Here is a 72,089-nt window from a genome sequence, read left to right on the forward strand (position 1 = left end):
TGAGTGTGCTAGATGCTAGAGACCCTCCACTGGCTGGGGGTGAAGGGGAAGATGAAAAACTCACTAAAAACTGATTTTTTTTGCTAATTTTTTACTAATCCTAATTAATTAACTAATGGGCTCATAAATCTGATTGATTCTAGGCATGGCTCTGATACCATGTTGAAATTTGAGCTAAATGATGAGCTATGGTGGATCATACACTAGAATCAACATCATTAACCAAGTGATTAAGAAATGATTAAGACGTAATTAGTGAATAATTAGCAGATAGATTAATGTAGGCATGGATACTCAAAAACCAGCAAATTCTCATTAGGGCTATGCCTCAATTTATAGTGTTTACATCAAGCATCAAATCCCCTTGATTTCTCCATGATTCACTCCCTGAATATCTCCACCTTTTGCCTGATTCTCTCCACCTCTTCTCTTTTCCCTGAATATCTCCCAGAATATCTCCACACTCCTAAATTCTCTCATGCTACCCTTTATTCTCTCCCAGTAGATTCTTCTCACCTTTTCACAGGTTCTTTCACATTTACTCATTCTCTTTTACAGCCTCTAACCAAGGGCTTGTTCCCACACACACCCTATTCACTTGTATTTTTAACAACTAGGTAGGCCTAAGGCTTTTCAATATTTATGTTGCCTTTTGGTGGGGCCTTTTGTGATTATGATAGTTTGTTTGCAAATTAATATGTGTCATGTGTCTATACGATGTTTCCACATGAAAGCATACGAACTTAGCTAAATGTCTTTTACAAAGTGTCGAGCCAGTTTGTTTGCAAATCAATATGTGCCATGCTACCTTTTGTCTATACGATGTTTCCACATGAAAGCATACAAACTTAGCTAAATGTCTTTTACACAGTGTCGAGCTAGTTTGTTTGCAAATCAATATGTGCCATGCTGCCTTTTGGTGGGGCCTTTTATGATTACGATATTTTGTTTACAAATCAATATGTGCCATGTGCCTATATGATGTTTCCACATGAAAGCATGCAAACTTTGACAAAGGTCTTTTACACAATGCACCAAAAGCAGTGAGAGAGAAAGCGTGCAAGTGCAGAAATAGTATATATTATATGTTTTTTTTTACTTGTAGTTTTTTTGGCCACTGTAAGGCTTCTAAAGTTTCTGCACACCTTAGTGATTCAAAAATGAAAAGTTTATAATTTTAAGCATGTAATCTACTTCCTGTACATATCACCATCTCTCTCTTAGAGACTCTCCTAGTGCTCTCTCATAGTCTCTTCTCCTAGGGGAGGGCATCTCTCCCACACACACACACACACACAACCGTATTGGAGGGCATATACAAAATAGAGATTCTCTCTCTCTCTCTCTCTCTCTCTCTCTCTCTCTCTCTCTCTCTCTCCCACATACACATACACACACTTACTGCAAGGAACTCAACACACCTCAAAGATTGTTTTAGTAGAGATTAGAGGAGATGCTAGAGAGAGTGACACATAATAGATTTAGGGTGCATTTAACACATATTCACTCTAGTGATACATTAATTAATTAGGCCCTATTGGGCTTGATTAATTAATGTATACCAAAAGTGAAGGTTGAAAAACGAAGGTTCAACCTTCGCCTCTCTCTATGGTCTCTCCCCCTCTCTCGAGCGGCCGTTTGTCCTGCTCTCTCTTAGACGCAGCTGTCTGCCTCACAAGGCCTCTCTCTGCGTTCTACAATGCCTATCAAGCATGCCTCTCTCTATGGTCTCTCCCCCTCTCTCGAGCGGCCGTTTGTCCTGCTCTCTCTTAGACGCAGCTGTCTGCCTCACAAGGCCTCTCTCTGCGTTCTACAATGCCTATCAAGCATGCCTCTCTCTTAGCCAACTGCCGTGGAGATATCTCAGCCAATTGCCGCTTAAAATAGTGCACATCCCATCTCTCAGGCCATGTCTGGTTTCGTGCTCATCTCTCTCCCTATCTCTCAACCATCTCTCCTTCCGTGCTTATCTCCCCTCTCCCAAGGTCGGCGGCCTTCTCTCTATCTTCGCGCTCTCTCCCTCTTTGCCACCTTTTTGCACGGCACCCCTCATTTACCACACGTGAAACCAAGGTTTTGGCCCCATAATCAATGTATTTCCAAGGTTTTAGCCCCCCATATTCACCTTAGACCTTATAAGCTATCCACCACCTCACTAATTAATTAATAGCTAAAGAAGAATTTTGGACCCATATTTCGAGGGTGCTTATTTAGTCTATTACATTAATTAATTTTTTTGAGGGTGCTTGTATGCTTAGGGACACTAAGGTTTGAGGGTTCAGTGAGTGAAGAGTGTAATCTCAATGTAGGGTAACATCACAACACATTAAAACTCAACATAATAAAAATAAAAACATATTAAAAATTTTAGAACTGTCAAAAATTCGACATAATCTTACTATAAGCTACGAAGTCAACAAATTCAAGGAGAATAAGCATGAGGAAAGTAATTGTCTATACTTATAAAGATTTTTAAAAAATGAGAACATGTAATACTCTAGAGACATGCCAACCCAAAAGCCAGAAACCTAATCTAGTACAAGGCAGAAACCCAATCTAGTACAAGCTAGAAACACAATCTACAGGAAGCAAGCTTCTTCCTTAGTGAGGCCCACAAATTTACTGAATTCTGGTGACAGCAGTACAAACTCATCTCCATCCACAATTGCTTTTTTAAACTTGTATGCTCTTTCCCAAACAAAAAGATATGATGTATGATCTTGCTCATCGTCAATGACAATGTGATTGCCACAACTTCCAACCTCTACATTATGGTTGCCATGCACACTTTCATTACTTTGTCCTCCATGAGCATTTTCACCTTCATCATCTTGATGTTCTTCTGTGTTGTATCTTGCATGTAGAGGATTGAAGTATCTATAACCAGGAGTATCTGCAAAGAAGATTTCATCAATGTCTATGCACTGGGTCAAATGAGGGAGCTTCATCACTTTCCAAACGGTAGCGGATCTCGTCCTGCTCATACCTGTAATTATCCATGAAGCTGTTGGGTAGTATTTCCTCGTGCGAACCATTTTGAGAGAAGAGTACTTTGTAGTGAAGCACCCAACTTGTTGGCTATGTGATTGTCCATGTATATATATGCCCTTTCAAACAAATTTATAGGTGACAAGCATCCTTTGTTTTTCAAGTCTACTTGTCCATAAAGGCAATAGAGTTGATGCCCTCTTGTTATCTCCTCACACTGGAGATATTATGCGAGAAGAACTTGAAATGCGGCTTATGTAAATCTTTCATACAGTATTCTATCATGCCTTCAAATGTATGCATTTTAATCTATCTTAGTCCTCTACACATTACTATAGCACCCTCCAGTTTGAAGAAATCCCAACCTAAATATCTTTTGATGGTTTTGCCTATACTTATGAGTGATGGTGCCATGAGACTTATAACCATTTGAAAATATAAGTGGTTCAAAGTACCACCTTTTTCTAATGCAAACATTCCTTTTCAACAATCCATCCTTATAAAATCTTCGAGTAACATGAGAGATGAATGTCTCTATTTCCTATAGCCACCACAATCACTAATACTTCAAAGAGGTTTTTTTCCTTCTCCAGTGGAAATTGAGGAATTTTGTGGATAGAGGGTTCTGAGTCTACATTCTTTCATTTGTCAAGGGTTGTTTGCCTTTTGAGTTGCGATGTACATATCCTGCACAATAAGGTTTTGCTTAACATTGCTTCATTTTATTACCAAATGAATGTGTAACATTACTTTATTACCGAATCATCCTTGTAAAGGCTAATTAAACCAATTAAAAAAGGACCCAAATGTGGTTGATTTTTAACATTTGGATTCCTGGCTTTAAACACTAAGTGCTTATTAACATTGTGCGTGTTTGTTTGCACATGTATTTTTGAAGTGCCTTCTTAGAGGATATTATTAATTTCTTCTCTTGCAAAATATATTATTCTGCATGATCAATATATTGAGAAAGCAAGGAAAATAAAATTCAATAAGCATAGACACACATATATATATATATATAATTTAACTATTACATAATTAAATAATTAACAACATAATCAACAAAGCAAGGGAAATAAATTTAATAAGCATAGATAGATAGATATATTTATATTATTTAACTGTTACATAATTAAAGAATTAACAACATAATTAACACGGGTTAACTATTATGTAATTAAATAATTAAATAATCAACAACATAATTAACACGGGTTAACTATTACATAATTAAATAATTATCAACATAGAGGTAAGCAAAGAACGTGATAAATGCAAATAGAAGAAACGGCATAAACGGTGTTAGACCGTTAGCCCAATGAGGTAACATAATTAACACGGGTTAACTATTACATGATTAAATAATTATGAACATAGAGGTAAGCAAAGAACGTGATAAATGCAAATAGAAGAAACGGCATAAACGGTGTTAGACCGTTAGCCCAATGCGCAACGTATAAACGCTGAGGGGAAAAAAAACACAGTATAAGTTTAAACGCCAAGGGAAAAAAGGGAAAAAACCAGAGTATAAACAAAATGAAAAGTGTTAGAGGAAAATTGGAAATTCTCCTCCTCAACAATAATTAATTCATAAACAAAATGTGGTTGCTTATACGCTCTGAGTTTTCTAGCATGAATGTCGAGAAAAAGAAATATGAAAACTTTCAATAAGTATATAATTTATAGAAATTGAAAAGGTATATGATGCATCCAACTCTTCTAGAAATCAATGCAGAAACAAGTTTGGGGAAAAACAAAAATGGAGATTCAGATTCTCATAAAGCGCTCTTTGCAGAAGCGCATGCATTCTTTTTGCATGAAGTCACCAAACGGTTTACACAGAAAATATAAATTTGAATACCAATAGAGTGTGCTTTTATCCTTCACTGCACGGAGGCGACAAACAATATAGGCGCCTTCCAGAGGTGTCACAATGTGAGGACATGGATGGCATTTAGCCCTAGGCACAGTAAATGCAAAAGGTTGGGCTTCATCACAAAGTAAGAGTGAGGAAGATGGGCGACAATCCACCTTCATGATATTATTGATATTATGAAGAGGCTTCCTCTTTGGTGGCATCATGAGTAGAGGAAAGAAGAAGTTAAGCAGATTGAATACAAATTAACAGAAACAATACTGCTCATTAAATACTGCAGAAACTGAATCATGCAATGACATGCAAGGTTTTCTAGAATAAGGTACATCATTAGTATGGCATGGAGAGAGAAGTACCACTCAGACGGCAACATGCGAGTTCTCGCATGCAGGTAGAACCTGCCAGAACTCAGAAGAAACCAGAAGATCGTAGTGTCATGTAAAGCAATCTGACACGGCGTGCAACTACAATGTTGGAGAAGATTGGCGAGCAGAACAACGTTCTGGCAGGTAGAACTTGCCAGAACTCAGAAGAAACCAAAAGATCGTAGTGTCATGCAAAGCAATCTGACACGGCATGCAACTACAATGTTGGAGAAGATTGGCGAGCAAAACAACGTTGGCCAGCAATCGAACCTTGGAGAAGCATGTGAATGACAACTAGCAAGGCCCCACCTACAGCCGTCTAATCGAACAACCGGCAAACTCTCGAACGTGCAACCCAACAACGACACCATAGAAGAGAGGCACCTGCACCCGTCCATGTGAAATAGAAGATAACTAGGAAGAACGTTGGAAAAGAAGCACGTGAAAAACCACCAGCAAGCCCACTTACAGCCGTGCAGAGAAACAATCGGCAAACCCTCGAAACCAAACAAGGACACCAGAAAAGATAGACACCTGTAGCCATCCAGACTGATGACTGCAGGAGCGAATAATACTGCGAAAAAGACGATCGAACAAGAGGACACGTGTCAAAAAACCATGCAATAAAATACGCTACAAAGTTTTTTTTTAAATTCCTTCTCATTAATAAATTAATTCAAGAAAAAACATTGGGGTGCTTATTTGGTGCAAATATCCAATTTTGATCACCTCTCTTAAGAGGGGAAGGATCGTTCTACAGGGCAGACATGACAAACACTGTGAGTTGCGCTGCAGTTCCTATCTTCTGCTCGCCCCCCTCCTCCGATTTCCCACCGAGACGAGCTTTCCCGAATGTAGCTCTTTACTCGCCACTTCATCGCTCGGCACCACCCCCACCATCAGCAGGATGTCCAAGTTCGTTAACTTTCTCTGCATCGCTATCCAAACTGAGCTTCCTAATCCTCACTCATGCAGGGCACAACCGCATGAAACACAACAGAAGCGTTGTGGTAGTCAGGGCAATAAGCTCCCCATTGGATTCCGATGAAGACGAGAACTGCGACAGCTACGGAGGATCAGAAGGCAGGCGGCTTCGAGGTGGAAGAAATGCGACTCAGAAAGCAGCAAGGTTTCCACGGGGAAATGTGCAAGAGCTTGAGGAGCCTGCTGCAAGGGCTAATGTTTCCTGGCCATCTCAGGATCAGCATGCCAGGGCTTCGTGGTCATCTGAAAAGCAGCAAACCAGGGCCCTCTCGTCAGCCGAGAATCAACACACTGCGTTCTTGCCATCTCAAAAGCAGCACAGGGATTCTTTCTCATCTCAGAATCCGCACAAGGTATCCTTCTCATCTCAGAATCAACCTATAAACTCCTGGTCACCTGAGGAGAAGCAGGCTAGAGATTCCAGGTCACCTGTGAAGCAGGCTGTGGCTTCCTGGGCATCTGAGAACGAGGGCCGTTTCTTATCTGAGAAGCAGCCTAGAGTTTCTTCACCACGTCAGAATCGACCTTCTAGTCTCCACAACAAGTTCTCCATCTTTGAGGGTGTTGCCGAACCAGACATATTCCAGCTTTCTTCCAACAATGGTGCTGATGCTCCCTTTTTCTCCGCAGAAGAAGCAGATTCTTCCTCGAATTTTGACAGACAAAACGCATCATATAGTAGAGGTCTGGAGCCTAGAGTCCAAAACTTCCAGCCTAGCTTCCAAAATTTCCACCAGGAAGGCTCCGTAGGTGAAGTCAACCCTCAAAAGGGTTCCATGTTTATATCCAAGCTGGAGGAAATATTGTCCAACTTTAAGAAGAAAGATAGTTTTTCTAAACGGAGTGGTTCCATTGCAGGTCTGAATGATGAGGGCACAAGAGATGATTTTGCCCCATCACCTCTGCGAAATCGTTCACATGCTGATCGGGGACTCCGGGGCACAAGTAGTGAACGTAACAGGGCACAAGCCAACAGTGTTTCAAAACCTTTGAGAAAGGACATGCAAAATACAGACTTCAGCCTTCCAACTTCTGTTGAGGATGCAAGTAGGAAGGATGTAAGAGAGAATAGGCAAAGCCGATATGAAGATGGAAGATTTTCTCCAAGGGATGGCGCAGAGGAAAGGCAAAGTGGCCTTGGAGAATGCAGAAAAGAGAATGCAGGAAGAGACCATGAAGCAGGGACTGCACCTTTCAACCTATTTGCAAGTTCCCCTTCTGTACCCTGGGAAGCTGACAGAAGGTACTCAGCTGCTAAGCCACGGATCCCCATTGGAAGAGGGAATGCCAAGGTGCCAGTCCAGCGAGTATCTATGTCTGTTGGTTCTCGGTCGAGCCCCTCTCAAGCATCAGTTCTTGGCAGGAACTCAAAATATTCAAAGCTTGATCCACAGGCTGGAAGAGGGAGTACTGATGTCTTGAAGTCCAGTCGAAGAGCTAAACAAACTGAATCATGGTTTAAGAATAAGGAGGGCAGTGAGATGTGTGGCTTACTGGAGTTGGAAGAAGATGAGGGTACAACTTGGATTGGCTTTCAAAAGTCACGAGCAGGAAAATCTGCAGAGCCAGTGGAGAGTGTCAACTTTGACTGGACTGATTCAGATACTGAAGACGATGCAGATAATACCTTGTCCATCCCTTCAGACGCTGAAGATGATGTTGAAGATGACGTGGCTACTAGTTTGAACTCTGGTACAAGGTTTCGGCATAGCAGGAAATCCAATCAGCCAGCATCAGGGACTCACTCTAAGCACAACTCTTCTGCAATCTCTCGAATGGGTGTGAACACCGGTGCATCTGCGTCTTCTGACGGTGGAGACAGCAGTAAAACTGCAAGCTGGCATAACCACACTCGACCAGATCTCCCTTTTGAATTCCAGTACAGCTATTCAGAGACCCCTAAAGCACCAATTTTACGCTACCGGGAGCGTCCGTATTCTCCATTTGGTCCCACTACGATGGGAAGACCATGGACAGGGCGTGCACCTCTGAAGAAAAGCAAGAAGAAGCTGCCAGAGTTTGATTCTTTCAATCCCCCACCAAGAGGAAAGAAAGGAATAAAGTTTGTTCAAGACCCGGGTCCTTATCCTGAAGGCCAAGGCCCAAAACCATCAAAGTCAAGGGACGAGATTCTGGGAGAGCCTTTGACAAAGGAGGAGATTGTATATCTTGTGGAAAAATGTCAGCGTGAAAGTCGTCAACTCAATCTTGGTATGGTTTGGAATGCTACTAAACTATGCATAGTGCAGGCGTGTTTTCCCAACCATTAATTTTCCTGTTGCAAGTATAGTTGAATTCTTGTGTTTTCTATCATGTCCATGGAAATACGCTTGTGAATGGTTAAATAGTGCCTATGTAAATATGATTGTGGATGGGCAAATAGTAGTGGACGTTTCCTTTGATTAGGTAGTACTACGTTCACTTCTCCATGGCAGAGTCATTGCATACATAAGGGGCTTTGTTCTGATATTTTGGCTGTCCTTAGGAATTCCCCTTACCCTTTGACTTTCCCCTTACCCTTTGAAAGTCATCAATGCCTTTCAACCTGAGGATCATTTCTTTGTAGGTGGCAATTTATTGATTCAAGGGTTTACCCCTCATTTCACAGGGGAGGAGTGGACTCTGTAGGCAGAGGGCTGAAGGTTCTCACCAAGAATGATCAAGGAAATGATGATAAAATGAGGAAGAGGGCAGCCCATATATATACCCCATCATGAGCTGGCTGACTGCCTCCTAGTGGCCTACACGACCTGAAAATAGGTGAAATACTCCATAAAATCGGTGGGCAACCCACATCAAAGGCCCATAAAATAGGGAAAAATATGGGAAAAATGGGGATAAATATGGGGAATGCTTGAGCATAGAAATGCCCCCCATAAACACCAGAAAAGCCACCAACAAGAGATGAAGGGTAGGCTGCTGTTGTCGAAAACCTATCTCCTCGAGTAGCCGTTGCAACGAAATCACCTCACAAGCAATCGAACAAGCCGCTCGATACTCCGCCTCAGTCGATGAAAGCGCCATTGTAGGCTGCTTTTTACTCGTCCATGAAATGGCTCCAGATCCAAGAGCAAAACAATACCCTGTAGTGGATCGTCGGGAATCCGCATCTCCAACCTAGTCGGAGTCGCTCTAGCCACGTAAAGTGGCCCCCTCTCCATAGAAAATGCCAAAATACTTGGTACCTTTCTTGCCACAACATGCGGAGTGCTGCCTGCCAATGAGTGTCGAATGGTGCTTGCATGAAAGCACTGAGAGTTCCCACCACAAATCCACAATCAAGCCGTGTGTTGAGTGTCAAAACCCGAGATCTCTCCGTGAGGAAAATTTGCAAGACAGCCATGAAAAGCAAGACAAAGCAACGAGCCTAACCCTAGAAGGCAAAGCGGAAGAAACATATCTGGGTGCATGCATACTCGCCACCCAACCATGATAGCCGTGAGCGAGGCTCACAATCTTGGCCGTCCCCACCGAGCCACGAGCTAGAGCGTCAAGCTCTCATGAGTGCTCTGCCATCGTCCTCATCCGCGGTACTCTACCACCCGGGGTTGTCCCCCAAGGACGTCAGCCTCCTGCGCGATGGTGCTCTTGCTCCACGCGCTCTGCACTCCTCTGCTCCATCCATTGGTGTGTGCCCAACTGCCCAACTGTTACCCCTCCCCCCAATAAATAGGGAAGGAACGCCCAAAAAGCACACACTATCAATAGCGGACCAAAAAGCACATGTCCGCCCACAACATATCACACTCTAGCTCGCCAATCTGCCTGCCCCTAGCGTGCACATGACATACTCCCCTTCCTCAAAAGAGCTCACTCTTGAGCTCAAGAAAAAGAACTCAAGGAGAAGTTGTCACACTCACAACACTAAAGAAACACCCTCTATTGGTCGAAACCAATAGTCTCAAGGACAATCCGACTAAGAGATCGACTTGCTCAAGTAACATGACATGAGCATCAATTCCTAGTCACAAAAGCTGAATCCGAGCAAATGGATCATCTGAGTAACTTGAAGCTGACAATGCTACCAGTACCAAAGGTAAGCAACCACTGTCCTAAAGAGTTATCCCAAAACTAGAAGTATCTTCCATTTGACTACCATGCTTTCATCTTGATGTCCTCTATAAATCTGGTCTAGAAAAAAAACACAAAACTGGGAAAACGAGAACCTACTATTGAAGCCTGAACCAAGTGGAACACAATAGTAGTCTCTTCCCAAACAAGAGAAGAACCGATCTTCTAGTAAAGAACATCAATTTGTCCTTCGTCACCTCGGAAGTCTAACTTCTAAACAGACCTCGGAAAGTCTATGAGTACCTTGGACATAAGAAACAACTGTTCCAACAGACTTGGTTATGACTCAAGCTAGCATCTATCATAACTGTCTGAATCAAAAGTAAAGTATCTATCCCTCAAAAATGTTGAGATAGCCTTGTGTTTGTAGGCGCAGAGTTTGAATGAAGTCTTGACAATCTGGCGTAGCCCCGTAACATGCGATGGATCATGGCGTCCCATACCACCATGATACACCCCATACCCGTGCAACGATTACTACAAAACACCAGTTTGTGGATCTGTGTCGCGATCTATCAAAAACAATAAATGCCAATGGCTGATCATGTGCCACAAACTGAAACAAGTTCTCGAAAGGAAGAACTCCAAACGAGACTAGTGATCATAACTCGATCCAGGGATAAGACATCTCTGTACACAAAGAAGAACAACCTTGACCAGCATCCCAGTCAAAGTATTTGTCAAAACCCGAGATCTTTCCATGAGGAAAATCTGCAAAACAGCCATGAAAAGCAAGACAAAGCAACAAACCCTAACCCTAGAAGGCAAAGCGGAAGAAACATATCTGGGTGTAGGCATTCTTGCCACCCAACCATGACAGCCATGAGCGAGGCTCACATTCTTGGCCGTCCCCACCGAGCCATGAGCTAGAGCGTTAAGCTCTCACGAGTGCTCTGCCATCGTCCTCATCCGGTGTACTCTACCACCTGGGGTTGTCCCCCAAGGACGTCGGCCTCCTGTGCGATGGTGCTCCTGCTCCACGCGCTCTGCACTCCTCTGCTCCATCCATCGGTGTGTGCCCAACTCTTACCCCTCCCCCCAATAAATAGGGCCCCTCCCCCCAATAAATAGGGAAGGAACAGTCCGAACTTCTATGAGAAAAAGAAAAGAAAAAGTTCGAGAGAAGAAAGGGTTCATGGGAACCCACTTGTTGCTGGACTACTCAGGAAAAAACCCCTGCTTTTTTTATCCTTTTTCTTAATGGCCAGGTAAGTTTTTAACTTTGCTTCTTAAAAAAATAAATAAAAAAATGGCTGCCTAAGAAAGCAACTCGGCCTGCTTTCTTGGTTGCCTACCTGCACCATAGAGAGAGGGGAATCCCGATTTGGCTGCGCCCATCTGGGCTGTCCATCATGCCTTGCCCTAGCCTGCCTGCAGGGTTCTTTGACCTGCCCGCCCTGGCCACGCTCTTGGGCTACCCACTGGCCGCAGGTCAACCTGACTTGGTCGAGCCCAGGCGGAACCTTCTTCCCTGCCCGCAGGCAAAGCTGGGCTTTTGCATGTCACCTCAGCCTGTTTGCGCCCCCCAAGTTGGCTGCCATCTTTGCCGCCACTGTTCCCAGATCTGCCCGCACTCCTGGCTGCCCTGTGTGCCTTGGGCTGGCCACCCACAGGCCTGAACATGGCCGCCTTGTGGGGTGGCCTTTGGCCACCTTGCAGCCCAGCCACGCAGCCGTGGGCTGGCTGCTGGCGACATCTAGGCCGGCCACCATGCCACCAAACCGCCCACAGTTGGGCATGTTCCCACGAGCAAAAGCAACGCAGCAGCAAATCGAAGACAGCCCAAAACACACGAATCCCGAGGCGCTCTACACGACGCAACCATCACGGGCATACAAACATGGCGTTTTTTCTCACAGCAATCATGGTATAAAAACCACGTGCATCCATGGTGCTTGTTCTTGCACACCCGCCAGCTTTCTCTCTCTTTCTCTCTTCATCTTGCTATAACCTACATATGTATGCTGCAGGAAACATAGAAAGAACTCACCCGAAGGTGTCCCGCTTGCATCTTCCTCCCGGAGAGGCTCTGATACCACTGTCAAAATCCCGAGATTTCTCTGAGAGGAAAATCTGCAAAACAGCCATGAAAAGCAAGACAAAGCAACGAACCCTAACCCTAGAAGGCAAAGCAGAAGAAACATATCTGGGTGCAGGCATACTCGCCACCCAACCATGATAGCCGTGAGCGAGGCTCACAATCTTGGCCGTCCCCACCGAGCCACGAGCTAGAGCGTCAAGCTCTCATGAGTGCTCTGCCATCGTCCTCATTTGGTGTACTCTACCACCCGGGGTTGTCCCCTAAGGACATCGGCCTCCTGCACGATGGTGCTCTTGCTCCACGCGCTCTGCACTCCTCTGCTCCATCCATCGGTGTGTGCCCAACTGTTACCCCTCCCCCCAATAAATAGGGAAGGAACGCCCAAAAAGCACACGCTATCAATAGCGGACCAAAAAGCACATGTCTCTCCACAACATATCACACTCTAGCTCGCCAATCTGCCTGCCTCTAGCGTGCACATGACATTGAGCAATCAAATCAAGAAACCAACCAGGTTCCTATATTGAAGTGTAATTGCCACTGGATCGGATCTAGAAGAGGAAAGTTTGATGTCGGGGTCCATGGGGGAAGTGATGGGCTTACAATCTGTCATCCTGAAAGCCTCCAACAGCTTTGTAACATACCGCTGCTGTGAGATGAATATGCCATCTAAGCGTTGAAAAACTCCAATCCAAGAAAGAAGTGAAGCAACCCAAGATTTGTCAGCTCAAATTCTTGACTGAGGGCAATCTTTGTCTGAGCAATGTGTGCTGCATGGCTACTTGTGATGATCAAGTCGTCCACATAGAGAATGATGAGAGTATACAACCCTTTCTCGGGATAAAGTAGAGATTTGGATCAGCCACTGACCGCTTGAAACCCTTTTGTTGAAAGAAAGCATCAATCTTCTCATACCAAGCCTTGGGGGCTTGTTTCAAACCATATAAGGCCTTTTTCAGCTTGTAGACTACACTTTTGGAGCTAAGAACCTGAAATCCCGGGGGCTGTCCCGTATAAACTTCCTCCTTCGAGGTTTTTGTTATTCGTCTACATTCGAGGTTGCAGGATTGTAGAGCCGATAACCTTCAGATTTAGAGCTATAACCAACCAAAATATGATGCTTGGACTTAGTGTCGAGCTTTCCCCTGTCACCATTAGGTACATGAACAAATGCATTAGACCCAAAAACCCGAAAATGAGAAACTGTGGCTTTTCTACCGAGGTAGGCGTGAAAGGGGGTCTATCTTGGCACATTAGTCTTAGGGGACCGATTAAGAATATAAACAACAGTAGCAATTGCCTCTGCCCAAAGCTTTTGAGGAAGACTCCCATGTTCCAACATAGTCCGAGCCATCTCAATCACCATTTGGTTCTTCCGCTCCACCACGCCGTTCTCTGAACGAGTACCTGTGTTGGCAAACTCCCTTTGAATGCCATGTAGCTCACATTATTGGTTAAATTGATGAGAAGTAAACTCGCCGCCTTTATCGGCTCGAAATGTCAAGACAGAGTGTCGCGAGTGTTTCTCCACCAAGGTTCTCCATGTTTGGAATCTGTTGAAAGTTTCATCTTTGGACTTGAGAAAATAGGCCCATGTATATCGGCTAAAATCAACCAAGAGAAAAGCATAATTGGCAGAACCAAGAGACGGAGTGCGCATCGGGCCGTGCAAATCCACATGAACCAACTCCAGAGGTGCCATATCTCGTTGTGTAGCCTTCTTTGGAAAGGCCTCCCAATGTTGTTTCCCTTTGAGGCAAGAGTGACAAGGGCCCTCACGTGTGCCAACATCTGGTAATCCATCCACCAGTTGCTTCCGAAATGCCTTCCGCAAGGCCTCCAAATGAAGATGTCCAAATCTAGCATGCCAAAGGTTGCCTGTGTGGGTACTTGTGTGAGAGTAAAGAGTCGTGAGTTTGTAGTGGCCATGGTCCTCCATGCCTTGGCGAAAGATCTTGTTAGTGAGAGGGTCCCGAATGATCACTGAGTCCTCCATAAACTCCACCTTAGTGCCCAATTTGTAAATCTCATGTACAGAAAGGAGATGAAATCCTAAATCTGGCACACATAGCACTTTGAGGTGTACTTCCCTCCATTGCCATCCGGAATGAGGGACATTGTCCCTTCGCCATGAATGGGGACAATAGAGTTATCTCCAATGGCAACTCTGCCATGGCATTGCTACAGTTCATCAAGCCAATCCTTGCGATAAGTCATGTGCTATGTACCGCTGTCCAAAATTGACTGAGGAGAGTGGGAACAAGAAGAAAGAGCTTGCTCAACCATTGGAGAGGGAGTCTTGGACTCGAGATCAATCAAGGTGACAAAAGCTGACTCCTACACAACTTTGGCGGATGAACTTACCCCTTTGTCCTTTGACTTCCCTTCCAAATCCCACATGCGACTCCGGCATTGTCGCCATAAGTGCCCCTGTTTGGAGCAATAATCACAAACCTTCTGTTTGCTAGAAGAATTAGAAGTTGAAGACCCCTTCGGCTTTGCATCCTTGGGAGTCCTTAGAATCCTTAGAAGGACGTGCCCCCACCTTTGCCTCTGTTAGGCTGTCCCCCTCTCTGTCCAATAAAAGCGTGGTTACCTTTCTTTGAAGAAGAATCCCTGAATCTGCTCTCCTGATCAAGGACCATAGGCACCAGCTCATCCCAGGTAATGGTTTCCATCCATCCGGAGGTAAGGAGTGAAGAATAGAAACTCTCATATTTCGGGGGCAACTGAGCAAGTAGCCGGATGGCCATATGAAACGAGACCCAAGCAGGGGTCACCCCTTCCTGGACTCACTTCTCCAGTTAGCACTTTAATATACACTCTTAAAAGACAATAGCACAAGACAAAATAGCAAAAAGTAATTAACAACTCTGAGCATAGATAGATGACACCACACTGAGGCCGGAACGGCCGGCCCCCCCGCAAGGAAATGATATTATTACTTGGGAGAATTTGTTACAAGTACACGGGCCAAAGGCCAGATTTCCAATAAGCAATGCACAATGAAAACAAAGTATCAAACCCAAACATGTTTGTTGATGCCGAGTCTGCAGTCACCAAGGGCTGCCCCGTCCATAGCACCTTCCAGAGTCACACTTCGCGTGCAATCCACCCGTCCCTGGCACTACGGATCACGCCGTGCCAGTCCTAGCGATGGGGCACCCTCACGGAGTTGACTCGGTGAATGGAAGAGGAGTCCAGACATAGGAGAGCAGGAGAATTCCTCATTCTTCGCGATGAAAATTTTCTGGAGCCACCGTACAGCCAGTAGGAAGAGTGAAACAACCTGGGCCACTTGTAGGAAATGCGTATGTCCTAAATCCACGCGGATAACCCCACTGGTTTGACCTGCTATACCTGCTGTACCTGCTGCTGTACCTGCTGTACGACCAGAATCAGCAAATAATGAAGGTGCTGTACCTGCTGTACCTGCTGGTGTACCTGCTGTACCTGCTGTACGACCAGAATCAGCAATTAATGAAGGTACTGTACCTGCTGTACCTGCTGGTGTACATGCTGTACCTGCTGTACGACCAGAATCAGCAATTAATGAAGGTACCGTACCTGCTGTACCTGCTGTACCTGCTGGTGTACATGCTGTACCTGCTGAACGACCAGAATCAGCAATTAATGAAGGTACTGTACCTGCTGTACCTGCTGTACGACCAGTTTCATGAGAATAATGAGTGCTCCAGCCTGTTTTCTCTAAAATCCCAGCCAACAATTGTGTTTTCTTCCTCTAAAATGCAAGGGAGAGGGCTGGAAGTGAGGCGCCTTCCTCCCATGCAAAAGATTGGGTGTGGTAGGTGGGGTAGGTGGCCAACCCCCACCCCACATGCTATAAAAGGGTGCCCAGGCCAAAAGAGGGTGCCCACACTTATAAAGTGTCCACCTACTTTTAATGAAGTCTGAAACCTGTAAGTTATAAGGCTTATAACTTAAAACTCTTATTTAAATAAGGATTTCCCACCTGTTCACACGCCACAAAACCTGTCAGAAGACAAGGCATTCCACGGCTCACGGGAGGGCGTCCCCGACCCCTGAGCTAGACACACATGTCAGGCATGCAAACGAAACCAGTTCACGCGAAAACATTTCAAAGGCAGGCAAACATGAGTGCACAATGCAACATTGTTAAAGGATAATCTCCGTTCATGTACTTGCACAATACTTGACATTTCCGGGCACAAACAGGCCCACCGGAAAGTCAATTCCAGGTACACACACAGTGTACAATCCACCCGTCCCTGGCACTACGAATCACGCCGTGCCAGTCCTAGCGGTGGTAATCCAGAAACATACACCGTGTGCAATCCACCCGTCCCTGGCACTACGAATCACGCCGTGCCAGTCCTAGCGATGGAGCACCACTACGGAGTATGCTCATCCAGAGCCCAAAGCTCACACAAGAAGATAAGAGGACCATTAGATAGCTCAATGGTGACATCTCCCCGTCTTCTAAACAGTTGTCCGCAACTGAAAAGCTTCCAAATAGTCATGGAGAAGCTGCGGATAATCTTTGAAGTAGTCCTCATCAACCCACTTAGCATCAATGGGGAGATAGTTCTTGAACTTCACCAAATAGCGTCTTACAAGCTTGCCTGCAGATAGCTTACGCTCTTTATGAAACACAATCTGCTCTGGTTGCAAAATCTCTTCCAACTCATCCACTTCTGGTGGATCCTCAATGATAGGAAGACTTGGTTCCGGACCCACATACTTTCGTAAGAGGCTAACATGGAAAGCATTATGTATCTTCCAATGGGATGGCAATGCTAAACGAAAAGCAACTTCATTGATCTGCTCAATGACCTTGAAAGGCCCATAATACCTGGATGAGAGCTTGGGAAACATCCCCTCCTTACCAGATCTCTTACGGAGTCTAGCTTTTTCGAATTTCAGCAATACCCAATCATTTACCTTGACATCCAAATGCTTTCTATGCTTGTCTGCAGCCTTCTTATGCTTCTCTTGAGAACGGGCTATGGCTGTCCGTACCTGTGCAAAGGCAACATCCAAGTCCCTGACAAAGTCATCAGCAGCAAAAATCTCATCCTTAGTACGTAGGATGGGAGGCAATACCACTTTGCCATAAACTATCTCAAAGGGAGCCTTCCCAGTAGAAGCATGCACCGTGTTATTGTATGCAAACTCCACAAGTGGCAAATACTTTTCCCACAAAGTCTTTTGATCAGCTACATAGCATTTGAGAAGGTCCAATACGGCTGAATTTGCTGCTTCACTTTGACCATCGGTTTGAGGATGAAAAGCGGATGAAAAATTCAGCTTTGTGCCCATATTGTCAAAAAGTGCTCTCCAGAAGAGACTGGTAGTTCAAGGATCACGGTCACCCACAATAGATTTAGGCATACCATGATGCTTGAATACCTGTGATAAGAAAACTTTTGCCATATGATCTGCCTTGATCGTTTTCTTGACCGGCAAGAAATGAGCTTGCTTGCTAAACCGGTCAACGATAGTCCATATAGCATCATTACCTTGCTGAGTGCGAGGCAAATCCATGATGAAATCCATAGCTATACTCTCCCATGGCTGCGAGGGAATAGGCAATGGTAGAAGCAACCCAGGAGACTTCTGACGATCAAACTTGACCTTTTGGCAAATGAGGCAAGCACGTACATAAGCCTCAATGTCCTTCCTCATCCCTGGCCAAAAGAAGTAGCGTTCAACCATATGAGTAGTAGGTAGAATACCTCTATGTCCTGCATACGGTGGAGCATGGCATTCTTCCAACACTTTTTGCCTCAAATCTGTGAGCACACAAAGGCAATTATCTTTAAGGAGATACCCATCTTTGATCACATATGATGCATGAGTATGACCAGCCACCAAATCAGCCCATAAATCTGAAAAATCAGCATCTATATGGTACTTATTTTGCATAGACGACAAGTCTCCATGAGAGGCAATTGAGATAGAAGCTACATACGGCCTTCGAGACAATGCATCGGCCACGACATTCTTCTTTCCCGGTGTATGCACAATCTGAAAATGAAACATAGAGAGGAAATTTGCCATCCGCATATGCTTCTCTGAGAGCTTAGTTTGTGTGAGAAAATACCGTAAGCTTTGGTTGTCGGTCTTCACCATAAACTCTGCACCCAGAAGATAGTGCTTCCAAATGGTCAATGCATGAATCACTGCCAATAGCTCCTTCTCATAGATCCCCAAAGAAAGCTCCGTATCACGCAAACGGCGGCTCTCAAATGCCACGGGGTGTCCTTCCTGGTTTAGGACAGCACCTAAACAATCTCCACATGCATCACATTCCACAAAGAATGGCTTGTGCAAGTCAGGAATGATCAACACGGGCCCAGATATGATTGCATCCTTTAGTGAATAGAAAGCTTTGCTTTCCAATGAAGTCTACTGAAAGGAGACTTTCTTCTTTGTGAACTGATGAAGAGGGGCAGCAATCAAAGCAAAATGCCATATGAACCGTCTATAGTATGAGCATAACCCAAGAAAACTACGAATCTCATGCACTGACTTGAGTTCAGGCCAATTCTTGATAGCCTCAATCTTGGCGGGATCCATTCGTATGCCATCTTGAGAAACAATGTGCCCAAGATAATGAATTTCGGAGAGGAAGAACTCACTCTTCTTAGCATTGATGTGAAGTCTATGCTTTCGGAGTTCTTCAAAGACTATGGCCAAATGCTTTCTGTGCTCTTCTTCACTCTTGGAATAAACCAAGATGTCATCGAAGAAAACTCCAGTGAACGATCGATGATCTCTAAAAATCCTGTCCATCATACGGTTAAAAGTGGCAGGAGCATTTGTAAGACCGAAAGGCATAACAAGATACTCGTACAAACCAAATGCTGTCCTGAAAGCTGTCTTATGCACATCCTCTGGTACTACCCATACTTGATGATATCCACTCTTCAAATCAATTCGGCTGAAATATGCCGAGCCATCCAATCTATCCAAAATATCATCAATACGAGGAATAGGAAACCTATTCTTGATGGTTAGTTTATTTAGAGCCCGATAATCCACACACATACGATAAGAGAGATCCTTCTTCTGCACTAGAAGTACGGGAGAGCAATACGGTGAAGAGCTAGGGCGGATCAAACCTTTTTGCATGAGCTCATTGACTTGCTTCATGATCTCCTCCTGCTGTGATGCACTCACACGGTATGCCGGCCTATTTGGTGGAGAACTGCCAGGCACAAGGTCTATACGATGATCCTCCGGCCGTGGTGGTGGTAGCTCCCCTGGAAGTGAATCTGTAAAGCAATCTTCATATTGTTTCAAAAATTCCAGCCTATCACATGTGAGAGAATCAAGAGAATGATCAACATGGTCTACTCTATCACGAACAAAAATCATGTACGAGCAAAGACCCTTTCTCATGGCTTTATTTATTTGAATGTGGGATACAATAGGGATAGAATTCCCTTCCACACCGGCATCAATAACATGCTCTTAGCCCCTATGCATAAATGTGATCCGGTTGGTCTTGTAAGCCTTGCGAGGATCAAGACGGGAGTGCCAAGGCTTTCCAAGCAATACATCACACCCATTTAATGGTGCAATGAGGAAGTTCTCATGGTCCAAATATCCCTGAATATGCATGCGAAGCTTGCCAATAAGGGGTGTGACCTTGACTTGCTTGCCAACAAATGCACTTCCGGCCTCAATCTCCGGTCCCATGTCATCCACACTAATGCCCAATGCTGTAGCCATTTCCAATGATATGAAGTTGTCCGTGGCACAATCATCAAACATAAATAATGCGGGTTGATCTTTGAGCTGTCCCCATGCCTTGCATACCATCCTATCCAAAGCATCATGGGCTGTCCCCCCTTGTACATCGGGCACCATATGCACATTAACCTTGGTTTCCTTTGCATCCTCTTTGCCTGCTTTCTTTGGGCATTGCCGGACCATGTGATCTTTACTACCACAAGAAAAGCACTTACCGTCACGTATATATTGCACCCTTTGTTCCGGAGTAAGTCCATAGTTAGGCCTTTTGTTGGGACGCTTCTTCTCTGAGGTACTTTCAGCTTTTGGAGCTCCCTTAACTTCATTGGAGTCCCTTTTAGGTGGCTGTCCACCCTTATGCAGATTTGGGACAGCCTTGTCCTTCCCCTTTTGAGCATGTCCATCTCTATAATTTTGCTTCAGCTTTTGCTCCAATTGTTCGGTGGCCAAAGCAGCTGAAATGAGCTGTTGTAGAGTGTGGTTTGGGTACAACTCCAAGCCCGATTGGTAAACCGGTTGGAGTCCCGATTCAAACTTTCTCTTGCGTTCCTCATCATTTACCTGCATAATAGGGGAAACTTCCAAGAGTGTTTTCCAAAACTTGGATACATAAGCATGAACTGACTCACCTTCATTCTGCTTAACCCAATCCCACTTCTTGCGGATGTTCTTCTTGGCATTAGGGGGTAAGAATTGGGCATAGAATCTAGTTTTGAATTCAGCCCAAGTGTCCACGGGAGTGCCTGAGAGCTTTTCTGCAAGCCACCAATGAGCGGCCGTGCCCTTCAAGAACATGCTGGCATGCCTCACCTTGGACTTTTCTGAAAAATCCTCATCACTAAAAGCAATGTCAAATTGGGAAACAAATGACATAACCTTGGAAGCATCAAACTCACCATGATATGTCTCGAACTTGACGGATTTGTCCCCGGCTTTGAATTCCTTTTGCTTATGAACATGATGCTCATAATCCCCATGCGTCCTCTTGATTCCACGTTCATGTGGATCAGCCCTGGCATCCATAGATGCTCCTGCATGCTTAGGTGGCATACGTGGACGTGAACCATGTGCTGTACCTGCATGCATGTGTGTAGCCCCACCACTTTCTCTTGCAGCATAAGCATGATCCGGAAAGGATGTGGAGATGGGAGCATGAAGAAATGGCTCTTCATGGGAGAGTTCAACAGGTAAAGTAGTAGTACGGGGATGTCGGTGCTCTCTAAGCCCATGAGAAACCTGCAATGATGAAGAATGAGGCTTGAAACGATCATCTCTAGAAGTAATGTTACCTTCATAGGCATGGCTATGCCTCCCATATAAGGTAGAATCACGTCGGGATGTAATGGAAGGCTCCTCTTTGTGGACAGCAGATTTCAGCTTTGGAGAGGCTATCCCAGGCATGTCCACCAATGGAGATCTCTTTATAACAAGCTCCCCATCCTGGCCCTGCAATACATCACCCTTATCCACTAAGAATGAAAGAGCTAGCTCACGAGGTTTCAGCCCTGATCCACGAGCCAAAGCTTCAAAGTCTTGAAAGACGGTTGCCTCCTTTTTCTTTGCATCTAGCACTTGTTGAATGTGTGGGTCCTCACGTAGGCTGGCCAATTCCATCTCCCTGGCATGGAGAAGCTCTCGCATACGCTGAATTTCTGCATTCATGGCACTTGGCTCTTGCTCTTGCTCCTGCATTTTCTCCTTGCCACGGGACGGCTGTCCCAACCATACATGATCACGGGCATAAGGCATCCGTCCACTTGCTTGTGTTCCACTGGAGTGCCCCTTTGAATTTGGCACTTCCTTGCTACTTGCTTGGCTAGCCATAATAAGAGTAAAGTCACTAATGGAGAGTGGTCAGGAAGCCTTTGGATCGTCTCCCAATGTAGAAAAAGGAAGATCCGTGCTCTGATACCACTGAAACGAGACCCAAGCAGGGGTCACCCCTTCCTGGACTCACTTCTCCAGTTAGCACTTTAATATACACTCTTAAAAGACAATAGCACAAGACAAAATAGCAAAAAGTAATTAACAACTCTGAGCATAGATAGATGACACCACACTGAGGCCGGAACGGCCGGCCCCCCCCCAAGGAAATGATATTATTACTTGGGAGAATTTGTTACAAGTACACGGGCCAAAGGCCAGATTTCCAATAAGCAATGCACAATGAAAACAAAGTATCAAACCCAAACATGTTTGTTGATGCCGAGTCTGCAGTCACCAAGGGCTGCCCCGTCCATAGCACCTTCCAGAGTCACACTTCGCGTGCAATCCACCCGTCCCTGGCACTACGGATCACGCCGTGCCAGTCCTAGCGATGGGGCACCCTCACGGAGTTGACTCGGTGAATGGAAGAGGAGTCCAGACATAGGAGAGCAGGAGAATTCCTCATTCTTCGCGATGAAAATCTTCTGGAGCCACCGTACAGCCAGTAGGAAGAGTGAAACAACCTGGGCCACTTGTAGGAAATGCGTATGTCCTAAATCCACGCGGATAACCCCACTGGTTTGACCTGCTGTACCTGCTGTACCTGCTGCTGTACCTGCTGTACGACCAGAATCAGCAAATAATGAAGGTACTGTACCTGCTGTACCTGTTGCTGTACCTGCTGTACGACCAGAATCAGCAATTAATGAAGGTACTGTACCTGTTGTATCTGCTGGTGTACCTGCTGTACCTGCTGTACGACCAGAATCAGCAATTAATGAAGGTATTGTACTTGCTGTACCTGCTGGTGTAAATGCTGTACCTGCTGTACGACCAGAATCAGCAATTAATGAAGGTACTGTACCTGTTGTACCTGCTGGTGTACCTGCTGTACGACCAGTTTCATGAGAATAATGAGTGCTCCAGCCTGTTTTCTCTAAAATCCCAGCCAACAATTGTGTTTTCTTCCTCTAAAATGCAAGGGAGAGGGCTGGAAGTGAGGCGCCTTCCTCCCATGCAAAAGATTGGGTGTGGTAGGTGGGGTAGGTGGCCAACCCCCACCCCACATGCTATAAAAGGGTGCCCAGGCCAAAAGAGGGTGCCCACACTTATAAAGTGTCCACCTACTTTTAATGAAGTATGAAACCTGTAAGTTATAAGGCTTATAACTTAAAACTCTTATTTAAATAAGGATTTCCCACCTGTTCACACGCCACAAAACCTGTCAGAAGACAAGGCATTCCACGGCTCACGGGAGGGCGTCCCCGACCCCTGAGCTAGACACACATGTCAGGCATGCAAACGAAACCAGTTCACGCGAAAACATTTCAAAGGCAGGCAAACATGAGTGCACAATGCAACATTGTTAAAGGATAATCTCCGTTCATGTACTTGCACAATACTTGACATTTTCGGGCACAAACAGGCCCACCGGAAAGTCAATTCCAAGTACACACACAGTGTACAATCCACCCGTCCCTGGCACTACGAATCACGCCGTGCCAGTCCTAGCGGTGGTAATCTAGAAACATACACCGTGTGCAATCCACCCGTCCCTGGCACTACGAATCACGCCGTGCCAGTCCTAGCGATGGAGCACCACTACGGAGTATGCTCATCCAGAGCCCAAAGCTCACACAAGAAGATAAGAGGACCATTAGATAGCTCAATGGTGACACCATATCCTCAAAGGAAATCTCCTTCCCGCACCCACAAATCTCAGATCGCAATGACTCCAGGTTGTTGATGTGATCCCGCATTAGTGGGTGAAGGCTTCAACATTTGAAGCTCTAGGGAAACTCTCTTCATGGGTGTCTTCCGGTCGTAGATGTTAGAGAGTCTCTTCCAAGCAACATGTGCATGGGTATCCCGTTTGATGTGAGCGATGACTGAGGGTTGAGAGTTTAGTAGAATGAATGACTGAGCACGAGCATTAAGCTGATCCCATAGAGCAGCCTCGTGCGTAAGGGTATCCCTCGTATCCTCATCCTTTGCTGCGTTGGGCCGGAGGACTGGTTGAATGATGAACTCTTGAGAAGTTAGAAACAACTTTGAATTTGAGTTCCTCCGATCATCCTCAATCTGATGGCTAGACTGAAAGAGTGAATCATATTTTGGAGGATATGCTTCGAGCATATGTATCCAAAAGACAGAGTTCATGGGAGGATTATCTTCCTATGTTAGAATTTGCTTATAACAGTACTAAGCATACGAGTACAGGTTTTAGTCCTTTCATGCTTATGTATGGTTTTCAACCTAGATCACCTGTTACAGTAGGATTCTCAGGACTTCAGCATGATGCAGTACGTAATTTTTTGCAAGATATGCAGGAAATGTTACAAGTTGCGAAGGAATCTATTAGAAGTGCTCAAGACCGAGACAGATTTTATTCTAATAGACATTGTTCACCCAGAGAGTTCTCTGAAGGAACGATGGTGTATTTGCGAGTTCCGAAAGATTTCGAGACTTTACGGACAGGTCGATCTCCGAAATTATCCCCTAGATATTGTGGACCATTTCGTATTACACGAAGGATTGGTTCAGTTGCATATGAATTGGATTTGCCTTCTCATGTGAAAGTTCATCCTGTATTTCATGTCAGTAGACTTAAGGAAGTACTGGGTGGAACAGACCAGATAGTTACTCCTGAAGAAATTATAGATGTCGAGGACATGACATTTGTTCTGCACGAACGTGAAAAGATTCTTGGATTTCGTGAAAGAAGATTGCGTAATACGCTTATCACGGAATACAAGATCAAGTGGAAGGATCGTGTTGAGGAGGATGCAACATGGGAGACATTGACTACTCTTCAGAGAGATTACCCTGGCTTTTTAGTGAGCTCAGGAGTGAGCTCTTAGAGGAAGGGGAGTATGTCATGTGCACAGTGTGTATCTACCGTGTGCTACACGCACACAAGACTAGCTTCGAGGTTTGGGGAAGCTTGGAGCTAGGCAGGCTGATTGGCGAGCTGAGTTAGGGATAGACTAACGGGCGGGCACCCAAGTATGGACGGGCGGGCACCCAAGTGTGGACGCCCGATGACCGGCCAAGAGCCTATAAAAGGGTGGCCAAGGTTAGTCATTAGTCATATAGAGTCTCGCGTGATTCGTGAAAGCTCTATGGTTTGGAGAGCCTGGATCTAGTGCATACGTGCACCTGCTTTACGCAGCCGAGGCCGGCAGCAATCTCGAGGCCCGCGAGGGTAGCTTCGTGGCGGTATGGGACGTCGCGAGGTGGAGATTGGTCGGTACGTCAACCTAGTTAGCTCAGCTCGTGGCTCGGTGGGGACAACCAAGACTGTGGGCTTGCCCACGACTGTCATGGTTGGGAGGTGAGTGAGGCCTACACCCCCTTGTTGTCTGTTTGTTTGCAGGTTTCGAGTCGGTTACCAGGAGCGTTCCACGAGGAGATCCGGTGGGGATTTGATAGCTGGACGGCCAGAATATGGGCGCATATCAGTAAGGGCCAAGTACTCCATTTATGGCATGAGTGTGGTGTGTAAAAAAAGCACACGTGGTGCTTTTTGCGTAAAACAGGCCGATTTGGAGCTTTTCAGGTGGGCGCACATCTGAGATGCTTTTTTTGGAACCAAGTATGCTTTTTTGGGTGGTTGGTCACTTCAGCACATAGAATTCTGAAGTCGACCAGAATTTGTGCTTTTTGACACCCCTGAACTGCCTGCTTTTTGGTTTTCCTTCTTGTGCATCACTTCTGTTCTCGATTGTTTAGAAAAGTTTACACCACCACCTCAAGCTTTTACTCTCTTTACAAGTGCTCTTTCCCGACTGATTCATGGCTGAATACATGGATACCTCGGTTTCATCTGTGGAGGTGTCTGGACCTTTGTCAGCCTCTCTTGCAACAACTCAACCTGGAGTAACTACAGTATCTGTTGCTCCTACGCAAGGTGGTGATACAACTCAACCTAGTATACCAAAGGTGTTCCCTCAGTATGTGGGACAATTTTTTTTACATGCTTTTTCTTAGTTTGCTGCTCCGTATTCTGAGTATATGTGTCACCAATTGGCCGACCATTTGGTCCATTCCTAGTTTTTGCGTCTCGTTCACTTGAGGCCAGGCCAGTGTCTCGTGTGAAGAGGCCAGTATTTTGCTGACATGGACGGGAGCCAGACTGGTGCCACCCGTGTGTTAGCAGGATGGTGTCGTATGGACGGGAGCCAGATCAGTGCCACCCGTGTATGACCTGGACTGTGTTCGATCCATGGGACTGTCACGCCAGGTTTTTATGTAATAAATGTCGTGCCAGTTTTGTGCCGATAGATATTTTGTACATGTTCCATGAACGGGAGATATGTCCATGTTATTATTTGCACATGCACACATGATTTGTATGCTTGAAACTGTTTTCGCATGACATGTATTTGTGTGTTTGCCTGCCTGACATGTTACTTACTGAGCGGGGACGCCTGCCAGTGAGTCGTGAAGTCTGCTCTGTATTCTGACGAGTTTCAGTGCATGTGAACAGGTGGTAAGTATATGATACTTGTTGTTTTAATGTTATTTTATTCTAACCCCTTTATTTTATAAGGTTAGGGGATTCACACTTATTTAAAAGTGGGCACCCCCTTTGGGCACCCACTTTGGGGCCAAGGTGGGGAGCCTCACTTTTAAGTGAGTGTGGGGGTGGGCATGGTCACCAACCCCCACTAATCCCCCACATGCAAACGTGGGTATGACCAAGGTTAACTCTACTTTCAATATTATTAAAAAAAGGGCCCCCTTCAAGCGTGTATCCCATCGCTTCTTCCTGGCGTTGCTTCATCACCCTTCGTAAGCTTCCTGGCGGCTGGAGTTTGCTACGCTTGCTGCTGTACGGCTGCTCATCCAATAGGCGGCTGCCTGCCCTGCACAAAGACGGCAGCACCCACTACTCAGCCTGCTGCGCCTGCCCCTCTACAGGCGACTGAACCTGCTGCTGCAGGCGGCTGTCTTCCATCTGCAGGCGGCTGTTTTCCACCTCCTCCTTACTGCTGCGCCTGCTCCTCTCCCAGGCGGCTGGCTGCCCCATTGATTGCATCACCAGGCGGCTGCAGCCAGGCCAACCACTGTTTCTCAGGTGGCTGCGCAGGCTGCTGGGTACCCTCTTCCAACAGGCTTTGATCTCTGTTCCTTCAGGTGGCAGCAAACCCGCAAGAACCTCAGCGTATTGCTCCTACAGGTGGAAGCATTCCTACAGGCGGCTGTTTACTCACTGGCTGCGTTGTCTTGTTCTTTTGCAAGCAAACGTGGGCCATCTTCTCTCTACACTGCAGCCAGGCCTCTCCTCCAAGTGGGTTCTCCTTCTTTCACAACAGGTGGCTGTTATTTCTTGCGGTGGTACTTGCCTTGGTGGTTCACCACGAGGCGACTAAGTCTTCATCAAAGGGACTTCGCATCACCTGGAAGACTTCATCATACTACAAGTATTGGTTTCATATCAACCATCTACAAGTAAGTGATTTTCAGATTTGAGTAAAGTATTAAATGTTTAAATCTGGTAAAAGATTCGTCCCGCTCGGCCTACACCCGTTCGGTGCCGGGTTGTCCAAGCTATATGGGCGAACCTCGGTCCAAAGGTGCTGAGATCGGGAGAGCCAGGCGTTAGTACGAGAGCGCCTGTTTGTGCGTGGTCTCGGAACACCAGTGAGGTGCTCTCCGCGGAGTCCAGTGAAAGCACAGGACCGTAGAGATTGGACCACACTAGTGGTCATTCTGCTTCGAGTTTTCTTCATCGAAATCCGAGCCTACTTGTTTGGTACTGTTTTCATATGTACATGGACATTTTCTGGTTCTCAGAACCCATGGAGCATTGTATTCATTAAATACTCCCAATAAATATATCATATATTGAGGGGGGGGTCGGCCCGTTCCGGCCCCAGTGCTGGTGTCCATCTTTCCATTTCTGTTCATTTAATTTCAAGTTGTTTTAAGTTGTCCATTTCATATTTGTGGTTTTAAAGTTGTGCTTTTAAGCGTGTGGGTGTCCAACGGAGTCTTTCCCACTTGACGGGATCGGTTTCAATATGGGCTATGTGCAACCTCCTTTGACACAACCTTCTCCTATTCCTCAACCTCCTGCATCTCCACAAGTGGATACTTTGTATGCCACTTGTGCATCCCAAATTTTTACATGCTTTTTCTCAGTTTACTGCTCCGTATTCTCAGTATACAGATAGGTGTGGATCCCAATTTTTTACATGCTTTTTCTCAGTTTGCTGCTCTGTATTCTCAGTATACGGAAGAGCCCATGATCCTCCGCATGCTACAGAAACCACAAGATACGCAATCCTGCCTCCCAAAGAGTCATCTGCAACCATGAGCTCAACTGCCTCATCAGGAAGCTCACGTCCAATATGGTGTCCATCAACCAAATCAATGAACCATTCTGCTTCTGAGTCAAAGAGGCATCACACTGCTCACAAGGATCAACACCTGTTACGGTGCAAAGCCAAGTCCTGGAAACCTGCTGAAGACCACGTACGGCCTTCTGAAACCTGTCAACCACCCCCTCTGAATCCGGAACCACAAAGCCTGGAGAATCACCTCCTTCTGCAAGTAATCAACTGCCACTTGCCTGGCTTTTCGAGAGGTTCCCATGGAAAGAACATCCTCATCCACAAGAATTTTTTTGTCCCGAATACTACGAGACATCAGAGCATAAGTTACCTATTCAGTTTCCTCTGACTGACGAACACAAGAACCACCAACATCAGTACTGGAAAGTTCCTGCCAACTGCTGCCATCAACTGGCAAGCTATCCACCATCTGGTCTCGGAAAGCTTGCACCTGTAGCGTATCCACACTTAAGTGGCCATTACCAGACTGCCACTCATCACAAACCTGAGGACCTAGGAGAGAGAGTGCTGAAAGCTTGTAAACTCCATTCTCCACTCTGCCTTCCCAAACCACCTGGCTTGTTGCCTTGTCCTGGAGAGCAACAAAATGCTCATCAAACTCCACCCGTACGCCAGTCTTGCAAACTTGATGCACTGACAACAGATGAAAACCACGTGACGAAACTGTCAAAATACGCAGCGCAAATGATAACCAAACTTGAGACCACAAGAGCAAGTAGAGTGCAGAAAATAGACAGCACAAGAGAAGGAGAGAGATAGGCGTATAACTCTTCTCTATACACAAGATCCCGAGAAATAACTGAATGAGTACAATGTGGGGCAATGGGGCCTATTTATATGGCCCCATCATGTAGTCGGCCAGCACTAGTGGCCCTCACAACTGGCCACATCCAATCGGCCAGCAGAGAAAAATACCACGACCCCTCCTGATGAAGTCGGCCAGCTCGTGGTACACATGAGTGCAGTTGGCCAGCATCAGAGGCTCCTGCCAGCCTGTGGCAGCCACCCACATCATGGAAAAAATGGGAAAAAAATACGGGGAGTGAGGAAAAATGATAAAACACCTATATAGGGCGGGCACACCCACAACAGAGGCCCTGGTGTCTGATAAAGACAGGAGATGACTTCTAACACCCCCTCTCAGCTCCTGGCTGTGAAACCAACCACCACAGGGAGCTGGGGTGCTGCCTGAGCAAATTGTGAGATAGCGACTTGGTGAAGAGGTCCACCGTACTGTACTCCGTCGAACAGAACTCTAGTAAGATGTCATCAGCAACGATCTGTTGAACAAAGTGCCTGTGGATGACCATGGGTTTCTCCAGTGGAAGCCCAATCCTGCAATGCAACCTCTGCAACCTCACCATCTCACAAGCAGCCCGGTACTCTGCCTCTGTCGTCGATAAGGCGAAAGATGATTGCCTCTTACTGCTCCATAAAACTGCTCCTAGGCGTGAAGTAGATCTCCTCGTGTCCGGATCTCCTCCCCAAACTGAGTCACTCCCACCGTGGAGTCGGACTCCATCAATCAATCCCCCTCTTGTGTACAAGAGTCCATGATCCTTCGCATGCCGCAGAAACCATAGGATACGCAATCCTGCCTCCCAAAGAGTCATCTGCAACCATGAGCTCACCAGCCTCATCAGGAAGCTCACGTCCAATCTGGTGTCTATCAACAAGATCAATGAACCATTCTGCTTCTGAGTCAAAGAGACATCACACTGCTCACAAGGATCAACACTTGTTTACGGTGAAAAACCAAGTCCTGGAAACCTGCTGAAGACCATGCAAGGCCTTCTGAAACCTGTCAACCACCCCCTCTGAATCCGGAACCACAAAGCCTGGGGTATGCACCTCCTTCTGCAAGTAATCAACTGCCACCTGCCTGGCTTTCCGAAAGGTCCCCGTGGAAAGAACATCCTCATCTACAGGAGGTTCTTTGTCCCGAATACTACGAGACATCGGAGCATAAGTGACCTGTTCAGTTTCCTCTGATTGACGAACACAAGAACTACCAACATCAGTACTGGAGAGTTCCTGCCAACTGTTGCCATCTACTGGCAAGCTATCCACCATCTGGTCTCGGAAAGCCTGTACCTGCAGTGTATCCACACTTAAGTGGCCATTACCAGACTGCCACTCATCACAAACCTGAGGACCTGGGAGAGAGAGTGCTGAAAGCTTGTAAACTCCATTCTCCACTCCGCCTTCCCAAACCACCTGGCCTGTTGCTTTGTCCCGGAGAGCAACAAAATGCTCATCAAACTCCACCCGTATGCCAGTCTTGCAAACCTGATGCACTGGCAATAGATGAAAACCAAGTGACGGAACATACAACACCTGGGAGGAATACTTCCCCCTCTGCCATCGGAAACTATCTCCAACCTGCCCTCACTGTGAACTGGGATAATGGATGTATCCCTAGTATGAATGTGACCAGAATACCTGCAGAGATCCTGTAAATTTGAACGGGAAGGAGTCATGTGCCTGGAAGGACCACTGTCTAGAATCCACGCCCAAGTATCCGTTGTTGCGGAGAATCCTCCAATCTCCTCCCTGCCTGAAGAAAATGAAACATCGGTGTCCATCACCTCCAGGTGCACAAATGCCGGAGTTTTCATGATTGCTGCTGAGAGGAATCTTCACCCTTCTCGGTCTTCCGCTTGGGATACTGCCTCCAATAGTGGCCTTTCTCGCCATAATCATTACAGGTCCTCTCTGCCTTTAGTTTCTCGCGGTCAGCGTTAGCGTCGGACTTCTTCTCAGAAGACTTCTCTGAGGAAGCCTTCCCTTTGCCCGTGTTACGGCCTTTCGACCGTTGGCCAGTTAAGGCCTCCGAACCTCCACCTTGAGGAGGGTTCGTGAATTGTTCCTCCTGGTCCAAGACCATGGGCACAAGCTCCTCCCACTTGATGGTGCTGAGCCTGCCACTGGTAATCAAAGATGAGTAAAATGCTGAGTATTGAGAGGGCAAGTGCGACAGCAACGTTATGGCCATGTCCTCTGACGATATCTCCTTCCCAGTCTGAAGAACTTCCTGCTGAAGAGCCTGCAGCTTGTTAATATGCTCCTGCATCGTCAACGACTTTGCAGGGCTCATAACCCGCATCTGTACTTCCAAGGAAATCCTCTTCATGGGCGATACTCGAGGCCAAATGCTGCCATATACCTCTGGCCAGGGTCATATGCTTTACATGATTGATTACCTGCGGTGTGCAGTTGAGAAAGATAAACGAACGGACCCTGGCGTTGACACGATCCCACATCTGTGTTTGAGCCTCTCGGTCCTTTCGGATCGACGGTAACTCCCCTTCCTCTACTTCCGGTCGTGGAACCCCAACAATGACGAAATCAGCGAGGTCGTAAGACTCCAAAATAGATTCCATCATAACCTTCCATATGCGGTAGTTGTTCCCGTCCAACTGATGGTCCACTGGGAACGTGGGGAGTGTCGGGATCTTCACATGCTTCTCAGCCATCTCTAACAAATCTGCCATTGCGGGGATGTAACTGAAAAAGGGTGGGTGGGTGGGAAAAAAAAACTCTAAACCTGCAAGTGGCTGTCCAGCACTTTAGCCCGCCTTCCTCTTGCACCTTCTCTTCCCGAACAGTCCAAACAGTCCACCAATCAGCAACGTAACTATCCCCCTCTTGCTCAGAAAACTCCCAAGATCTATCAAGAGCCTACGGCTTTGACACCATGTCAAAATACGCAGCGGAAATGATAACCAAACTTGAGACCACAAGAGCAAGTAGAGTGCAGAAAATAGGCAGCACAAGAGGAGAGAGAGAGGCATATAACTCTTCTCTATACACAAGTTCCCGAGAAATAACTGAATGAGTACAATGTGGGGCAATGGGGCCTATTTATATGGCCCCATCATGCAGTCGGCCAGCACTAGTGGCCCTCACGACTGGGCACATCCAGTCGGCCAACAGAGAGAAATACCATGACCCCTCCTGATGAAGTCGACCAGCTCCTGGTACACATGAGTGCAGTCGGCCAGCATCAGAGGCTCCTGCCAGCATGTGGCAGCCACCCACATCATGGAAAAAATGGGAAAAAAATACGGGGAGTGAGGAAAAATGATCAAACACCTATACAAGGCGGGCACACCCACAACAGAGGTCCTGGTGTCTGATAAAGACAGGAGATGACTTCTAACAGGAACATACAACACCCGGGAGGAATGCTTCCTCCCTTTGCCATCGGGAACTATCTCCAACCTGCACTCACTGTCAACTGGGATAGTGGATGTATCCCTAGTAAGAATGTGACCAGAATAATACCTGCAGAGATCCTGTAAATTTGAACGGGAAGGAGTCATGTGCCTGGAAGCACCACTGTCTAGAATCCGCTCCTGAGTATCCGTAGCGGCGAGTCCTCTCCAACCTCCTCCCTGTTTGAAGAAAATGAAACATCGGTGTCGATCACCTCCAAGTGCACAAGAGCCGGAGTCTTCATGATTGCTGCTGAGGAATCTTCACCCTTCTCGGTCTTCCGCTTTGGAAACCGCCTCCAATAGTGGCCTTCCTCGCCACAATCATTACAGGTCCTCTCTACCTTTAGTTTCTCGCGGTCAGCGTTGGACTTCTTCTTAGAAGACTTCTCCAATGAAGCCTTTCCTTTGCCCGAGTTACGGCCTTTCGATCGTTGGCCAGTTAAGGCCTCCGAACCTCCGCTCTGTGGAGGGTTCGTGAATCGTTCCTCGTGGTCCAAGACCATGGGCACAAGCTCCTCCCACGTGATGGTGCTGAGCCTGCCACTGGTAAACAAAGACGAGTAAAATGCTGAGTACTGAGAGGGCAAGTGCGACAGCAACGTTATGGCCATGTCCTCTGACGATATCTCCTTCCCAGCCTGAAGAACTTCCTGCTAAAGAGCTTGCAGCTTGTTAATATGCTCCCACATCATTGATGACTTTGCAGGGCTCATAACCCGCATCTGTACTTCCAAGGAAATCCTCTTCATGGGCGATACCCTGTTGTAAAGAGAAGCCAAATGCTGCCATATACCTCTGACCAGCGTCATATGCTTTACATGATTGATTACCTGCGGTGTGTAGTTGAGGAAGATAAATGCGGACCCTAGCGTTGACACGATCCCACAAGTGTGTGTAGGCATATGCTCACTTATGGTAGTGCTATGTGTGAACAGGGCTTAACCAAGGGCACTTTTTCCCATGTGGTTTTTCCCCTTGGACATCAAGTGTGAAAGGACACATATAATATTTTGTAGTTCTATATTATATGGATGTGGCACACATGCAAGGGTTGACTTGCATTTTGTGGATACCACACTTTTGGCTCTCTCTCTCTCTCTCTCTCTCTCTCTCTCTCTCTCTCTCTCATTTCTGTGTGTGAGCTTCTCAACCTTGCACCTAACCCTAATGTGCAGGTTTGTGTGTGTGAGTGTGTGAGTCCAACACCCAACATTTGGTATCAGAGCTGGGAGCTGGGAGCTGGCCTTGGAAAACTGTTGCTAGAAAAATTTCTGTGAAATTCCGTCCACAGGCTGCCAAATTCCGTCGCCTGCGTTTTTCCATCCGTCGGATTCCGTCCGTCGGAGCTCAGCCGTCCAGCCGCCAGAGACGGGCGGCACTAGTGGGGAGCCCACCACCTCCGCCCAGCCTCCCAGGCGGCGCTTCCTCTGCAGCCGGCGTCCCAATGCTGGCGCCGACACGCTTCCAGCACCCTGGCGAGTCAGCGCTCCGTCCGTCGACGTCAGTTCTGCTCCGACGCCTGGTCCCGTTCTGTCGGCGCCTGCAGACTAGCCGCCACGCCGTCCCAACGCGCCCCGGCTCCCGTCCCGTTCGGCCTCCGTCGCCGTCGTCTCGCCCAGCGCTCCAAGCCCGCCGTCGCTGTTCCGTTCCCGTCAGTTCCGGCCGTCGACTGCCGTACGTCACCGTCGGGCGTTGCTTCTCCGCTCCACGCACCAGCCGTGCTCGCTTTGCTCTGACCGCCCGCCTTCGCCTAGCCGACGACAACGCTTACCCCCTCGCTAGCCCACGACTGCGCCTACCTCTACGCTAGCGACTCCAGCGCTGCCCTCTCGCTTGCCCGACTCCAATGCCCACGGCACGCCTGCTCACCTAGCCAGCGCCCGTTTGCTATTCTCCCCTATAACTGGCCCGTCTGCTCGCCTATGACTGGCCCGTAGGCTGTCCACAGCCATCCGCTCGCCCTGCAACCATCTGCAGCTCTGCACAGCTCCACCGGCTCCCACCGTCAACAGTATTCAACTGTGCGCCAGCACTCTGCAACGTTCAACACATTGGTTTGACTCCCTCCAACGTCTCCGCCTGCAAACAACGACTGGCCACCTGCAACGACACCTTGCCTGAAGGTATTTTTCTGTAAAAATTTCTAGGTCAAATACAAAATCTGCAGCCATTGCAGGGCAGGTCATATGCCGATTTTGTAGACAATGAATACTGTGCAAGTCAGATTGAAAAGAAAATTGCAGATGAAATTTGGGGGTTTTTGAAATTGAGGTCAAAATCAGCAAATTGAACCTCTCTTATTTGCAGAAATTTGGGGGTTTTCAAAATTGAGGTCAAAATTGGCAAATTGGAGCTCTTACATTTGCAGAAATTTGGGGCTTTTATGAAAATTGGCCAATTAGATGCACATTGAAGCGATTGGAGTGCATAAAAATTGGGGATTTTCTGATTGGAGCATGTAATTGGGCATTACAGCTGCGATTTGTCGTGTATATATACACATTGTGTGTAATTGGACAATTTGGTGCAGGTTTACACTTGCTTTGGTTTGCAGGCATACATTTGCTCAGGACATTTGGTTGCCTGGCAGTGCACATTGGTGCTTGGTTTGCTTGCAGTTATACTTTGTTGATATGGCACAGAATGCTACAGATGTATTTGGTGTGCTCACCCAGGAGGACAAGCTGGATGGATCTAACTACTCCCTCTGGAGTTTTATGATCCGTAATTTGCTGGTAGCCAAAGGGCTTTGGGGCATCGTGTGTGGTGATGACACACGCCCACATACCATTCAGCCAGCAACGCCTCAAAGGGGAGGTGCTCAAAGAGCTCCTGATATGTAGATCCTGCTCCCACACAAGAGCAGAAGAGATGGGACTCTAGAGATGCACAGGCCATGTCATTGATAGCCCTTTCAGTGAAAAGGACTATTATTCCGCACATTCGTTCATGCAAGACATCGAAGCTTGCATGGGACACATTGGAAGCAATGTATCAGGTACGCAACGAGGCAAGAGTTGCCTACTTGAAGAGGCAATTGGAACTTCTTTCTATGGATGAGGGTGACTCTATGGCAGATCATCTCACCAAAGTGAAAGATTTGCAGGAACAATTGCTCAACATTGATGAGGTTATCCCAAACAGACAGATGGTCACCAACACTCTTCATTCTTTACCGCCTTCCTACTTGGGCTTTCACACCTCTCTCAACCTCTCGATGAGAGGAGGTGGTGATCCCGTCACTTTTGAAGAGCTCGTGGGTTTACTCTTGCAGGAAGAGCAAACAAGAGCAAACATATCGAGCAACCGTGGTGGAGAAAAGGCATTTACAGCCAAGGATAAGGGTAAAGCAAAGAGCTTTAAGCATGGGGGACAACAGTCTAGCAAGGCTGGTCGTGGACAGCCCTCTTCTAGTGGTGAAAAGTCTGACAAAGGGGATGCAAACAAGCCCAAAAAGAAGGGAAAATGTCACTACTGCCATAAGCCTGGACACTACATCAGTGAATGTAGGAAAAGGATTGCAAAAGAGAAAAAGAAAGAAGCAGGCAATGCAGTAGCAGACTCTTCGGATGACAAAGCACAGCAATCAGCTAATGTAATCCAGGAAGAGTACACTTTTTTGGTCACATGCACTAGTGACACACCAGGTGCTTCAAACACTGATATGTCTTGCATTGCATCTGACAGACAAAATGCATCATGGTATTTTGATAGTGGTGCTTCGAGCCACATCACTTCATGCAAAGATGTATTTCAGCACTTGGTTTATGCTTCAAATGGCCGCACTGTATCATGTGCAGATCATACCACATATCCAGTAAAGGGAATTGGTAATGTCATACTTATTGCAGCCAATGGTGCCAATATATGTATGAGAAATGTATTGTATGTTCCAGGAATAAAGAAAAATTTGCTCTCCGTTCTCAGCCATAAACGACCAAGGTTTAAAGGTTGAATTTGAAGATGGGAAGTGTTTGGTAAAAGACCCATCAAAGGGTTATGAAATAGTCACTTCTGGAATACGATACAAAGGCTTGTATAAGCTGGACAGCTATGACAAGCGCACTTATGATGCAAATACAGTGGCTGCCCACACTCCTGCTATGCATGATGCAGAGCTATGGCATGCTCGTTTTGGGCATGTAAATTTTCAGAGTTTGATGCTTTTACAGAAGCATCATATGGTTGATAATATGCCGCCTCTTGAGTCTCCGCCAAGACATGTATGTGAGGGGTGTATTTTGGGAAAGATGCATCGGAAACCATTCCCCAAAGATGGAGCTGTTAGAGCTGAAAATAAATTACAGCTCATACATAGTGATGTATGTGGTCCAATGCGGGCACCATCCATAGGGGGGCATCTTTACTTCGTCACATTCATTGATGACTACTCCAGGTTTGCTTGGGCTTACCCTTTGAAAGCAAAAGAAGATGTGTTTACATGCTTTCGACACTTTGTAGCAATGGCTGAAAATATGTGTGCATGTAAAGTCCAAACACTCCGCTCAGATAGAGGTGGAGAATACATGTCAAATGCATTCAAGGATTATATGCTTCAAAAGGGCATCAAACACCAATGTACTGTGCCTTATACACCGCAGCAGAATGGTGTAGCTGAGAGGAAAAATAGATCTCTCATGGAGATGGCAAGATGCATGCTGAAAGCACAAAAGTTGCCTCACAAATTTTGGATGGAAGCTATAATGTGTGCAACTCATGTGTTGAACAGGTGTCCAACAAAAGCTTTGAAAACCATAACACCATTTGAGGCTTGGTATAGCCGAAAGCCAACAGTGGATTAATTTTTGTGGGCTACAGCAATGAAAGCAAAGGATACCGTCTTTATAATCCAACTACACGAAGGATTTTTGTGAGTAGAGATGTGGTATTTGCTGAAAATTCAGAACAGCCCATGGCCAGCTTGTATAAAAGTAATGATACAGGCTTACAGGACATGTTTGATGGACTTTTACCCATTGCAATTAGGGGGGATTCAGATCAGCCAGCCCCTACACAAGAAAATCCACATGTAGAACATGTGGAACAGCCAGCCATTCAGCCCCCTTCTGTGGAAGAAGTGGAAGATCTTGTCAGGGAAGAGCAAACAGCCATAGACACAGCCAAGTCAGTGCCAAGATGGTTGCTGAAAACTTTGCAAGAAAGCAAACTTGCAGCTCCACTCACAGGTAGAACAAGGGCTAGTTCCAGCCATGCTTTGAATGTACATCGTGGGGAGTCTGCATTCGCAATGGGTGGTCTCTTTGATTCAGAAGAGCCTTCTTCTTATGAAGAAGCACATGAGAATGAGCATTGGTTGCAAGCTATGCAAGCTGAAATTTCTTCTATCATGAAGAATAATACATGGGATCTTGTGGAATTGCCTAAAGGCAAGCATGTAATTGGCACAAAGTGGGTGTACAAAGTCAAAAGAAAGTCTGATGGTACTATTGACAGGTACAAAGCAAGGCTTGTGGCTAAAGGCTACTCCCAGAAAAAGGGAATAGATTATGAAGAGACTTTTGCTCCTACTTCGAGAATGACCACAATAAGATCTGTGATTGCATTGGCTGCCCATAAAGGATGGAAAGTGCATCAATTGGATATCAAAACTGCATTCTTGAATGGGGATTTACAGGAGGAAGTATATGTAAATCTACCCATTGGTTTTGTAGTTCATGGTGAGGAACATAAAGTATGCAGGTTGCACAAAGCATTGTATGGGTTAAAGCAAGCTCCAAGAGCTTGGTATGATAAGATACATGCTCATCTAACCAGCCAAGGTTATGAGAATAGTCCAGCTGAAAGCACATTGTATGTGAAGAAAACCGATGCCGATATTCTCATAGTCATCTTGTATGTAGATGACATGCTCATTACAGGTACAAGCAAAGCACAAATTTCAGATTTCAAAGCTGATTTGAAAGCTGAATTTGATATGTCAGATTTGGGGCCTTTACACTACTATCTCGGCATACAGTTTATGCATACAGATGATGGCATTGTTATGCAGCAAACTAAGTACATAAAAAGTTTGCTAAAAAGGTTTCACATGGATGAATGTAAGCCCATTTCTACTCCGGTAGAACCAGGTGTACGGCTTACTATGCATGATATTGGAGAGCCTTTTGAGGCCGGCCTTTATAGCCAGGCAGTGGGATGCCTCATTTACTTGTGTAACATGAGGCCAGACATATCTTTTGGGGTGTCTTTGTTGAGCAAATTCATGCACAGCCCAGGCACAAAGCATTGGCAAGCAGTCAAACGCATTTTTCGATATCTTAAGGGTACCCTGGATCTTGGTTTGTTCTATCCCAGGGGGGGCAGCTTGCAGCTTTATGCATACAGTGATTCAGATTGGGCTGGTGATTATGATACCAGGCAATCCATCAGTGGGAATTGTTTTTTTCTTGGCAGTTCATGCATATCTTGGTTGAGTAAAAAGCAACCCACTGTTGCTACATCTACTTGTGAGGCTGAGTACAGGGCAGTCTTTACAGCTACAATAGATTGTGTATGGTTGAGGAGACTATTGGCTGATCTTCGTGAGTGTCAGCAGACACCCACCACCATTCTTACTGATAGCCAGAGTGCTATGGCCGTGGCACGAAATCCAGTATTTCATGCACGTACCAAGCACATAGAGATTCATTATCACTATGTCAGAGAGAGGCTACATGCAGGGGAGATCAGTTTATCTTATTGCCCTACACAGGATAATGTTGCAGATCTATTCACAAAGGCTTTACCTCGAGAAAAGTTTGAAGCTTTTCGCAAAGCTTTGGGCTTACTCTCATACAGAGAGTGATCTGCTACCTTGTACAGGTTCACACTTCCACTACAGGGGGGATTTGTAGGCATATGCTCACTTATGGTAGTGCTATGTGTGAACAGGGCTTAACCAAGGGCACTTTTTCCCATGTGGTTTTTCCCCTTGGACATCAAGTGTGAAAGGACACATAATATATTTTGTAGTTCTATATTATATGGATGTGGCACACATGCAAGGGTTGACTTGCATTTTGTGGATACCACACTTTTGGCTCTCTCTCTCTCTCATTTCTGTGTGTGAGCTTCTCAACCTTGCACCTAACCCTAATGTGCAGGTTTGTGTGTGTGAGTGTGTGAGTCCAACACCCAACAGTGTGTGCCTGTGCTTCCCGGTCCTTTCGGATCAACGGTAACTCCCCTTCCTCTACTTGCGGCCGTGGAACCCCAACAACGATGAAATCAGCAAGGTCGTAAGACTCCAGAACAGATTCCATCATAACCTTACATATGCCGTCGTTCCCGTCCAACTGACGGTCCACCGGGAACGTGGGGAGTGTAGGGATCTTCACATGCCTCTTGGCCATCTCTAACAGATCTGCCATTGCGGGGATGCACTCTAAAAAAGGGTGGGTGGGTGGGAACAAAGAAGAACTTACACCTGCAAGTGGCTGTCCAGCAAATCAGCCCGCCGTCCTCTTGCTTCTCCTCTTCCCAAACAGTCCCGTACAGTCCACCAATCAGCAACACAACAGTCCCCCTCTTGCTCACACAAATCCCAAGAACTATCAAGAGCCTAGGGCTCTGATACCATGGCAGAATACGCAGCGGAGATGATGACCAAATGTGGGAACACGAGAGCAAACGCAATGCAGAAAAACAGCACAAGAGAGAGAGAGAGAGAGATAGAGGCGTGTAACTCTGCTCTATATACACAAAGAAGATTCCGAATATGATACAAGATGACAAGGGGGCTATGGGGCCATTTTATATGGCCCCAACACTACAGTCGGCCTGCTCATAGGCAGCCGACAGGCCTAGGTCTCCATGACCAGCCCATAGACACCCAGTCGGCCAGTTATGACCAGTCAGCCAGCAATGCCAGGGTGTACACGACCTGTACCACAGTCGGCCAGCACCAGAGCTGAAGTTGGGTACTGCAGGTACAGTCGGCCACCTACCAAGATCTCCTGCCACCATAGAAGTGCCACCTAAGCCACAGAAAAAATGGGAAAAATGGGGGAAAAATACGGGGAGAGAGAAAAATGAGAACAACACTTACAAGGGCGGACACACCCACAACAAAGGCCTTGGTGTCTACAGAAAGACAGGAGATGACTTCTAATAGATAAGTCCTTCGGTGGTTTGGAGTGATAGGTTGGACCGGTGTTTTAAAGCACTGAAGGAGCTTGTTACCTCGGCGCGTATGTTGCTGATTGTGGATCTCATTAAGCCCTTTGTTGAGGATTATGTGCACCAATGCCAGCTTAACAAAGCTGAAAGGCTTTGAGCTGGTGGGTTGTTACATCCTTTGCAAATTCTTGAGAACAAATGGCAAAGTATCTCGATGGATTTTGTAGTTGGATTACCCTGGATTAATAGGGGCCATGACCCAATCTGGGTTGTTATAGATTGATTGACGAAGATGGCAAGATCCCTACTAAGTCGACAGTGATGAGTCACGAGTTGGCTTAGCTCTTTGTGGAGCAGTTGTACAAGCTTTATGGAACGCCTGAGGAAAGTGTCAATGATAGGGATCCCAAATTCACTGCACAATTATGGCAATCTGGGTTTTCCAAATTGGAAACACACTTGAGTATGTCATCTTCGGATCATCTTGAGTCGGATGGTCAGACGGAGAGAACTAACTAGACTATGGAGGATATGTTGAGGGCATATGCCTCCAAGAGACAGTCTGAGTGGGAAAGTTATCTCTCACAGATTGAGTTTGCTTATAATAGTAGTAAGCATGCGGCTATTGGTTATAGCCCATTCATGCTTATGTATGGTTATCAACCAAAGTCACCTATAGCCATTGGGCTAAGGGGAGTCAAACTGCAATCAACAGTGGACTTCTTGCAAGATATGCAAGACATGCTGAAAATTGCAAGGGAAAGTGTAAAGAGTGCTCAAGATCGCGCTCAGTTTTACTCCAACCAACGACAAACCCCTAGAGCCTTACAAGAGGGCATGTGGGTGTTCTTAAAGTCTCGAAGGACTCTAAAATGATGAGAATTGGTAAGGTTTACAAGCTGTCTTCTCGATGTTGTGGTCCTTATCAGGTCACAAAGACGATTAGTGAGGTAGCACTTCCTTTTGGAATCAAGATTCACCCTGTTTTTCACATTAGTCGTTTAAAGGAACGTTTGGGTGAAGGTGATGAGATTGTCCCCGTGAAGGAGATCCCTAACCACGAGGACATGACTAGGTATATTCCCCTAGAGCCCGAGTTGGTTCTGGATCAATGTACTAAACGGTCTCGGTATATCGTTTATTCAGAGTACTTGATCAAGTGGAAGGGACGGTCTGAGGTCGAGGCTACGTGGGAGTCAGTGCGTAGTTTGAAGAGTCGATTCCACGAATTCATTGTTGAGGACATCAATGGTTCTTAAGGGGGGAAGTATGTTACGTCCCAGGGCTAACCAGGGTTAAGACCCTCGGGTTGGGTTAATCATAGGGTGGGGTTAGGCATCTTAAGTGGGGGGAATTAGTAGCTTTTATGAGACATGTGCTATATTTGGCTCCTGGTTTATTGGAGGCCTGTCAGTTTGAGAGAGAGCTCCTCGGACCTGGACTCGAGGCCTTGAGACTACTCTGTGCTTACATCCGGTGGGTGTATACTGGTGGTATGTGACGGACTTTGCATGTGGAGCCATGTCTCGGATGCTACTGTCCCCGTGCGCTCGGGGGTGAGCCTGAATGGCTCTATGGTTGGGCAATGAGCTTGATGCTATGTGCTTATGATTCCATGCTAATGCTTAATCGCAGGGTTGATCTGGTTGGGCCTTTACATACCTCTGGAAAACGCAGCCACCAAGGTCCAAAACAGCCCAAGAGCTGCCCTCTGCAATTGTAGGGAGGGTGGGCGGGAAAGAAAGAGAGCGGAGAGGAGAAAAAAACGCAGATCTGCCCCTCTGGAGAAGAAATGCAGGTATGAACCACTGCAGACAGCCACCAAGTTTGCATGAAAACGCGGAAAATCAGCCTCCAATCAACGATTCCAAGTCTAGACGTCTCTCGGCTCTGATACCATGTCAGAGGGCAGTGGAAAGATGTAGACAAATGACAAAAACGCTGAAGCTCCAAGAGAGAGATGAGAGAAAACAACAAAACGCTGATGTACTAATCTCAAGAAAAGAGTGGATACAACCAGCCCATAGGCAAGGAGTGGACTCCGTAGGCAGAGGGCTGAAGGTGCTCACCAAGAATGATCAAGGAAATGATGATTAAATGAGGAAGGGGGCAGCCCATATATATACTCCATCATGAGCTGGCCAACTGCCGCCTAGTGGCCTACACGACCTGAAAATAGGTGAAATACTCCATAAAATGGGTGGGCAACCCACATCAAAGGCCCATAAAATTGGGAAAAATACCGTACGGACTTGTATGGATTTTTCTACATTTTTTTTTCGGCATCTTGTTTTTGCTTGTCTATGGTTGTTTGAGCTTCGTTTGTACTATGATGCTTCCCTCCTTTTTAAATTACTCCATATCTCGAATTGGAAATACCTAAGTTTATAATTATTTTTTTAAAACACTGTATTTTATCGTATGATAAGATTTTTTTAAATGTCATACCATATTTTCCCGTATGGTATCATGTCGTACAAATCATCCCGTATTGTACATGACAACTATGGTCATGAGGCTTTCAAAATGCCCAATCTAACCAAGGTTGCTGATCCTCTAACTGAGGTCGACGGATTTTTTGAAAAGGCAATAAGCGGCCTCTGTGGCAACAAAGCATCCATAATTCTCACTAGTCTCAATCGAGCCTTTCTATTGAATTTTGGCCGCTCAACAAGTTTGTTAGGCCACTCCAGAAGTCGTGAAGTAGCCAACACCTCACCTGCCATAGAATTCAATTACAACCGTTGATTTGAAGGCTTCCATTTAGTGTGTGCCAACATCTCCTTCCATGAGATCATCAAATGAGAAAGGAGAGGTGAAGCCACCACTCGAACCTGTTGGGAACCATTCACTACATCCCACCAACATGTACTATCAATCTTGGTATTACCATGCACTAGTGCGACCTCCTCTATGGGGGCCTTAGCCATTACCACCTATGGCTCTTGAGATACACACATATCTTGCAATAAAGGCCATCTCCTAGCGACCATATGTAATCTGACATCTAACAAGGCTGCCCCTCCACGCCTCTTCGAAGTAGTAACATGTTCCCAATAAATCCACATCTAGTGGAGGACGGTGAAGTTGTAGGGCTTACTCTTCCAAGCGGAGAGCAGATGGTCAATCAAGCATTGGCAAATGATTCTTTCGTGTTCCGTAAGGCTCAAAGAGATAATGATTTCAAATACAACAGCCAATTAGATTTATGCTATAGAAAAGAGCAGGATATAAGGCAGGCCAGCTTATCGAGTCGATCTCTCTGTGTGCGTGCACATCTCTCTTTATGTTGTGCGTCATCTTTGTCGCGAACAATTGCTGAATTCTGAGCATTGAAGTTACGGATCTTATCCACCAAGCTTTCTCATGTTACAACCAATGACCCATTGACCCCACCTGTCACCAGCCTAGACATTTCCCAGTCTGAAAGGGGTCTGGTGGACTCCAGGATGTTTAAATATTTGGAAAGTACAAGCTTTGGGAATGGGGGATTATCTTAGAATACAAAGGACCACACTCCTAAAATTTAGGAGAGTTGCTATTTTTGGCCGACTCCGATGGAAATTCTGTTCGCGTCATTACATGTGGAATTGAGCAGATACCAAGAGTTGGCAAAGTGCCTATGACAGAATGTCTACCAGTTGGGATATTTTTAGAGATAAAGTTTATGGAAGGACCCATCTCTTAGATTGGGACATGTGGCAAGAAAGTGAACCAAAGTGAGACAAGTGGCCTGACACTTGTTAGAAAGTGGATCAAAGTGAGACAAGTGTCCTCACACTTGTCACTTCAGCTATTGTGTGGCTCTCCACTTGTCATCGTAGCCTTCTCTTGCCATTTTAGCTCATGGGAGGCCCAAATCTATAAATTGGAGCCCTCTCTCTTCATTAATGGAGGCTCTCTTGCTGCACACTAGCCTCTAACACTGTTACAGGCTGCCCTAATGATGGCTACTCTCTTTCTCTCTCACTTGGAGGCTGCCCATGAAGAATACCGGCTGTTGGGGATTGTTTTGGAGGCTTCCATCGCGAAGAAATACTGAAGGCAAGGGTATTTAATCATTTATTATGATTTCTAGTCATTGTACTTGTTGTACCAGCATTTGTACTTGCTGTACGAGCCCTTGTACTGGTTGTACCAGCTTTTGTACTTGCTATACCACCCATTGTACCAGTTGTACCAGCATTTTTACTTGCTGTATCTGTTGTACCAGCCACCGTACCGGTTGTACTAGCCATTGTACCAGTTGTACCAGCCACTATACCGGTTGTACCAGCCATTGTACCTGCTGTACCGGCTGAATGGAGAGTTGTACTTGCTGTACCCTTTCTATTGCATGAAGACCCGTGGTTTTTGGGGAAGAATCAGTACCCACACGGAGGTATATGGATTATATTGTTGGCTCGACATTTCTACAGCCTATGTTCCGGCTTGGTTGCCTCGTGTTGGGCTGTGTTATGGCATTTGTATATGGATAATCCGGCATCTCCCGTGGGGAGAGTAAGGCCCTCAAAGCTTGTACATGATATTATTCTCCTTGGGTAATAAAGCACTCCAAGGGGGGGGGTCGGCCCATTCCGGCCTCTATGCGGTGTCACACGTGCAAGCTCCATTTTCAGCATTTGTGGATGTTTTGTCTAGCTTTTATGTTTTATGCAAAGTGATGATGGATATGTGTTAAGGCTGTGGCCATGTTTAAATGTTTAAATATGCATTGATGGTATCAACAAGTGTGTCAAAGGCCCTAGTCCCCCGGGCACCCGCCGCGAGTTACATTGGTATCAGAGCCAAGGCTTTCTTGGAAGCGGAGGCTTCCTTCTATCAATAAGGAAGAGAAAAGATCTCAAGTGGGGACCACACTTACCATCATTGCTGTTAAGCATGGCCAGCCGCTTCATAGCTTATGAAGCAAGAGCATGAGTAGTAGACAGCTTGTTGATCTAAGGATTTATGAATTCACATAATTTTATCGTGGAAGTGTGAAGTTGGCTTTATGTGCACACGTTTAGCACTCTTTCCATATGGATATTGTGGATTATATTATCAAGCTTACAGGCAAGCTATATGGAGATATATCTCAGGATATCTTAAGGATACGGTGACGAGATATTTCTTTTGGCTTCATGACCAACCTGGCAAAGAAAAGCTAAGTATACTTTGAGTTTGCAAAGTTGGTGCTTTGGCTATTTACTATGAAGTGTTTTTGATGTTCATTAACCCTTGTATAGCTATGCAAGGAGAAAGATGTTGTTTGCCTTGAGATGGTTTCAGGGAAACATTGTTTATGGCTCCCTTTATTGGGATGGATTATATCTATGGAGATTTTTTTCTTGAACGAGATTTATATAGATATTGGGCTTCACAAGCAATTTCTATGGACGAATCTGTCCAAGTTTATAGAGAAGAAATCTTTGGATATCTCATGGATATGATGCTTTTATGGATAAAGTCCACCTCTACTCCAAGGTGTGTGGTTAGCACAGAGTATGTGGTAAGAGTTATGGTATACAAGGATTATGGTGTAATGGCTCCCTTTTACTGGGATGGATTATTCTTTTCGGCTCCCTTTATTTGGGATGCATTGGACTTATGAAACTCATGATTCACATACCTTGTGTAGTGTTCTCTTGTCCTACGTGCTCCCTTGAAGATTGTTTCTACCATGTGAGGGTGGAACAATAGAGAGCAGATGGAAGGGAACATGGGCACTTCAAAGGGGTAGTGACAAGCACAACATACCCTGTGTAGTGTTCTCTTGTCCTACGTGCTCTCTTGAAGATTGTTTCTACCATGTGAGGGTGGAACAATAGAGAGCAGATGGAAGGGAACATGGGCACTTCAAAGGGGTAGTGACAAGCACAACATACCCTGTGTAGTGTTCTCTTGTCCCACGTGCTCTCTTGAAGATTGTTTCTACCATGTGTGGGTGGAACAATAGAGAGCACATGGAAGGGAACATGGGCACTTGAGAGGGTAGTGTGAGTTGGTGGCCGAAATGCCTACAAACTATTGGTGTGGCCGAAATGCCTAAAAACTATGTGTAGCAGAAATGCTTATGGAACACCAGGGTATCTATGCTTGCGAGTGATTGTTTTATCTTGTTACTTGAGCCCACCTCTCATCCAAGGTGTGTGGTCAGAGTACCAACACGGAGTGCAAGTGGTAAAGTGGACATGACGGGACTTGGGTCTATGCCAAGGGTCATGTGGACCGATGTCTTGTTGGCAGGAAACTTATTTTGTCTCGCCTATTTACTTGGGACATGGATTATGATATCTGGACTTATGGGACTGTTTTGTCTCCCCCATTTACTTGGGACATGGATTATGATATCTGGACTTATGGTACTGATTTGTCTCGCCCATTTATCTTGGGACATGGATTATGATATCTGGACTTATGGGACTGATTTGGCTCGCCCATTTACTTGGGACATGATTATGATATCTGGACTTATGAGACTGTTTTTTTGTCTCGCCCATTTATCTTGGGACATGATTTTGATATTGGTATTATGGAGACTTATTTAGTCTCGTCCATTTCTTTGGGACATGGATTCTTCAGTTATATTGGATTTTTGAGACTGTCTCGTCTCGCCTAATCGATGGGACATGATTATATCTTGAATATATGGCTTGAAGCTTAAAGTTGCGGACAACTTTTAAGAAGCTGGGGAGGATGTCACCAGCTTGGACATTTCCCAGTCTGAAAGGGGTCTGGTGGACTCTAGGACGTTCAAATATTTGGAAAGTACAAGCTTTGGGAATGGGGGATTATCTTAGAATACAAAGGACCACACTCCTAAAATTTAGGAGAGTTGCTATTTTTGGCCCGACTCTGATGGAAATTCTATTCGCGTCATTACATCTGGAATTCAGCAGATACCAAGAGTTGGCAAAGTGCCTATGATAGAATGTCTACCAGTTGGGATATTTTTAGAGATAAAGTTTATGGAAGGACCCATCTCTTAGATTGGGACATGTGGCAAGAAAGTGAACCAAAGTGAGACAAGTGGCCTGACACTTGTTAGAAAGTGGATCAAAGTGAGACAAGTGGCCTCACACTTGTCACTTCAGCTATTGTGTGGCTCTCCACTTGTCATTGTAGCCTTCTCTTGCCATTTTAGCTCATGGGAGGCCCAAATCTATAAATTGGAGCCCTCTCTCTTCATTAATGGAGGCTCTCTTGCTGCACACTAGCCTCTACCACCGTTACAGGCTGCCCTAATGATGGCTACTCTCTTTCTCTCTCACTTGAAGGCTGCCCATGAAGAATACCGGCTGTTGGGGATTGTTTTGGAGGCTTCCATCGCGAAGAAATACTGAAGGCAAGGGTATTTAATCATTTATTATGATTTCTAGTCATTGTACTTGTTGTACCAGCATTTGTACTTGCTGTACGAGCCCTTGTACTGGCTGTACCAGCTTATGTACTTACTATACCACCCATTGTACCGGATGTACCAGCATTTGTACTTGCTGTACCTTTTGTACTAGCCACCGTACCGGTTGTACCAGCCACTGTACTTACTGTACTAGCTACTATATCAGTTGTACCAACCATTGTACCTGCTGTACCGGCTGAATGGAGAGTTGTACTTGCTGTACTCTTTCTACTGCATGAAGACCCGTGGTTTTTGGGGAAGAATCAGTACCCACACGGAGGTATATGGATTATATTGTTGGCTCGGCATTTCTACAGCCTATGTTCCGGCTTGGTTGCCTCGTGTTGGGTTGTGTTATGGCATTTGTATATGGATAATCTTGCATCTCCCGTGGGGAGAGTAAGGCCCTCAAAGCTTGTACATGATATTATTCTCCTTGGGTAATAAAGCACTCCAAGGGGGGGGGTCGGCCCATTCCGGCCTCTATGCGGTGTCACACGTGCAAACTCCATTTTCAGCATTTGTGAATGTTTTGTCTAGCTTTTATGTTTTATGCAAAGTGATGATGGATATGTGTTAAGGCTGTGGCCATGTTTAAATGTTTTAATATGCATTGATGGTATCAACAAGTGTGTCAAAGGCCCTAGTCCCTCGGGCACCCGCCGCGAGTTACACCACCCCCCTTCCCCCCTCTTTTGCTCCCACACAACAACCCCTAGCCCCACCCCTGCAAACTTGAGTATTTGCTTGAATTACTTTAGAGAAGCCTAGTGGTAGATGACTTATATGCTCTGTTCTTCAAGTGGGTCAAGGGATTGACCCTGACACCTAAGGCTGGGATACTGACCTACGTAGCTCATGCCTGACATGTCCCGGATTGGGTTTCACAATAGGCCACGGCATATGATAAATGTTCCTAAAAGGGTACTAATGATGTAAAATGTTACATTGAATGCTGAGCTAGCGTGTCACATAGCACTGCAATGTAGGGTGCATGTGACAAGCAACTAATGCTTGGCTCATTATGGAGCACAAGAACTGCTTGCACCGGCTCCAATGCACCAAGGTTGCATCTGTACGTACTGTACGGATCGATCCGTACCGTACGGAACGTACTGTACGGATCAGTACGCGTACGGATCCATCCGTACGTTTATTTTTTTAAAAAAACCCCTTTTTGACCTTCACCGTGCGATTTTGGCCTTGTTTTGGAATTTCGCCTGTTTCGCCCAGCGCTCTGTTTCGCTCCGTCTCTGCACACTGTGCACAGGTAATTCACACGCTCTCTCGCTCATGGCCTTGGTCCCTCATGATGCATCTCGTACTGTACTCTCTCTCTCTCTCTCTCTCTCTCTCTCTCTCTCTGCCAATGTACTACTGTCTACATGATTAATCTCGTCTCTCTCTCACTCCCTCCCGAGTCCGGGGTCCCTCTCCCTCTCTCTCTCTCTCTCTCTCTCTTTCCTCCTTTGGAGTATGCTCTACGCTCTCCCTCTCCCTCTCTCTCTCTCTCTCTTTCTTCCTTTGGAGTATGTACTCTGCTCTAAGCTCTCTCTCTCTCTTTGTTTGTGTCACAGAGCTTCCAGGATCCAATATGCCGAAGCCATGCAACCCCTACTGGCAGGAGCACACGAATGTCATCCGTGTTATTAATACGCCGACCCAAGCTGGTTCTGGCACGCGTAGATGGCAGTGCAAGTATTGCAACTTCGAGCTCACGAGCACAATTTCTCGTGTCGTGATACACTTGACAGGTATTGGCACCACCGGCAATTGTGGTGGGTGCAAGCAGATGCCGCAGGATATCAGAGACAAGCTCATTGCTGAGAATTCATCAACAGCAAAGGGTTCAAAGAAGGTAAGGGGCAGCCAGCACACTCAAGATGCACTTCATGATGCGCTTGTGGGGGAGATGGGTGATTCTTCCACACAGGATAGCCAGTCTACAGGGGGCAGAAAGAGGGCCCGTGTCATGCAGGAGGGTGATGAGGATGATGATGCACATGTGCTGAGACAGAGTACTTTGCCTTCACGTGTGTCATCTCTTTCGTGGGTGAAAGAGAGACAAAAAGTGGCTGAGATGGAGATTGCAAGCACTCTTGTGGAGTGCAACATCTCCTTCAATGTACTGAGGACTGATCAATGGAAGAGAATGGTGAGGGCCATAGCAGAGGTTGGCCACACAGACTCGTGGTCCGGGGTGGAGTATAACAAAATGCGTACCACGATGCTTGAAGAGCAGAAAGCCTTGATAGACAAGGCATTGGTACCTGTCAAGGCAGGATGGCAGTCTTTTGGGTGCACCATCATATCTGATGGCTGGAGTGATATGTGTAGACGACACATTATCAATATTTTGGTGTCCTCATGTCTTGGCACATACTTCTTGCGGGTTGTGGATGCAGGAAAGGCAGGAGAATCCATCAGTGCTGAGTTTATTTATCACCACATCAGACAGGCAATTTTGGATGTTGGGCCAGAGAATGTGGTCCAAGTGGTGACAGACAATGCTTCAAATTGCAAGCGTATGGGTGAATTGGTCGAGGCAGAGTTTCCTCGCATTGCTTGGACTCCTTGTGCTGCACATTGCTTGGACCTGCTGATGGAGGATATTGGAAAGTTGCCATGGGTGCAACCTAATGTTGCAGATGCCATGAAGATTACTACATTTTTCCGAAAAAAACATCAGGCTTTGGCCATCTTCAGGAGCCATAGTGCACTTGATATGGTGCGACCCTCGAAGACCAGGTTTTCTTATATGTTCTTGGTCTTGCAGAGGCTTTTTAGATTGCGGGACCCACTACTACAGACTGTGGTGGACCCGAAATGGAGGTTTATGCACCATGCACAGACAGAGGCCACTAGATACATTCAGCGGAAAGTGCTTGACGAGGCCTTTTGGACAGAGGTACAGAGCTTGACGGTGGCACTGCAGCCTATCCATGTCCTCCTCCGAATCACAGATATGGAGGGCTCTACTCTTGGACTGGTCTATCATCTCTTCATGGAGATGAAGCGCCATATTGCCACCTGTACGACATTGACGGAGTCTCAGTGAGTGTACACTTGGATATTGTTCTTGGTTGATTATATTAATATTAAATAATATGCACATTGCAACAATGAACAATATGTTTAAAGTTATATTATATAATGACTGTTGGAATGTTGGCTTGTCAATTTGTAGCCGTGGTGACATCCTGGCTATTGTAGAGCGGCGATGGACATTTATGAGCCGTCCCATTCATGGGATGGCTGCATTGCTTCATCCCTTCTACAAGAAGCCAGAGCTGTTTAGTGAGAGCACTCTGCTCACGCAGAAAGACCAGTACATCAACATAATGTACGACGAGGATGAGCAACTTGAGGTTGATGCAGAGATGGTGAGTTTTATGAACAATCTAGGACCATCCTTTGCTAGAGCGGTGGTTTTGAGAGAGGAGGCGACGAAATTTCCTCTCACGTGGTGGCAGAGCTATGGAAGACAAGGTCTTCCAAAGCTGACTCATCTTGCTCTCCGAATCCTCTCGCAGGTACTCTTGACTCTTTCACAATTGCATCCATCTTTAAAGTTTGATTCATTAAGGGTTTTGAGTCTTGACTCCGAAATCGTATCGTGATTCGAGATCGTAGGATTGTTCTGCTGGTGCTTGTGAGCGCAATTGGAGTGCCTACTCCTTGGTTCACACGAAGATCCGCAATCGACTTAGTACCGCTCAGCTGGAGCGATTAGTGTATTGCCGAGCTAACATGAAGCTCGTGCGAGATTATCATGCTTTGGGGGCACCCAAGCAGGTATATTTAAGTTTTAACTGTCGTACGTCTTTTGACACATTTCAATATAAGTCATTTCTTGTGGTTCTGACTTGTCGGATTTTGCTTTTCCACAGGCAGATCCGATCCATGTGAAGATGGTGCCAACCTCTACTGAGGGCGACGTGGAGCAGCGTGTCAGAGACGAGCAGGCAGATATTATACGACTCCTTCATAGAGAGTTGGAGAGCATCGATCGTCGTGTCACAAGGTCACGCGCACGGGCTTTGGCGATACCTTTGCGTGAGGAGGCTGCAGATTCAGAGAGCGCTAGACGGAGGAGCATTCGTCGGGGGAAGCTGCGTGTTCGTACGCAGCAGACTCGGGCGAATGAGGCTGTCACTCTCATTCATACTCAGAGTGAGCCAGGAGATGATGATGTAGCACATGGATCTCATGATACATCTTTCACATCATCACATGTGCCCGTGATGGCAGAGCCTGAGTATGACGACGAGGGCAATGTCTTGACAGATGGGGACTTGCTCTCTTCTGGTGCATCGTCATCATCATCATCTGATGAGGAGTTTTGACTCTTAGATCATGTTTCATTGTGGAGTCTAGACTCTGGACTAGCCCTTATGGGCCTTTTGAGGACATTTCTATGATGTAGTGTTGCAGCTTGCTATGTAGTATGTGCATTGTATTCAGTTTGTTTTGAATCTTGATGCATTTGCAGCCTTTTGACATGGATGAGAGTCGAGACTTTTGTTGTGTGCACTGTGAACACTGATTCATCAGTTTATATAGAGCTAACTTCTAAGAGTGGTGATTGGTGATTGAAGATTGATCTCTGTCATCTGATTGAAAAATGGTTTTGGTATCTGATGTTTGATTTCTGAAGTAACAAGTTTTACAACATGCGGCAAGGGTTTTGTGATTACTAATCAAATGCGTATTAGCAAAGACCTTATTAGATTGTCTTGTAGGTCTCTCTCACAATTTAAAATGTATTTGGATCTTTTTATGTTTATTTTGATATGAAATGCCATATAGATTGATATTTTTTACAATGGTACGTATTTTTACGTACACAAAAATTTTATCTGTACGGAACAACGTACAAATACGTACCGTACATTACGTACACATCAACCTTGCAATGCACCGTGAAGGAAGAAAGCAGAACCAAGAACAATGCTCCTCATAAATGCTTCACCAAATCTCTATCCATTAGTACTATTCGGAAGCTGTATGTCTCTAAACCTTTATGTGTCCTATGGAACATACCACAAGTAATACATCAGTTGATACAGTGAAGTCAAGACCCTGGTTGTTGTCAATACAATCTCCAAGAAATTTGTGGAGTGAAGATACACCCACTAGCCTATCCTCCCAGGACGAAGACAAATATGATCATTTGTCCTCCTTTGGTGCCTCCATGGCATTAGACACTGAAGATACTCCACCCAATGCAAACGGCAGGTGAGATGAGTCCTCATAAACGACCCAAGAAACTCAAACGACCGCCATTGAAGCTTAAAGATTCTCCACTCAGTGCAAACGGTAACCGTGAAGATTCTCTCTCAGTGACCTGGCTGAAAACTTAACTCTGTTTATACCTATGGCCTCATGAAATGAAGTACCCTCGATGTGTGCTGAACCTCCATCTCGCAGGTCCAATTGGTGACGACTTCTCCGTCCATCTTCCGGTTGAACTTGGGAGGATTTAGAAGCTTCAATAATTGAGCTCATTCCTCAACTCAGCAACCTGGTGACGGCAAGCCGGCGAAGGCAGACATAAACTAATCCGGTGGAGAGGGATTCATGGAGACCGTCGGTGATGCGAACGTCTCTCATGCCAACTACACGCATGTGTAGAGTGTGTCTAAAGCCATGATATGCTATGAATTTGGGAAGGTCTTGGCAAAGGAGAGTTTCCAATGCCAGTGTCTAATCCCTTGCAAAAAATGCCTCCAGACATTAGGGTTTCCAAACAAGGGTGATTTGAGAAATGATGATGTAGCATGCTATAGCAATACTTTAATGCTTGATTTGTACCCTCAATTTTGAAAAATGATGGAGTAATTAGGGTTATTTGCTCTGATTAAGCAGGATTTTGCAGAAAATTAAAGAGCCCCATATTGATTTTACTTTCCTGTGTAATGGTGGATTTTTGATTTGTTGCTGTGAAGTAGCTCTTGAAGATGTGCCGTGAGCCCGCTAGTCAAGCTATTGCAAGGAGACACTGTTACTCTCCTTCTGATGAGCCTTTGTGGTTATTTTGCTGCTGCAAATCTTATTGAGCAGTAGTATGTTGCACGACCCCGGAGAGAAGTCTACACTTGCTTGTGTATGTGAAGGTGCTGCTGAATAATCTACGTTTGTGAGAGTTGCGGCCTAGAGCTTGTTGGAAAGAGTCGTGGCCTATAGGTGCTAAAAAGCGTGTTAGCGTAGGAAGCCTGCACAACTTCGCTGCTGCTTACTACATGGCATTGGAGCAAAGAGAGAGAGAGAGAGAGAGAGAGAGAGAGAGAATGCACAAATTAAGAGAGATTTGCATGACTCAAATGATGTGACTTGTGTTGTATTTCTTCACTCAAGTACAATGCTTTTATAGGCTTAGATCCTGTCCTGTATGACATCACTGATTAGGTGAGTACAGGTATAATATCTAGATATTTAGGTGCACCCCCCTAAGAGTGGATTCACACACACACATACATATGAAGCCTATCTAGAGGCTGTTCACACACACTTATCCTTTGTTACTTGGATAAGGCTTGTTCTCCAACAGCCTCCACCCCATAACACCACCCCACACACACATTGTGCCCTTTCTCCTCCCACCTTGCTGCAGCCAGTTGCTATCGCTATTTTCCAATTGCTCCTCTATTTCTACTTTTCTTCTTCTTTCTCCTCGAAGCTCTTTCTTCTCCTTCTCCATCTCCTCCTTCCTCTTTGTCCTCCCTTCTTTCATCTCTTTCATAAGCCACATTCATTTTGATATAATTAAAGTTTGTTTTCTAGCGATTTTTAAAAGCTATATCTATATATATTTTTAATAACTTATCATTTTAAAACCTCTGGTCCTCCTCTCCCCTCCCTCCTCCTCTAGAACCAAAAGTTTTGAAGGAAACCTCAAAACCCTCAAAATGGAAAAAAAAACCTTAAAACTCGACTATGGTTGTGAGAGATCCAAGTTTCTTTTTACACAAGGGTCTCTCACAAGGGTTTCTGCAGATATGTAGGTGATAATTGACTTTTTTTTTTTTTGGAAGCCCCTTTTCGGGGGATGCAATGCAAGCATTGCACCACTCACACACATGATGTCAGGGTTTGAACTCGGGTCCATTCGTTTGGGTAGGGTAGAATGGCCCAGCCCAAAGCCCGCTGACAAAATCTTCAAGTTTCTTTTTACACAAGGGTCTCTGCAGATTTGTAGGTGATAATCGACCTGGATTCATCTTGGTATATATATATATATAGATAATTGACCTTCAAACTTTATTGTACAGAGAAGCGTTCTCATGCAAACATTTATCCTTTCTCTGTAGGGTTTTTGCTAATCAAGATCATGGTTTTTGTTTCTGCCTGCTTTTCCTTTTTTCCCTAGATCTTACAGTAGTGTTTTCGTACGGTAGGGCAGAAGTACTGAATAGTAAAACTGTGAGATTGCAGGTAGGGATGGATTGACCCATAACATGCTGGACCTGATTCACTGCCACTGGAAAAGAAGGAGAGTCTGCAGGGTCAAATGCAAAGGTGTGCCTACAGTGGACATGGACAATGTGTGCTTCCACATTGAGGTTCTCTCTCTCTCTCTCTCTCTCTCTCTCTCTCTCTCTATATATATATATATATATATATATATATATATATATATATCATTTTCATTATGCTTTGTTTAGGTTATAGGGGATGTGCTATGATCTCCCACCATAGTTCACACATCGTATTATCATTGATATCCCCCCCCTCCCCCCCACCCCGTGGCCGTGCCTGTGCTGGCGGCAGCAAGACTTTAGTAAACGTTTCTCTCTCTCTCTCTCTCTCTCTCTCAGCTTACCATCACCAGTTTTTTCCAGCCTAGAGGGGTGGACAGGGAGGCACCAGAGCCCACCACAGCGGATATGGGAACCTATACCACAATGCCCCCTCGCAATAGGCCCATGGGAGTCACATCAGATTGGGCACACACACTCCAGAGAGCTAGACCTCCTCGTCCTGTCAGACCCCTGCCACCCGCAGCTCATCAGCCCCAGATTGAGGAGATCCTGGCCCGCCATTGAGTGGCCTCATCCTCACAGCAGACTGTCGAGATCTCTAGCCTTCTTGTATCACCTATGAGATGGACATCCTGGATAGGCCGGCATACAAGGTTAATTGACTGTTTTTATTCAGCTTTCCCATATCCCATCACTATTGTTTCTTTACCTGGCATAGTAGGATCTAGATTTTTCATCTTGTATAATCTCAGAGTCTGAGATCTTAGCTTTCAGTTTTCAGTTTTAGTTTACTGGTGTTTTTTCTTTTTTCATCCATGATGAAATTTCGTGGACATTTTGATCTCATAGAGCCTTTGGGCATTTTGGAGACATTAATATAACTTTCCTTCTTTCTTTCGCTCTCTACAGCTGTAGGACCTAAAGATCAAGATTCTTATCCTGAGTGCCGCTTGCTAATTGGTAATCTGGCTGCCACAGGACAAAACAGGGGGGAAGATTATCTATCAGACTGGGGGTGTCTTGTATCTTTTTCGAGGGCGTAACTACAACTACAAAGATCGTCCCAAAATTCCTCTCATGCTTTGGAAACCAGTCACTCCTGTGTACCCTAAGCTGATCCAACAAGCTCCAGAAGGCCTAACAAAGGAGGAAGCAGATAGGCTTCGTCTGCTAGGCTGGAAAGTCGAACCTATGTGCAGGCTAGGTAAGAGAGAGAGAGAGAGAGAGAGAGAGAGAGAGAGAGAGTTCCACATAGAAAAGTCCAATCAAATTGTTAATTAATATATATTGTTATAAGATATTTAAATTGTTAGAGTTCCACTTACAAAATTCTTCAAGAAAAAAATATTGCTTTAAAATGATTTATCTATTGATTAATCTATATGTTAATAAGCTATCTGTTTATTAATACAAGTGAAAGATAAAAATCTACATAATAAAAACAAGTTTCATTAATGAGTCAATTAGCTAATAAATAAATTAATAAAGTATTTGGAACAATTCTGATATGATTTTTTACTTTAATTGTAAATATCTTTATTGATACAAAATAATCAATATTAAATAGTTATTTATTATTATTCAGTTTAATTATTGATTTAAATTAACATATTTCAAAATAGAAAGCAGGCCTGTTGAGGATCCTTTGCTTGTTTAGTTTTCAGAGAGGTATGTATGATTTCTAAGTTTGTACATGCTGGCAGGAAAAAACGGGGTGTACTTGACTCTTGTCCAGGATGTAAGAAATGCTTTTAGAGTGGATGACTTGGTGCGCATCGACTGTAGAGGGTTGAATCCGAGCGACTATAAAAAAATTGGGGCAAAATTGAGAGTAATTTGAACACAATCCCAAGCCCTTTTTTTATAAAACTTGTGTGTGTGTGTGTGGGTGTGTGGGGGGGAGTCTTGCCTGTACAAGTAATCTGATATGTTTGTCTTCTCATGTAGGATCTTGTACCTTGCGTCCTGCTTTCTTTTGACAAAGAGCACATCTTGATGTGGAAAGGGAAAGCAAAGGCTTCAGCAGATGTTGATATGAAGTCTTCAGATGAAGGCGTAAGTTTGACAGAGAATCCCAATTTGGAGGCTGCAAAGATACCCACTTCCTGTGACTTAGGATGCTCTGATCTGAGCTTCATTGAAATCGAAACCAAGGTTTCGGTTGATGATGCATCTGCTCATGCCGCTGAAAACGAGTTTTGTTTTGCCGATGAAGAAATCAAGCAGCAGTCTCGTATGGATGATGAAATTGGTTGGGACAAAGCTGACTTGGTGCCTGAGAGGACCATGTCAGAATCCAAGCATTATGCTGCTGTTGATTTTATGCTTGATCAGGAGAGAGAGAGTAATGCAGGGCCCGATAGTCCTTCAGGAGAATCAAGCAGATCTGTGAACTCAAATCTCGTAGAAGAGCATTATCTGGACGAAGAGATGGTACCAGAGGCAGCTGTATCGTTGGAACTTCGCTCGCAGAAAGTGGAGGGTAAACAGGAGGCCCTAGATGATTTGGCCAGTAAGGAGGGGCAAGATAGTGATTCCATCAACAGTCCGCTCAAGGAGGGTCAAGCTGATTATGTGGTTGTGCGGGTGGATGCTTTGTGGTATCATGCGATTGCATCTGGAATGGCAATTGAATTTGATGAGGCAGATGTGGACAGTGACTGGATTGTCGGGAAAGCAGGTGAACTGGCGCAGGCAGCCCCTATTGCACCTGTATATACACGAAACCTATTGAGGAAACTGCAAGTCAAAAAAGAAGACAACGCCAGGCCAGATGGTGATTTGCAAATTCAATTTGGCAGATTGCAGAACCTAAAAAGACAGAAGAAGGTAACAAAGCGAGCTTTTCAGTTACCTACAGTGGATGTACCTCGAATGGGAGGGCTTCCAGTGGATGAGCTAGCCAGGCTTCTGGCACCTAAATAGCTTCTGAAATGTGTATACCTGAAAGCCATATTCTTGCCATGGAATCAGATGCCTATCTAAATGGAAAAAGCCGAATTGTCTTCAAGGGTAAGGCCATTCATGTAATGCTCAACTGCCTACTGGTTTTCTTTTTTGGAACTGGCTTTGCACATCAAAGATTTCAACAGTTCTTTACATGTTCTCCGGTCATGAGAGTATACAGGGCAGGTAGAGGAAGATGGATTGAGAAACCTCTTTCTATGAGCAGACTTTTATGCATTTGCGAAGGCATAGCTCTGATGTGCATTGAAAACAAGCTAAGCTGCAAAGATTTGTCTTGAAAGTTTAGAGGCTGATTGCAGCAACCAAGCAAAGCTGTATCATGTATCAAAGTGGTTTTTATTGCATAGCTGGGCTGCAATATGGGGGCCATACATATCATTTAGTTGTAATGGTGTAAACTGTTGTGAATTCATTCAAAATGCAGTTTGAAATCCCCTCCACCCCACAACAAAATGCACACACATGCATGCGTACTCTGAACCAACAAGCATTCACACTAAAGATAAACATTCACACTCTTAAGCCGTGTGCATTTTCATGGACCCTTTTATAGCCTGAGTTTCACTTAATGCCAGGAATAAAAAATCTTGCTTCTATATCTCATAGCCTGCAAACTGCCCACATTCATTAAATTTATTGTCGTCTTGTGCTTGTAATTGAACAAAGTTCGGAGTAATATCATTGTTACATGGTTTGGATAAAAAAACGCCCTTATGTTGTGGCTGCAATCAAAGAGCATAGAATGGAGGTACATATGTCTTCTTTGTAAGTTTGAAGTAGGTTGACATGTGAAATAGTTTCGCAAGCTACACCCATGTTATTGATGCTTTAATTAGTTACTATTCTTCTCAAAATAATGTTGGAACATGTTATAAGAGGATACAACATAGACAAAACTCACAAGTAGGGTTCTCCATAATAGAAATCTTGAATTGAACAATAATTGAGATGGAGAACCGTAATGTGTTATTGGTGTAATATAATAGATGGCGGTAAGCTTTGCACTTGTGTGCTTCGGAGAAGCGTGCTTTGATGATTGATTTGGAATTGTTGAGATGGGATAGTGTATGTTGATAGAAGCTATGGTGCGGTAGTTAGTAAGGTGAAACATTAATTTGTGGATGGAGTAGGGAAAGGCCGTCGGGAGGCCTTTCCTGGGAGGAAAGGGGGTGATCGGCAGACGTTGGGAGTCCCCTTCCATCTGGAAAGGCCTCTCGATGGCCTTTCCTAGTTGTCGTGGTCCAAGGGAGAAGCCGATCATCATGTTGTCCAGCAACTTGTTGTCGTCGACCTGCCAGCAAGTGCCAGTCATCGTTGTCTCGTCCACTCATGTGACGTACCAACTTGCTATCTGATTCGTGCGTGACATAGCAACTCACCATCGTCGACCTGCCACTTTAGTAAGTGCAAATGGTGAGACACTTCATTGCCACGTGTTGACACCTCAGTGCACTATGTGTGGCGGTTGTCTTGTCCATGCGTGCGATGTACCAACTCGTCGTTGGACTGGCCACTTAAGCACTTGCAGACGTTGAGGCATTTCATTGCCACGTGTTGACACCTTAGCAAGTGTAGTGTGCATGGCAGCCACATCACCACATACTAAATATTATAGCCGTTTTTGGTATTCTATAGCGTCTGCTGTTCGTGGTGGAGAATTGCTCGTCGGCGTGCACATACGCCATCTTCTGGCAGCTCACAATGTCCAACAAAGGGGAGAAGATGTTGGGGTGGGGTGACCAATACTTCAATCCGTGGGAAGAGCACCAACAGACGATGGTGAGGCTGACTAGCACAGTTGAGGTGGAGGATACTCACAGAGCTATAGGCACTCATCCGAGGGGATGGCGCTGCGGCGGCAGGGTTGGATGCTCTGGAAAACGGATGTCACCTACATTAAGTGGTTCTACCTGGTTTCTATGTTGTATTCATTCCCACTAGGGACGGCCGCCTTGGGCAAAGCTTTCGTGAGCTTTCGCCATGTGTGGCTATGGGGGCTGCAGGGCCGCTACTGCCCTCGAGCTCAACTTGCATAGTGCTTCGGCATCCGCACGATTTTGTGCATCGGCGTTGTGGCTCCGCTCCACGCACATGATGCAAGAAGACCCTACCCTCGTGCACAACAACTCCAGCGTGGTCCAGGGGAGAAGGCACGTGTCATTGTTGTCTCATCCATGCGTGTGACGTACCAACTCACCATTGCCGACTTGCCACTTCAGGAAGTGCACACATTGAGGCATTTCATTGCCACGTGTTAACACCTCAGCAAATACTATAGGCACCTGAGCAGTGTGCATGGCAGCCACATCAGCACATAGTAAATATTATAACTGAGGCATTGTTGAAGAGGTTCAATCTTGGAGACTTCAAACTTGTTGCTACACCTATGGAACCTACTTTGCGACTCAGTTTTGAAGAAGCAAGTGACCCTTTTGATGCTGGCTTGTATCAAGAAGCTGTTGGATTCCTTATCTTCATATGTAACACCAAGCTTGACATTCAGTGTGGGGTCTCAGTATTGAGAAGATTTATTCATAGCCTAGGCATAAAGCATTGGCAATGTATCAAACGGGTGTTCCATTACCTAAAAGGCACCAAGTACTTTGGGTTATTTTATCCCAAGGGGGGTAAATCGCAGTTGCATGCATTTACAACAGCTGGATTTTTAGACACACGAATGTCTATGAGTGGTTTTTGCTTCCCATTGCTGGTCAGTTCTAGATGTGAAGATGAGTGCAAAGTTTACAGCTACAGTTGAGTGTGTTTGGCTCAAACACCTTATTGACAAGTTCTTAGCCACTACCATCCTTAGTGACAATCAGAGCCCTATGGAAGCTACAAGGAATTCAGTCTTTCATGCTCGCACAAAGCCATTGAGGTGCATTATCATTATGTTAGGGAGAGATGATCTGTAGGGAAATCAACTTAGCTTATGTGCCAACATAGGACAACATGGTAGATTTATTCACGAAGGCTCTCTCACGAGAGAAGTTTGAAGCTTTTTGCAAAGCTTTGAACCTACTTCCCTTTGGGGATTAGTTTGGGCTCCCTCTCATAGTCCAAAGTGCCTGGCACTTCTTTGTACTTTTAGTGCCAACTCACCCCTTGTTCACATCAAAGGAGCACTCTCAACCTTTTTTGGACTAGCAACAACATAAAGGATGCATCAATAATGAGCTACCAAGAGGAGCAATCCAATAGGAGTCTGAAAACCTAGGGGATGAAAGATTGAGTTGATATGACTCATGCCAATGATTTTACACCAGTTGTGTGGGCATGGTTTTCTAGCTTAATTAGATCAATAGCCAAGCTAAATCTAGATGAGATAAACACTAATGCACTCAATTGAAACACAACTTCATGGAGTGCAAGTGCTAATGTTACATACAAACATGGCTACCCAAGACAAATTCCTATATCTTACCAGATACTTGAGATTCTATTTCACCTAATTATAGTTCCAACCATGATTGGGGACCAGAAGATCCATTAACCATGTGCTCAAGTAGGATCCAATGCATAGCCGCAATCAAGAAGAGACATGGGAAAAGAAACTTCCAGCTAGAAGGCCTATTCCTAAGCCTATTATAGTACAATCAAAAGGTTTGATATTATTAACCCCATTATATAGGTTAATTGGGTGCTCTCCATCACATATGTTATGTAATGGCACTCTAAAATTTGTAATCTTTATGAGGAATATGCCCATTATATAGGTTAACCGGGTGGTCTCCCTCACATATATTATGTAATGGCACTCTAAAAATTGTAATCTTATGAGAAATCAAGCCATGTCCAACCTCCATTATTAAGTTTTGAGTTTTGGGTGCCCAAGTATGAATAAAGGACAGTTATATATAGCACAGTTTCTTATAAGAAAAAGACATAACAATCCAACTTTATGCTTCTCTTGTATTTTGTGCAATCACCAGCTTATGCAAAGAGCTATGAAGGCCATGATCAAATCTCAAAAAGTCCAACAAAATAGGGGAATAAATAAATCATGTGGGAGGATACATCGTCCACAAATATGTAAATAGAAATCAAGGCCATTTCACCTTTCAACATCATATCACCAAAGTGCATTTTTTTGCAAGATTTTGACTTCCAAAGTAAGTGGGGATGAAAGATTCTAACTTCCAAAGTAAGTGGGGATGAAAGATTAAGCTAAGGTAATGCCATGCTCTATGAATACTAAGTTATGTGGAAACTTCCTCACATATGATATATAAAGTCCTTAAGGCTTCCTTAAGTTTCAGTATAGCCTTTCTATGCAAAGTCTACTTGTGATAGTCTTCTTGCGATGCATCTTTAAGCTCCTTTTTTTAAAACTCTTTTTTAAATTTATTTCCCTTTTCGTAGTTTCATTGGAAATCTTATATTATTTTTCTTTATGGCTTCCTTAAGTCTCAGTATAGCATTTCTATGTAAAGTCTCGACTTGAAATCTATGAGGTGTCATTAAGATATTGCAGTCATCCACCAATTTCTCATGAAGCCTATGTAACTAGTATTCTTGAAAGTATCCAAGGATCCGACAATGCTCAATACATTTCTATTAAGGCACCTTCATCAGTTTTTCTACTAGCACCTTGTTGACTTAATATAGGAGTAGGTGTTGTAGTCTCATAAACTTTTATATTTCATCTCAAGTTTTTTTTTGTCTTTTGATTACCTCTTCTATGTTTTGAATTCATATCATTCTTTCTTAATGTACTTATAGCTACATGAGAGCTACATATAATATTATTGCAATGCTTACTTATTAATTGTTGGATTTCATGGAAGAGTTGCATGCACCCTGGCATTCTCATAAAATGGGTATATTGGCCATTACCATAAGTGTTTCCAAAGAAGGTTCAACAACATTACTATCTTTGTGACTACACCATAGAAATATTAGTTCTTATATGATACAATAGTATACAAAGTCAACAAATAATAGATGTATGTTATTCTAGTGCTACTGGAGGGTGTATGTGAATATACCTAGTGTTATTGGAGGGTGTGTGGGAATATAGCTAGTGTTACTAGAGTGTGTGTGGGAATATGGCTAGTGTTACTTGAGGGTGTGTGGGAATATAGCTAGTTGCATGCTCCACATTATGGCTCACCTCCTTTAAGTTAGTTGCATGCACCACGTCATGTCACCTCGTTTTTTGTTTTTTCCTTGCTTGCATCTTCATGTCCTTCATCCTTTTATGTATCCATAGTAAGAGTCAACAAAGCCTCTATTTGTGACCACAAGGATCGGCATAGGAATTGTCATAGCATTAATGTGCTTAATGCAAGATTCATCAATTGTAGGCATTTTCATAGCATTACTATGCTCAATGCTAGATTCATTAATTGTAGGCATACCTTGTGTGCTTGTAGTTAATGATATATTGGCAACACAATGTGATCATAGCACACATCTTTGGGCACTAGTTATGTCATTGGAACCTCATGATAGGGGTAACACTTCATGGTAGGTAAACACATCTAATCCTATTGAACTCGCATACAATGAGATTTGTATATTAACCCCTAGCACAGGTTTATCTCTTCGAAGCAAGGAAGGTGGCATATCAACGTGGAGTTCTTCCTCTTCATGGCATATTATTGTGGACTTCTTCTAGGCATATTGTCCTAGACTTCTTCTTCTTACTCTTCATGTTGTGGCTAGAGGTGGCTAGGGATTGTGGCCAGGGTTTGACTATTTTCTTGCTTGTCTTATTGTGTATTAGCTTTGTTCTTCTTTTTGTTAGAGTCTTTAGTATCCCTCCGAAGGTAGCCACTAGGATTTTGGTATCCCTCCCAAGGTAGCCACTACTGTTTTGGTATCCCTCCCAAGGTAGCCACTAGGATTTTGGTATTTTTCTAATCAAAGCTTGAGCCTATGCTTTTGTCACCTTGATATCTCTTTTTCAATCAACTTTGGAGACACTCTATGACCTCTTCTCCACATCTTATAGTAATGGAACACCACCTACATGGATAATAACCTTTCACTAGATAAGGGTTACAAATCTTACATCCATGTGCTTTGAGGTAGTTTGTCATTTCCTTGTGGATGTGATAAGCCTAGTCTCACTAGTCTCGCCTACATGAAGTCTATGCAATTTGGGGAGATCCACTTTATTATACTTGTCCCACCACCATCTTAGCTTATATCAACAGGTGGTCATAGCTCTCCCTAACTTTTGATTGCTTTTTAATGGATCAAATCCTTGAAACTAGAGTATTCAATCCTATTTTTGTTGAAGGACTTGATGATGGTCCAACAATGGTAGTTCTTGTTTCTTTGTCACCTTGTGGGTCCTAGTTGCCACTAAGGCAATGGCATTCTCCGTGATCCTAAATTACACCTTTGTTTTGTTTGGTCTTGTGACCTTACTAAGTTACTAGACTCTCTCTATGTGTGTGTGTGACTTCAGCTTCTTTTTGACTTGGGCATTTCCTGAGTGCCAGATGGAACAGAAGTTCTCTTTGGGACAAGAGAAGGTAAATTCTTTGGCTGAGAGGTTTCTTTAGGAAAGGCTTGCATGCACATGTGCACATAGGCCCTCAAGGCTTTATCTAAAATTTTCGGGCTTAAAAATCTTGGAGCACCTAGTTTTTTCGGGCGTAAAAATCTTGGTGCACCTACTTACAATTAATTTCATATGCTAAATAACTTACTTGTAAATCTTGGAGAAGTATTTACATCTCTATTATCACATTATTTGTCTGCAACAACACATAGTTTAATGATTTTTTGCATTAAGAGAGTACAAGGTAAAAGAGGGATCTTACATTAAAGAAACAACCCTCTTTAAGACCATTTACACTCTTAAAAACCCTCTTTTACCTTGTATAATGAATCCCTTGAACCCTTGGTACATGCACTTTTCTACACTCAATATTATTTGTAAAAAGGTGCTTTAACCATTCAAAAGAATTGCATGACATCATGCAGTCAAAACAGCTAACCAAAAGCCCTTAATCACTATTATAGAGCCCCTTAAAGCAAGCTTGAATTGGAGTTCTTATGTGAAATATTATTAAGGCCCTTTACATTTATCTATAATCACACTTCAAACTACTTATGCTTATGTTTATGCCTTTCAAGCAAGCCCTTCTTATGCACAAGATCCATGCTACCCTAATGATGAGGGAAGACATGAGGTAAAACCTTTTGTGTTTACAACCTTGGTCTCACATATGCCCTATTGAGAACCCTTTAGAGAGGTAGCCCTGCTATTGTTGTTGGAATTAGGGTTGCAGGAATGCACACACAACTTCAAGAAGATGAGGAAGCTTGAGCACAACACAGTAGTGTATTATGAGTGCCAAAAATGAAAGATAACAAGCCCTAGAAGATAATGGGCGTATATACAATGCACGGGGGAAAAAACCTCCTAGTGAGGGAAAAAGTGCCCCGGCGGTCCTAAGTGTGTTCACACACATCACTACTATAATATGGTAACAAATCCCCCCTGGAGTGATGCGGTGAACAAGAGCTAGCACTCATGTATAGGGAAGTGTCTAGCTATGTGGACGAATCCACAAAAGGGAGTAAGCCCAAAGCTTTGCGAAAAGCTTCGAACTTCTCACGAGGCAGAGCCTTTGTGAAAAGGTCTGCAAGGTTATCCTGTGTTGGCACATAAGCCAAACTGATCTCTCCTGCAGAGAGTCTCTCCCTGACATAATGGTAGTGCACCTCAATGTGCTTCGTACGAGCATGGAACACTGGGTTCCGCGCAACTGCCAATGCGCTCTGACTGTCAGTGAAGATGGTGGTGGCAGATGGCTGCCCAACACCCAAATCAGCCATAAGGCGTCTGAGCCACACACACTCAACCGTAGCTGTGAAAGCTGCCCTGTACTTAGCTTCATAACTAGAAGTGGCCACAGTAGGCTGCTTCTTGCTCAACCATGATATGCATGAGCTTCCAAGCATGAAGCAAAAACCACTCGTGGACACGCGTGTGTCATAACAACCAGCCCAGTCAGAATCTGAAAAAACATGTAAATCTGGCGGCAATGATCCCCCCTTGGGATAAAACAACCCAAGATGCCGAGTACCACTCAAATAGCGAAAGATACGCTTCACTGCCTGCCAATGCTTAATGCCTGGGCTATGCATAAATCTGCTCACCTGTGAGACTGCAAACTGAATGTCTGGCCTCGTAATGCATACATAAATGAGGCAACCAACAGCTGTCTGATAGAGTGTGACATCAAAGTGATCTCCAGCATCATGAAGACTCAACTTCAAACCTGTCTCCATTGGAGTAGCAATAGGCTTGCAGTCTTCAAGGCCAAATCTCCGCAACAATGTTTCAATATACTTTGTCTGACACAAAGCAATACCTCCATCACACTGCTTAAATTGTATCCCCAAATAATGATGCAAATGCCCCAAATCTGACATCTCAAAAGAGGCATTCAAATCAGCCTTAAAATCAGCAATATGACTCTCATTTGGTCCTGTGAGCAGCATGTCATCGACATAGAGAGCAATGATTAGATGTACACCATCCACACGTTTAACATACAAAGTGCTTTCTGTTGGACTATTCTGAAACCCATGTGCAGTCAAATATGCATGTATTTTTTCATACCAAGCTCGTGGAGCTTGCTTTAAACCATATAAAGCCTTTTTTAACCTGCACACTTTGTTTTCCTGCCCTCTTTGAACAAAACCACGAGGCTGCGATACATACACCTCCTCATGCAAATCTCCATTTAAGAACGCAGTCTTTATGTCCAGCTGATGTACATTCCAACCATTATGAGCTGCTAATGCACAGATGCTACGAACAGTGGTGATACGACATGTGGGAGCAAAAGTCTCATCAAAATCAATGCCCTTCTCTTGAGCATAACCTTTTGCAACAAGCCTAGCCTTATGGCGATCCACTGTGCCATCAGGCTTACGCTTCAATTTGTATACCCACTTAGTGCCAATGGCCTTCTTGCCAGGGGGCAAGTCACATAAAGACCATGTACTATTCTTCATAATAGCATCGTATTCTGCTTGCATAGCAGCCATCCAATTTTCTGAACTTTGTGCCTCATCAAATGAAACAGGCTCACTTTCATCGCACATACTAGAAACAGCCAATGCATAACAATCTGACGCATAAGAGGCACCATGAGAGCCAAAACGAGTGCGACTAGACAAAGGGGCATCCAACTTGCTGTCACGCAAAGTCTGCACCAGCCATCTAGGCATGTTCCTAGAGCCCTCAATCTCTTGTCTCTCATCCTCAAGTGCATCATGCACATCTGCATCAGATATAGGCTGATCTGTGCCATCATTTAAAACCTGCATAGGCTGAAAAACTGCCTCATGAGGTATTGCACTTGACTGTGCACCACTGAAAAGAGGCAACAATGTATCATAGACATCACGTGAGCTGATATCTGTCTCCTTAGTACATGAAACCAAGGGCTGAACTGCATCTTCCACAAATACAACATCACGGCTAACCAAAATGCGCTTTGTCTGTGGATGATACAAACGATAGCCTTTGCTCTCAGCACTATATCCAACAAAAATACATTTGACAGCTTTGTCATCCAATTTTCTGCGATGTTGCACAGGCACTAATGCATATGCCAGGCAACCAAAAACACGTAAATGGCCAACAGATGGCTTGCGGCTATGCCAAGCCTCATATGGAGTGACAACCTGTAATGCTTTGGTGCGACACCTGTTTAGTACATAAGTGGCACACATGACAGCCTCAAGCCAAAAACTATGTGGTAGACTTTGACTCTTAACCATACATCTTGCCATTTCCATGAGAGACCTGTTTTTTCTCTCAGCCACACCATTTTGCTGTGGTGTATACGGCACTGTACATTGGTGTTTTATCCCACGCTCAGCCAGAAATGCATTAAATTCTGAAGACATATACTCCCCCCCTCGATCTGAACGGAGGGTGCCCATCTTACTTTCTGACACATTTTCAGCCATAACCAAAAACTGTTTGAAGCACAAAAACACTTCGGACTTTGCCTTCAAAGGATATACCCATGCATGCCTGGTAAAATCATCAATGAAAGTCACGAAGTAAAGGTAGTTTCCAAATGATGGAGTTTGCATGGGACCACAAACATCACTGTGAACAAGCTGCAATCTGCGTTTAGCTCTCACTGATCCATCTTTGGGAAAGGAAGCACGCTGCATTTTACCCAATATGCAGCCCTCACAAACATGCTTGACAGGTGCCTCAAGCTTAGGCAAAGAAGACACCATTTCAGATTTCTGCAGGCGCAGCAAACTTGCAAAATTCAGATGACCAAAACGTGCATGCCACAGTTTTGCATTTGAAATAGCCTGCGTATCCATAATAGCACATGCTGAATCCTCTACACATTTGCCATCCATATTGAGCTTATACAGCCCTCGACATAGTGAACCAGATGCTACAATGATGTCACCACAAGAGAGATCATGAACAGTACATCTGTCATCCACAAATTTTACAACCAAACCTGTTTTGGCAAATGCGGAGACTGACAGCAGATTCTTTTTGATCCCTGGCACATACAATGCATCAAAAAGTGTAAAGGTGTTGCCATTTGCAACATTCAGCACAATCTGTCCAACTCCTTCAATGGGATAAGAGGAGTTATTGGCACAAGTGACAGTATTCCCTGTGGGAGCAGACTCAAGGAAAGTGAATAAACTGCGCTGCGAGGTGATATGCTTAGTGGCACCACTGTCAAAGTACCATACATCTGAATCTACTGCAGACATACATGTGTCATGCAAAGATGGGTCATAACTGCACTGCGCATTGAATGCCCATTCTGTATCTAGCACAACATTAGCAGATTCATTGTTAGAAGGAGAGGCATCTGCAACAGCCATACCAGTCTCTTTCTTCTTAGCCTCTTTCGCAGCCAGCTTAGGACACGCTTTGATGACATGATCATTTCCCTTACAGTACTTGCAAAATGTCTTCTGTTTGTCACCCTTCTTCTCATCTTTGTCTTCCTTCTTTGGTTGCGCAGCATTTGCAGATTTCTGCTTACTAGAAGAAAAGCCAGCTTTACCTTTCCCGCTTCTCTGACTAGCAACGAAAGCTTGATCTGCGACACGCATAATATTCCTGTTTTGCCTTGACTGGTCTTCTTGCAGCAAAACAGAAACTAACTCCTCAAATGATAAGGCATTGGGATTGCCTTTCATCATCAAGCGAAGAGTGGAAGCAAAACCCTGATAAGAATCTGGTAGACCATTCAAAACAGTCTGCACAAGTGAACTGTCTGACAGGATTTCATCTGCAGAAATGAGCTGCTCTTTGAAATCCTTGATCTTTGTCAAAAAGCTATCCATAGAATCACCTTCGTTCATATGCTCACTCTCCAACTGTTTTCGGAGGTAAGCAACACGAGCCTCATTTCTTGCCTGATACAATGTGGCAAGTACATCCCAAGCATCCTTAGAAGTCCTGCAGGAGCGAATATGTGGGATAATGGTACGTTTGACGGACAGCGCAATCAAGGCATGAGCCTGCGCATCTCTACCATCCCAACGAATCTGCTCTGCTGAAAGTGGTGGTTCTCGAACAGCTGCTACAGCACTTGTGCCTGCACCATCATCAACAGTACCTGTTTCTGATGTGTTTGCAGCATTCCCAGCCACAATAGGACGTGCATCAATACCCTGCACAATGTTCCATAACCCCTTTGCTACCAATACATGTCGCATCATATATGCCCACAATGGATAGTTGGTGCCATCCAACTTATCCTCAGCAGCCAACATGCGGAATACATCATTGTTTATAGCCATGGCCAATGACTGTACTACTAGATGTAAATGCTGTCTGTAAGAGGTAAACCTGTATAAAATCGACCTGTGCTATGTAGCACAGCCCAAAACAGACGAATGGGAACCTGTCCTGCAGATTTCAATCTTGACAGAAAATCTGCACAGTAGGACGATTTTGCCTGCGCAGTACTTGGAATGCAAAAACGGAGGGCGAAATGACCTCAGATCAAAATTCTGAAACGGCCAAGCCCTATGGGCTCTCCCACGGCATATACTAACCTGCAGACGCTCGTGAAACCTCGTCGCAATCGGAGGAGATGAAGCGGCAGGTGCCGGTGATGCTGCCCGGGAGGAGGAAGCCTGCTCTGATACCAATTGTTGGAATTAGGGTTGCAGGAATGCACACACAACTTCAAGAAGATGAGGAAGCTTGAGCACAACACAGTAGTGTATTATGAGTGCCAAAAATGAAAGATAACAAGCCCTAGAAAATAATGGGCGTATATACAATGCACGGGGGAAAAAACCTCCTAGTGAGGGAAAAAGTGCCCCGGCGGTCCTAAGTGTGTTCACACACATCACTACTATAATATGGTAACAATTGTGTATTTGAAGAGCATAGCCCTTGCATTGTGTGCGCTTTTGTCGCACAGGTCGTAGCTGGGGACTTGCCGAACACCGTATGCGAGCCACGAATGGCTGCAAGCATACAACTAGGAAAGCAAACTCAAACAGAATGCAAAGGGTGTGTCACTCACCGCTCAACCGCCGCCTTGAAGGATTCCCACGTCGTAGTGAAGAAGGAGCCGCCGTCGCCACTCTACCGCCTCTCTGCCGCCGTGCCGCTACACAGTGCTCGATCGCTCTCTCACTCTCTCTCTCTCTCGCTCTCACACGCAGGAGAAGGAAACCAAGGAGATAAGGCAAGAGCACTCTTGTATTCACAACACATGAGAATGGGGGTTTTAGGGTTACATTTGACTCTTATAGGTGACTTGGCCGTTCACACATGGGCGCCCATACATGGCCGGCCGATCCTAACCCTTACCTTGCTGATATTCAAGGTGCGCCTCTCATCGGCGATCACCCAATCCCTTTATCCTTAACATATGGTGCCGACAAGCCCGGCCCATGACTCAGAATATTTAAATTAATGACGTAAAACATAGTACATCTCAATGTCCGTCATAGGTTAACATGCCCCCCTTCCTGATGTAGATTCCGTCCTTGGAAGCTATGGTATGGTAAGCTCGATAGGGTTGTTGTGGTGGACCGTATGCAAAACAGGGAAGTAGAGTGAAAGTATGCTGGAATTCAAAAGATATAAAGTGTATAAATTCAAGCATGTTAGACCACAATGGATGTTGCTATGAGAACTTAGTTTAAGGGTCACATGAATGAGCTAGTGTAGCAAATTAACAGGAGTTTAAAATTATTGAGAGTAAATCAAGAGTTAGCAAGGTGTCAAAGGTTAATCAAGGTTTATAACTGGCTTAAGTCAAGGAAAATAACCAAGCTTAATAAATAAACAGATGACCACACTGTGTCTACTCTAAGAACAAGTTAATACCACGAGCTTAGGGACACAAGAAACATCAGAGTTACAGGAGCCTTTTGCCTTTATTTCTTTATGCACGTGAAAATTTTTATACACAATGGCGACCTTCCTAAGGCAAAACTAACATCGATCCTGGTACCATGTTTAACACAAGGCATTATCCAGGAATCTATTAGCTCACTTTAGGCAAGGCTACCCCCTACCAACCAAGGCATCGGTGTGGAGTAGAATACTCCTCGCGCCTACCAAGTATC

General features: G+C 45.0%; 2 protein-coding genes across 2 annotated transcripts; both read left to right on the forward strand.

The window, feature by feature from the left end:
• Positions 1-5,917: 5,917 nt before the first annotated feature.
• LOC147616763 (uncharacterized) lies at positions 5,918-58,954 on the forward strand. Its single transcript, XM_086777822.1, has 5 exons — positions 5,918-8,427; positions 55,510-55,637; positions 56,535-56,760; positions 57,260-57,387; positions 57,504-58,954. Exons 1-5 carry the CDS (start codon positions 6,000-6,002, stop codon positions 58,479-58,481), a joined length of 3,888 nt encoding a protein of 1,295 aa, XP_086633948.1. The 5' UTR covers positions 5,918-5,999; the 3' UTR covers positions 58,482-58,954.
• Positions 49,528-52,538, forward strand: LOC147616764 (uncharacterized). Its single transcript, XM_086777821.1, has 4 exons — positions 49,528-51,129; positions 51,263-51,608; positions 51,709-51,870; positions 51,966-52,538. The coding sequence occupies exons 1-4, from the start codon at positions 49,607-49,609 to the stop codon at positions 52,419-52,421; spliced, it is 2,487 nt and encodes an 828-aa protein (XP_086633947.1). The 5' UTR covers positions 49,528-49,606; the 3' UTR covers positions 52,422-52,538.
• Positions 58,955-72,089: the final 13,135 nt, after the last annotated feature.

This window comes from Cibotium barometz, chromosome 38 (assembly GCF_041138505.1).
Source record: "Cibotium barometz isolate CiBa-2024 chromosome 38, ASM4113850v1, whole genome shotgun sequence".
Classification (NCBI taxonomy): domain Eukaryota; kingdom Viridiplantae; phylum Streptophyta; class Polypodiopsida; order Cyatheales; family Cibotiaceae; genus Cibotium; species Cibotium barometz.

Excerpts from the sequence above, each read along its gene's own strand:
- LOC147616763 (XM_086777822.1), top strand. The coding sequence starts at position 6,000 with ATGACAAACACTGTGAGTTGCGCTGCAGTTCCTATCTTCTGCTCGCCC. Across the intron at positions 55,638-56,534 it reads ATGTGTGCTTCCACATTGAG|GACAAAACAGGGGGGAAGAT; the intron begins GTTCTCTCTCTC and ends TGGCTGCCACAG. Across the intron at positions 57,388-57,503 it reads AAATTGGGGCAAAATTGAGA|GATCTTGTACCTTGCGTCCT; the intron begins GTAATTTGAACA and ends CTTCTCATGTAG.
- LOC147616764 (XM_086777821.1), top strand. The coding sequence starts at position 49,607 with ATGTACTCTGCTCTAAGCTCTCTCTCTCTCTTTGTTTGTGTCACAGAG. Across the intron at positions 51,130-51,262 it reads ACGACATTGACGGAGTCTCA|CCGTGGTGACATCCTGGCTA; the intron begins GTGAGTGTACAC and ends GTCAATTTGTAG. Across the intron at positions 51,609-51,708 it reads CTCTCCGAATCCTCTCGCAG|GATTGTTCTGCTGGTGCTTG; the intron begins GTACTCTTGACT and ends TCGAGATCGTAG.